General features: G+C 31.5%; 1 protein-coding gene across 1 annotated transcript; it reads left to right on the top strand.

Annotated features, from left to right (window-relative positions):
* Positions 1-22,601: 22,601 nt before the first annotated feature.
* On the top strand, positions 22,602-48,865 carry LOC129005555 (adipokinetic hormone/corazonin-related peptide receptor variant I-like; the record flags this gene model as incomplete). Its single annotated transcript, XM_054434466.1, has 9 exons — positions 22,602-22,793; positions 23,639-24,001; positions 42,123-42,327; positions 42,804-42,975; positions 43,704-43,870; positions 44,952-45,038; positions 46,684-46,752; positions 47,727-47,791; positions 48,737-48,865. Coding segments are annotated over 9 exons (1,449 nt in total), but the record flags the coding sequence as incomplete, so codon positions are not given.
* Positions 48,866-72,089: the final 23,224 nt, after the last annotated feature.

The raw sequence follows: 72,089 nt of genomic DNA on the forward strand, positions 1-72,089 counted from the left end.
ATTTATCGACAGTATCGATTGCTTTAATCAGTTGTGGCTAATTAAGAGTTGCAATATTGTCAATAGTTCAACATATAGATACAGTAGTTGTATCTATGCAAATGTAAACTAGCACAATAAAAATAGACGAAATAATTGAATCACTAACTAAACTGTGCTTGTTTGCAATAGGAAAATTGGAAATAAGTTGGAAGTCATTAGATAGGTTAATTTTACAAGAAATATATTTTTATTTTCTAACTGAGTTTATGGTTCAATATGAGAAAAATATAGTTAATCACATGACCAAAAAGTGGATTTTCAACCCTCACTCTTTTTGTGACCTCGACATCCCCTCAGTCGTCAAACTTGAGCTCGGGTCGAAAAGATTCACTTTACGCCCTAGTAAAGAAATATACAATTCTTCGTTCTTTTTAATATCTATTGTGAAAAAATTCTTTAAGATCAACAGGTTAGAGTAATTAGATTTATACATAATTATTATATTGTATTACAAGCTCTGTTTCTTTTTAGAAACTACGATGTTATCGTTACATTGAAAACTAGGTTTATCACTTTTGACACACATATTAACGACTTCTTAAATTTAACAACATGGGGTTTCATCCATGGTGCCTTGGTTCATAAAGGATCACAAAACAAGTGATTGGTTTTTACTGGTTTTTAAAGGAAATGTTTTACATAATAGGTAACATTTTATCAGGCAAATTAAATGAAAAATTTAACTATTTTTATTTTATTTTATTAGATTTAATGTTTTAAAATAATATGGTAAAATAATTATGTTTAATTACAAAATAAATAAAAATGATCGAATTTAGTAGTATTGATTAAGTACCTGATTACCTTCCTCTTCACCAAGACCAGCTTTGCCGGATAGGTTGTGTCATGATAAAATAAAAGTAAAATACTATTTGATAAAATCTATATACAATATATACATTCAATCACTTATGGCGGTGGATCAACCCTATTTATTCACTGTTTCAAAGTATTCGTCAAGGCTATAAAAAGGTTTGGTTACTAGCCAGGACCTAAGGGCAGTGCTAAATTTCTTTATTTCCAGGGTTTTTATATCTTGGGGCAAGTTGTTGTAGATCCTAATTGCTATGGTCGGGAAGGCATTCTTCGTCTTAGCAAGTCTACAGAAGGGGATGTCAATTTCATGGTTTCGTCTTGTCTGGTGTTTGTGAACGGTATCTCTGGTTGGAAACTTATGGATATTGCTTTTAACATATGTTGCACTTAGTAGAATAAAGTGGCTAAAGACCGTTAATATGTTTGTTTCTACAAAAAGAGGCTGGCAGTGGTCCAGTCTTTTGCTGGAAGTAGTATTTTGATATTTTTTGAAGAGGTTTACGGCCTCTTATTTCTTACTCGCCCAATCCTTGTGGGTCACCGGGACCTGTGTGGAACGTATCAAAGCAAAGGGGTGAGCCGATACAATAAAACGGTGAACTGAAGTGATAAAAAAAAGTGTTAGGTACCAAGATGAGAACCCACGGCATCATCGCCTTGAGCTAGAAGCCCGCGGTGCTACAGACTGAGTCACCGACTCATAACAAAGATGTTATGAAAGTAACTTTTTAAGTGTAAAAATATAATAATGATTGTATAGAATAGAATACAAAAATGCTTTGTATCAACGGTGTCAATATAGTATGAATGTTGAATGTTATTATAATAAACGTGCTATAATGCATTTCTAGGATACGTACTTGCTGCTGTTTCTTTGATTGTAGTCCGATATAAAATTATGAATGTAACACGAGGGATGTCCATGGCGAAATCTTGAAAAGCTTTTAACGTTCGCATCGAATGAGTCATATGACACTTTCAAAGTATTTACCAGACAGAGCCATTTGCGCCAACCAGACTGAAAGGCTGTCCTGGGGGGTTGGGTTTTCCTTTAAAGTTTATCAATTTTAATATAAGAGACGGGACAAATGATTGTTTAAACGTTTCCTACGTTATGATTGTTGATTTTATTAGAGTGTATTATTATTTACCTTACCATAAATGAATAACTTCTTGATTAGCATCGTACGTGTTATTAAATTACCTAAAAAATACAGAAAATATATACGTCTAATAACACTTGCAATAATATATTTACACTTATACTGTTGACTTACAAGACGGTAAATACATGTAAAAGTTGGTAGGTGGTGATCGATTTCGATTGGACACTCCAATCATCATCAGACCTATTCGCCTATTGGGCCTGATGATGATTGGAGTGTCCAATCGAAATCGTTCACCACTTACCAACTTTTACATGTATTTACCGTCTTGTAAGTCAACAGTATAAGTGTAACTATTGCAAGTGTTAATAGACGTATATATTTTCTGAATTTTTCAGGCTTACCATAAATACAGTAAACAAATCAAAACATATTAGTTCTATGAGCTACATCGATAGTAGTAAATCCACAACTACTTATTTTATCAGTTCGTTTGGTTATTTACAAATGAAGTTAGTAAATTATACAAGGTGATTGATATAAGTGTGCCAGCTGTTTTTATTGAAATGAAATTAATAGTTATTTGTGATACTATTGAGCAAAAGGAGTAGGGACCCTCGCCTAAGGCTCGTGATTAAGGATTTCACTCGAGTGAGGCGATTGCACTTTGCACTCGAGTTGCATATTATATTTTTCCTACAGTTACCATAAAACAAATAAATTGGTAAAGCAACGTGCCTTCACGTTGGAAATCTGGAGTAAGACAAAGTAATTAGAGTGAGCGAATTGGCTACTTTTCTTTCTCAAATCAGTGAGAAAACATATACATTGTTAGGTAACTGTAGGAAAAATACATTTTTATTATCCATTATTAGGACCACATGTTCGTTTCTTACAGTGAACCTCTTATGTACTAAATATTATAAATTAAACAATACGTTTTTATAACACATTTTAAACTATGAACACAATTAATTATTTCATAATTTATTCAAAAGTTATGAGAGATGTAAAAAACTGTTGAATTGAAAAAATAATCTTAGCCACCATTTTTCCAATATGGCCACCAACTTTGATTTTTCTTATGGAAGACCCTATATTTTTTGTTTTATTTAGGGAGTATATGAAATTTAAAAACGTTTTGATTCTTGGAATTCTTTCTCTAAAAGTACTTGTTTACGAGTTACAGCGTATTAAAACTAAGAAAAAAATACTTGCGCTGTACATTCTGTGTCATGTAGTAGCTCCTAAACGACTATGTTAAGAGGGGACATTTTCAGAGTAAATAAATCTTAAAATTGCATCTACATAAAAATAAACCTAAAATACATAGTTTTCCTAATTTAAAACTTGTTGTCATTTTGGAAAATTTCACTTAATATCAAACAAGAATAAAACTTACAATAATATGGGTGAAGTGAACTGGATCAAAGCGACAAACGGGTTTTCATACTGAAAAGTTGTTTTTCAATACGTCTGTATACCACGGACACATTTCATTGTCCCAGGCTGCGCTTTTGTATTTTTTGAAGTGAAAATTGTAAAATAAAAATACCTATCATTGACGAAAACCTTTTCTCAATATTCACTTATTTGAATTGTAACGTTATAGGATCCCATAAATTGAATCACACTACCGGTACAGATACAAGATAAATATATTCTTCCTAGTAAATATATCTTGGTCAGTGAAGCCAAGCAATCACAGTCACTCGCCTTTTCCCTTTTCAGTGTATCTAAAGAATTCGCTGTCTAAGTCTCACGGGCTGACCACCGTTTTTGAATGAAACAGAATTATGATAATATTTGTTAAGTATTTATGTTATTATTTAGGATTCTACAAATCTTATACTTTAAATGACACCCATAGCAAAAGTTTATTTTGACAAAATCGCTTTTGATTTTAATATTTATGATGATACTCTTACTACTGGTGATTAAAGCTATTTTGGGTGATTTAAGTACATTGTTAAACAAATAGTAAAATTCTAAATTTGATATTTGTATCAAACAGACTGATCCTAATAAACATTTATTTTAGATTTAAACTACATTACTCATAGAATACTCTTATATTGATAAAATTATTGTGAGTGGAGTTTATTTAAAAACTTAATTGATTATGTATGCAATTTTATTATTATTTTAAACGCACTTGTTCTAAAACATAAATTACTTATTAATTCTCATGAATGAAAATCGGTTTTACAAATACTTTACCTAAGAAGGTTTTAACTTTTTTCAGGTGTCCTTGCATGGTAAAGATTAAAAAAATACTGGGTCAAAATCCATTTTTCTTCGCATAAAATTAAGATAGTATTAATGTTTTGAATAAAACTAAGCATTTTACATCTATATCTATAAAAGAGGAACTATGTATGTATGTACCTTATGGACTCCGAAACCACTCAACAGATTGTAATCAAACCTTCAGGCATTATTAAGCATTATTCAAGGATGGTTTGTGTCAGATCCGTCAAAGGGGCTCCGCCCCAGAGTGGTTTAAGTGGGCCAATGTCAGACTTTTTGAACTACAATTTTTACAAATAATACAACTAGCTGCTACTCGGCAACTGGTTTGTAGGTTTGAATAATCACAATATGTTGTCTTAATCATGATTTGAAATAGTGCCACAATGTTTCCACAGAGTGCAGCTCAGAAAGCTATTTTACTTTCGAATAAGTCCAAATATATTAAGCCCCAATCGTACACATGTACACATGTACACTCAACAACGTTTAAATGCTCCAACGTTAAATATGTAAACATAAAAACCTTGATCAAAGTATTATAAACAATGAAGGGATGGCAATGCCTTAACATTTTTATCTGTTGTTCTATACCCACACAATCTAACATAAATTATTAAGTGAATCGTGCTTGTTAAACAATTCTAACATCGTGCTTGCTACCTCAGGTATTGAAATGCCTCTCAATTTGTCAGTAACCCACCACGTTGCTGTCATTAAAAAAGGAACTCCAATAATACTAATGCGAAACCTAAATCCACCGAAGCTGTGCAACGTTACCAGACTGACGATTAAATAAATGACACCAAAATTTATTGAATAAAAAATTATCAGTGGTAAGTTTAAAGGAGAAATAGTCTTAATTCCAGGAATCAAATCAAATGAAAATATCATTTATTTCGCAAAAAAAACAGACATAACATAATATTATGATCCCTGTACATAAATATTTACAATATTATTTATTTTTCTATATTATATTTAATTTACTATAAAAGCTTTTTAAATCAAGCGAAATTATCCCCCACAAAGGATAATTTAATCCTGTGAGTGGGAGAGAGTCGTTATATTATTAGAGATTTTTTTTTAATTATGAAAAAAGGGAAATTTGAACAAGTTAAAAGTTGAAAGTTGCGCTGGAGGACTGAGCGAATGGTGCCCCCCACCTCCCCCCTACCCTACCCCCAAAAGATAACCTGCTACTGTACTTCCCAAGCACACCCAAACCCATGATGAGTTACTGAATACTGATGAGTTAATCCGAATTACCCTCTGATTTTAAGCAACTCCAATTTCCTTTGTGTCTTACTTTCGCAATAACCAATATAAGACACTAGGGCAATCCATGACTATCGTTGGTTTAAATTTAGAAAATGTATGCTTTTCACACGGACGTGCTCACGTGGTGGTAACCTAAAAACTTATATATTTATACACCTAGTGAAAAAACAAAAAAAAAACCAAATACTTGAAATACTTACTTACTTACTGTGTCGGGCATGACATTCTCTTAGAGAAATTGAGATTGTATGGGATATCTGGATCATCTTTTTCATGGTTTTCTAGTTACATCACTAACAGATATCAGCAGGTTGTCATCAAAGATAAATCCGGTGTCAAACATTTTTCTGAATGGAGCTCAGTAACCCATGGTGTTCCACAGGGATCTAAATTGGTGCCTCTTCTGTTCATCCTCTACATCAATGACTTGTCTTTTTCAATTTCTTCCAAAATTATTCAATTCGCTGATGACACAACAATGCTAGTAAGAGCACCTTCTATTTTTTCTGCAACTAACATTGAATCCCGAGATTTAGATTCCATGATAACTTGGTTTGCACAAAACGGACTACATCTAAACTGTTCCAAAACTCATCTTCTTCATTTCCATAATCCACAACCGAAGGCAGGTGAGATAACAATCAAACTAAAATCAGGTGATTCCATAAAATCTTCCACAAATACTAAATTCCTGGGTGTAAACATAAATGAAAATCTAAAATGGTCTGATCATCAAATACAAATTAGCTTGTCTCTAGCAAAAACACTGTTTGGTCTAAGGGTGGTTGATAAGTCTTCGGGTTTGCATGCAGCTCTTGCTGTGTATCATTCTTATTTTATGTCTAGGTCTTCCTATGGTATTATCTCATGGGGCAGCTCCCCCATTACCAAGAATATTTTTATCTTACAAAAAATTCCCGTTAGAATTTTTGCTGATACCAGACCACGTTCCTCTTGCCACCCCCTTTTTATTCAGATGAAACTCTTGACAATTTGTGCAGTTTATATTTTTCAACTGTGCATCTTTGTAAAAAGAAATTATTAGGATTTTATGTTGAAAAATTACACTCATCAATATAACACCCGACACAGGAATGATCTTCAATATCCTATGCATAGAACAGCTCTGTATGAAGGATCGCCATGGTACATGGGTAGGAGAATTTACAATAACCTCCCAGATCAAATTATAACTGAAGAAAATATGTCATCCTTTAAAAGAAAATTAAAATCTTATCTCATTCTCTTGTGTCCTTATTACCTAGATGATTTTATAAAAACTTAGATTTAGGTTTTATGGATTGATGAAAACAAAGAATTTAGCATAAGGTATTATTAGATAGTAAAGTAGTATTGACATGTCATATGTTTATATGTGAAAATCACAATCTTGTAAACTTATGTGACGAATAAACATTTCATTTAATTTCATTATAACCTTAGCGTTATTTAAAAACACAATGAGTAAATCTAATTTAATTATTGGCTGAAATGTACAAGAAATAAAAGGTTATTAGTATTTGCCAAGTCACTGTTTCATTATTATATTTTACTATTATGTGGGACTATTTGATACACTATTTTTTATGTCTTACACCTTTTTAGTTGGTTTGCACTAAAGTACATATTTTTGTTAGAATAGTATAATCAATCATTACTAAGAATCCAGATAAACTTTGTTCTGAAACATCAACAGAGCGAGTCTGAATAAACCACCAACGCTGGTTGTAAGTTCGTTATTTTCACGGAAAATCTATTTTTCTGTCGACTAGTCTCGAATTTTCAGTTGGTTAACCAAAGTTCAATGTTTACAGAATCACTGTAACCAACTGAATGATTGCTTTTATTCGTTATTCAAATTTTAACCTTCAGTTTTTAAACATTTATTATTTACTACAAACCAAAAACTTGATTATTTTTTCTAACATCATACTAACTATAATATCAACTTAAATTAAATATCAATGAATCAATCTTGACTTCTCAATTTGTGATAGGAAACTCAGCAAAAGTACTTAAATCATATTAAAGGAATTAAAAACTTTATACCTTTGCTTTTCATATACTAGACAGAAAAATGATTAAAAAATGTAATAGTATTTAAATCATAACCTTAATAAGCATAAAAAAGCCTAGCTTAGGTAGGCTAGGTGGCTGGAGGTTATAGCACTCACCTATCATTGAAAACCTTCTATTGAGATAACATGCAAAAACACTATTTTAAGTAAGTTATGCATAAGCACTTAAAACTGAACTGTAGTGATTGTATATTATCGTTACATGATGGTATATCATGTAGGGCTGGAGGTTCGATCCTGAGAAAAGTCAGTAAGTTCTTGAAGGTTCGAAACTGGATTCAACTGACACTGTAGTGAGCATTGGACCTTAAATAAATCATCCTGGTTAAAACTGCTAATCTTAGTCAGTACTTAAGCTGAGATCACCACACTTCATTCTAAACTCTCCATTCATTCATTTTAAAACACACATCTATGAGGCGTCCTTATCTTAAATGGTAATAGTATGTAATAAAAGCATCGTTTCTAACATAACAATCATAGTATTGGCATGCAAGATAAACATATATGCAACATATATTGTTATACCATAAACTGTTGTATAACAAAAGTGTGTCATGGATAAATTCAATAATAACCTTGAGGGTATATTTCAATAATATTCAACATATTCAATAATATCCAAAGGGATATCAATATTAATAATTGATATAGTATACCTGTGAGCTTTACGTGATTGTGATATTTTGTTTTGTCTTACATTACCTGTGGCAACTCAAACAAATTAGGTCAATAGTTTGCTTTCAAAACACGATGAAAATGATGTTCTCCTGAAATATCTTATTTTATACAACTATGTATTTTATCACAAAATTTTCTGAAATAATTCACTTATTACGTGGTTATACCAATGGCATTCCTTAACAAACAAACCCTAAATAGTAGTTAAGAATGTTCGCTATAATTTCAGGTAAGTGAATTACTTCTCTGTTACTTAGAATGTGAATTATTTATATTCTGACAATGTTTTCGAAGTGATGTTTTTGCTGGTAAGATACGCTCACACTATTCCATGATAGATATATTGCGAATAGATAAAGGAACTAAGCTTTGTACCTAAATGTATCTTGTATCAGCATGCCAAAGTAGGAACTTCGACTGTAAGGTATGGGTATCGTCAAAGCAGTCAAAGCAGCAGCTAATCCCCTTGTAGTTTTATGCAAATAGGTTCATATTGAGATGAAATTCAAACTTATATCAAAGCACAAGATTATTAATAATCACCTACTTCCCTATATCTATACTTCAACTTCCTATACTTTAACTACACTTCCCTACTTGGTGTAAACAACAAAACACACTGTCCTTTAAATAGTATAAGTAGCGTCAAAGTTTTGCAAATCCGTATTTTTATAAGTCATTGTACAAGCAGTTTACGATATCTAATTTATTCCCTATGAGGATAATGTAGGACACGTTATTTTCCAATCAGTGCATTGTATATTTCGGTAAAAATATACATAGAACGAATATGCAACTCTGAATGTTTTTCAGCTAAATTTATTGTAAGGAAAAATTTAGCATGTAGGCTCTAAATGGATTGGTTTTAATTTGTACAGCCCGCTTTTCCATGGATGGATCGAGCTGGTTCGTTAACTCGTAAAAATGAATGTTGGTTTGGAACATTCCTTTTAAATGAATCAAAAACATTTTTTTGTAGGTTCAGTGGTTTGATTTTCCTAAAATCTATTACTGTCGTATCACTATAGGTCTGTTGGATTAATGTTTTGTTGAAATTTTATGATCCCTGTATATAAGTATTTAAATATGATTTATTTTTCTAGGTTATATTTAATTTTCTATAAAAGCTTTTTAAATCAAGCGAAATCATTCCCCACAAAGGATTATTTAATCATGTGAGTGGAAGAGAGTCGTTATATTATTAGAGATTTTTTTTTTAAATTATGAAAAAAAGGAAATTTGAACAAGTTAAAAGTTGAAAGTTGAAAGTTGCGCTGGAGGACTGAGCGAATGGTGCCCCCACCTCCCCCTACCATACCCCCAAAAGATAACCTGCTACTGTACTTCCCAAGCACACCCAAACCCATGATGAGTTACTGAATACTGATGAGTTAATCCGAATTACCCTTTGATTTTAAGCAACTCCAATTTCATTTGTGTCTTACTTTCGCAATCACCAATATAAGACACTAGGGCAATCCCTGACTATCGTTGGTTTAAATTTAGAAAATGTATGCTTTTCACACGGACGTTGCGTGCTCACGTGGTGGTAACCTAAAAGCTTATATATTTATACACCTAGTGAAAAAACAAATAAAAACATTGCCTATCCACTGGCAATCAAGTAACATGTTCTATTTTTATTTCTGGTATACACTTTTATTATTTATCGTAAAGAACAAATTACCATTTAACAAATAGTTAATAAGCACGGGAACGCACGCCGGGAATAATCAACTAATTGTTGATAAATTAGAGTGGATAAAAGCACACAGAGAGGGACATGGTTGTTAGTTTTACACCGTGAGTGTTTAAAGTCCACATGGACACTTGTTGAATGTATCTGTTTACTCGGTCATTGTGTTTTTATCGTAATGACAATTTGCAAATCTGCAAATAGTTTTAGTTTCATAAATGTAAAAATTTATAAACAAATGCACTGATTAAGCTACGGTATGACTTGTCACTTTATATATTTGTTTAAACCACAAAATTAATCTAAAACTTACCATTTACTGAGCTTAGCATTTTTAAGTATGTAGAATAACTTTCATACTACTTTGTTTGAATGTTAGTTTTTAAAAAATCAGAGTTATTTAAGTGAAATGTTAGTATGATTAATTAAATGATTTATAATGTAATCTTAGCGTTATTTAAAAACACATTGAGTAAATCTAGTTATTGATTAAAATGTGCTAGAAATAAAACGTTATTAGTATTAACCAAGTAACTGTTTAATTATTTTATTGTTACTATTATGTAGGACCATTTGATACACTATTTTTTTACACCTTTTTGGTTAGAAAAGTATAATCAATCATTACTAAGAACCCAGATAAGTTTTGTTCTGAAACATCAACAGAGCGAGTCTGAATAAACCACCAACGTTCGTTGTAAGTTCGTTATTTTCACGGAAAATCTATTTTTCTGTCGACTAGTCTCGGATTTTCAGTTGGTTAACCAAAGTTCAATGTTTACAGAATCACTGTAACCAACTGAATGATTGCTTTTATTCGTTATTCAAATTTTAACCTTAAATTTTTAAACATTTATTATTTACTACGAACCAAAAACTTTATTATTTTTTCTAACATCATACTAACTATAATATCAACTTAAATTAAATATCAATGAATCAATCTTAACTTCTCAATTTGTGAGAGGAAACTCAGCAAAAGTACTTCATTCATATTAAAGGAATTGAAAACTTTATACCTTTGCTTTTCATGCACTAGACGAAAAAATGCTTAAAAATGTGAGAATATTTAAATCATAACCTTAATAACCACAACTGGCTAGTTAGCTGAGAGGTTATAGCACTCACCTATCATTGAAAACCTTCTATTGAGATAACATGCAAAAAACACTATTTTAAGTAAGTTATACATAAGTACTTAAACACTGAACTGTAGTGATGGTATATCATCGTTACATGATGGTATATCATGTAGGGCTGGAGGTTCGATCCTGAGAAAAGTCAGTAAGTTCTTGAAGGTTCGAAACCGGACCCAGCTGACCCTGAAGTGAGCATTGGGCTTTAAATAAATCATCCTGGTTAAAACGGCTAATCTTAGTACTTAAGCTGAGATCACCACACTTCATTCTAAACTCTCCATTCTTTCATTTTAAAACACACATCTATGAGGCGTCCTTATCTTAATTGGTAATATTATGTAATAAAAGCGTCGTTTCTAACATAACAATCGTAGTAATGGCATGCAAGATAAACATATATGCAACATATATTGTTATGCCATAACAAAAGTGTGTCATGGATAAATTCAATAATGTCCTTGCGGGTATATTTCAAAAATATTCAACATATTCAATAATATCCAAAGGGATATCAATATTAATAATTGATGTAGTATACCTGTGAGCTTTACGTGATTGTGATATTTTGTTTTGTCTTACATTACCTGTGGCAACTCAAACAAATTAGGTCAATAGTTTGCTTTCAAAACACGATGAAAATTATGTTCTCCTGGAATATCTTATTTTATACATCTATGTATTTTATCACACAATTTTCTGAAATAATTCACTTATTACGTGGTTATACCAATGGCATTCCTTAATATTAACAAACTAACCCTAAATAGTAGTCAAGAATGTTCGCTATAATTTCAGGTAAGTAAATTACTTCTCTGTTACTTAGAATGTGAATTATTTATGTTCTGACAATGTTTTCGAAGTGATGTTTTTGCTAGATAAGATACGCTCATACAATTCCATGATAGATATATTGCGAATAGATAAAGGAACGAAGCTTTGTACCTAAATGTATCTTGTATCAGCATGCCAAAGTAGGAACTTCGACTGTAAGGTATGGGACTCGTCAAAGCAGTCAAAGCAGCAGCTAATCCCCTTGTGGTGTAATGCAAATAGGTTCATATTGAGATGAAATTCAAACCTATATCAAAGTACAAGATTATTAATAATCACCTACTTCCCTATACTTCAACTTCCTATACTTTAACTATACTTCCCTACTTGGTGTAAACAACAAAACACACTGTCATTTAAATAGTATAAGTAGCGTCAAAGTTTTGCGAATTCGCATTTTTATAAGTCATATACAAGCAATTGACGATATTTAATTTTTATTCCCTATAAGGATAATGTAGGACAAGTTATTTTACAGTCATCGCATTGTATATTTCGGTAAAATATACATTGAACGAATATCCTACCTCTGAATGTTTTTCAGCTAAATTGATTGTAAGGAAAAATTTAGCACGTAGGCTCTAAATGGATTGGTTTGAATTTGTACAGCCCGCTTTTCCATGGATGGTTCGAGCGGTTCGTTAAATCGTAAAAATGAATGTTGGTTTGGAACATTCCTTTTAAATGAATCAAAAACATTTTTTGTGAGTTCAGTGGTTTGATTTTCTTAAATTCTATTACTGTCGTATCACTATAGGTCTGTTGGTTTAATGTTTTGTTGAAATCTTTATGATCCCTGTACATAAGTATTTACAATATTATATATTTTTCTAGGTTATATTTAATTTTCTATAAAAGCTTTTTAAATCAAGCGAAATTATCCCCCACAGCGGATTATTTAATCCTGTGAGTGGGAGAGAGTCGTTATATTATTAGACAATTTTTTAATTATGAAAAAAAGGAAATTTGAACAAGTTAAAAGTTGAAAGTTGTAAGTTGCGCTGGAGGACTGAGCGAATGGTGCCCCCACCTCCCCCTACCCTACCCCCAAAAGATAACCTGCTACTGTACTTCCCAAACACACCCAAACCCATGATGAGTTACTGAATACTGATGAGTAAATCCGAATTACCCTCTGATTTTAAGCAACTCCAATTTCCTTTGTGTCTTACTTTCGCAATCACCAATATAAGACACTAGGGCAATCCCTGACTATTGTTGGTTTAAATTTAGAAAATGTATGCTTGTCACACGGACGATGCGTGCTCACGTGGTGGTAACCTAAAAACTTATATATTTATACACCTAGTGAAAAAACAAATAAAAACATTGTCTATCCACTGGCAATCAAGTAAAATATTCTATTTTTATATCTGGTATACGCTTTTATTATTAATCGTAAAGAACAAATTACCATTTAAACAAATAGTTAATAAGCACGGGAACGCACGCCGGGAATAATCAACTAATTGTTGATAAATTAGAGTGGATAAAAGCACACAGAGAGGGACATGGTTGTTAGTTTTACACCGTTAGTGTTTAAAGTCCACATGGACACTTGTTGAATGTATCTGTTTACTCGGTCATTGTGTTTTTATCGTAATGACAATTTGCAAATCTGCAAATAGTTTTAGTTTCATAAATGTAAAAATTTATAAACAAATGCACTGATTAAGCCACGGTATGACTAGTCACTTTATATCTTTGTTTCAACCACAAAATATATCTAAAACTTACTATTTACTGAGCTTAGCATTTTTAAGTATGTAGAATAACTTTCATACTACTTTGCTTGAATGTTGAAAAATCAGAGTTATTTAAGTGAAATGTTCGTATAATTAATTAAATGATTATTATGTAATCTTAACGTTATATAAAAACACAATGAGTGAATCTAATTATTGATTGAAATATGCTAGAAAAAAAATGTTATTAGTATTAACCAAGTAACTGTTTAGTTATTATATTTATACTGTTATGTGGGACCATTTATTTGATATACTATTTAAAATGTTTTACACCTTTTTGGTTGGTGTGCACTAAAAATACATATTTTTGTTAGAATAGTGTAATCATTCATTACTAAGAACCCAGATAAGTTTTGTTCTGAAACATCAACAGAGCGATTCTGAATAAACCACCAACGCTCGTTGTAAGTTCGTTATTTTCACGGAAAATCTATTTTTCTGTCGACTAGTCTCGGATTTCCAGTCGGTTAACCAAGGTGAAATGTTTACAGAATCACTGTAACTAACTGAATGATTGCTTTTATTCGCTATTCAAATTTTAACCTTCAGTTTTTAAGCATTTATTATACACTACGAACCAAAAACTTTATTAATTTTACCTAATTTATAATAACGACTTAAACGAAATAATCAGCTTTACTCCTCAATTTTGAAGATAAAACTCAGAAAAAGTACTTCTTCCTTGTTAAAATATTTGACAAATTTATACATTCGCTTCTCAAGTACTAAATGATAAAAATAATTACAAAATTTATGATTTTGTAAAGCATACCTCTCAGCTATCAATTAAAGAGTTGGAAGGTTCGATCCTGAGAAAAGTCAGTAGGCTTTTGAATGTATGAAACTGGACCCAGCTGACCCTGAAGTGAGCATTCGGCTTTAAATAAATCATCCTGGTTAAAACGGCTAATCTTAGTCAGTACTTAAGCTGAGATCACCACACTTCATTCTAAACTGTCCATTCATTCATTTTAAAACACACATCTATGAGGCGTCCTTATCTTAATTGGTAATATTCATTAGTAAATTAGTAAATCTTAATTGGTATTTAATAAAAGCGTCGTTTCTAACATAACAATCATAGTAATGGCATGCAAGATAAACATCTATGCAACTATATTGTTAAAAACAATATAAACACATATTCAATATAAATAAATAATATTGGTATATAAATAAACCATTGTATAACAAATGTCATGTGTCATGGATGAATTCAATAATATCCTTGAGGGTATATTTCAATAATATTTAATAATATCCAAAGGAATATCAATATTAATAAAATTGATGTAGTATACCTGTGAGCTTTACGTGATTGTGATATTTTGTTTTGTCTTACATTACCTGTGGCAACTCAAACAAATTAGGTCAATAGTTTGCTTTCAAAACACGATGAAAATGATGTTCTCATGGAATATCTTATTTTATACATCTATGTATTTTATCACACAGTTTTCTGAAATAATTCACTTATTAAGAGTAGTTATGCCAATGGTATTCCTTAATATTAAACAAACAAACCCTAAATAGTAGTCAAGAATGTTCGCTATAATTTCAGGTAAGTGAATTACTTCTCTGTTACTGAGAAACATTTATTTTACATTCTGACAATGTTTTCGAAGTGATGTTTTTGCTAGATAAGACACGCTCACACAATTCCGTGATAGATATATTGCGAATAGATAAAGGTACTAAGCTTTGTACCTAAATGTATCTTGTATCAGCATTCCAAAGTAGGAACTTCGACTGTAAGGTATGGGACTCGTCAAAGCAGTCAAAGCAGCAGCTAATTCCCTTGTGGTGTTATGCAAATAGGTTCATATTGAGATGAAATTAAAACTTATATCAAAGCACAAGATTATTAATAATAACCTAACTATACTTCCTTACTTGGTGTAAACAATCAAACATACTGTAATTTAAATAGTATATAGTGTCGGAAATTAGCGAATTCGTATGCTTATAAGTTATGTACAAGCAGTTGACGATATTTAATTTTTATTCCCTATAAGGATAATGTAGAACACGTTATTTTCCAATCATGTCATTGTATATTTCGGTAAAATATACATTGAACGAATATGCAACTCTGAATGTTTTTCAGCTAAATTGATTGTAAGGAAAAATTTAGCACGTAGGCTCTAAATGGATTGGTTTGACTTGTACAGTCCGCTTTTCCATGGATGGATCGAGCGGTTCGTTAAGTCGTAAAAATGAATGTTTGTTTGAAACATTCCTTTTAAATGAATAAAAAACATTTTTTGCGAGTTCAGTGGTTTGATTTTCCTAAAATCTATTACTGTCGTATTACTATAGTCTGTTGGTTTAACGTTTTGTTGAAATGTTTAACTCTTTATATATCTACATTTGTTATCGATCCTTATTAATTTCTCCATCTTCTAAGAATATTTAGGCACTTAAAGCTACAACGGACCTGATTAATATTGAACATTGATACGATCTGGACAGTCTGACTAGCCTTTGTATGTTGTTTGGTTACTTGAACTTACGGAATGGTGTAAAAATATAGTGATGCAATAAAAAACGTTTAATGGTTTCCAAAGCATTTTTTTATAGATATAGGTTATGAGAAAAGTAAAAACCTATTTTCAAATAAAACCATAAAATGGAAATTAATTATATGGTTTAAAGTAACTGTAGGGAAAATATAATATGTAACGCGAGCACAAATAATTATTATGTATGTACAAACTATCACATTTTGTCTTCGTGTTGCCATCAGGGGGATGATAAACCCAATGTATTATGCATGTGAATAAAATAATTTATACAGTATGTACAATCAGAGAAAATTCAATTATGAATGACATCAGATTGTTACAAGATCTGCTTAAATGGTTTTGAAGACTAATCTATTGAAATTTCCAATTATAATTGTACCCACCTTGAGCTGGGTATGTTGAATTAATAGTTTGTCACGTTGACTATATTGAATATTTTTACATAATTATAAATAAATCTACATAGGTTGTTTGGTAGTCAATATAAAATGGGTTAGGGCATCATTAAGGACGAAAGTAGCTATAAAACCCCAATTCAGATGGTTATATCACTCCCCTTCAGGAGACAGAAAATCTTTGATTTTTTTTTTAATTTCTTGACATTGCCTATTAAAATATCATTTAGCTTTTAATCTGCATAATGAAATTTTAAATTGATTGAGGGTTTGCATGAAATATTCTATTAGAGTCCGTATAAAAAAATACAAATTATACTTAAATAAAGTTTTTTGCTAAATCGATATAAAGATTATTACAACCTGCTTAAGATATTTATTCAATACGCTCCGTTAAAAGCCATTAAATAGTAAAACAGCCTTCCTCACATTTTTACGCTACAAAACGATATACAACATGTGGCAATATGATTTATTTTTGTCCGCCTAAGGGGACGAATATTGCGTCAGTCATAATTGTAATTACGTTTTTATTAAATGGTCAATAATTATGATAATGTACTTTGTGAAAGAGGCGTGCGAAAGGTAGCTCTTAAATTAAGTAGACACCTAGGCCTAGTTAACTTGTAAAACCTAATAATATTTAGTGCGGCTTACAGAATCCAGGCTTACCAAATAAAAGTAGAGTACCGGTACTTTATAAACAATAATATGTTCTTTTTTAATATATGCTGCGCCTAATTGTTTGTATTTTAAATCATTTTACCGAACAAAGAAATCCATTGGCATAAATCAGAAAATATGGTTGGACATGTTTTACAGTTTTAACGAACGTTTACAAAATTCAAAGCAAGCTGTGGTGTACTTTTTATTGAAATTTTAAAATGTTTTATTCAATTTGAATTTACAATGTCTTATATGGATTCTCTAGTACAAACTATAATTTCGTTTTTATAATATTAAAATGCAGATAAAAACAAATAAATAAAATATTCCCGTGGTGTCTTTAAGCTAAAAAAAGGAGATTTCATTAACCACTGTGCATTTAATAGGCCTGTCCGTTCCACCTATGGTATTCCTTATAGGGAAATTCGCTAAAAGAAACGTTGAACTATCTTTTTGATGTTGGAATATTTTTGTCTGAAGTTATTTATTTCCATAGTGACATAGACATTGAAGCTGGACGATTCTGCCACTAAATTTGGGTTGGGACGTTCTGGGTATGTAAATTGAGCCATAATGGGATTTTGGACAGCTGTCAGTTCTGCTTACTCGTTTATTCGTCACCACATAACAATGTTGTCTCGTTGTTGTATTTTTAGTTTTACTTCGTATTGGTCACTGCTACCTAGTAGTATGGATAAATAAATAGATCGTGGGATTATTAAATAAAAAGTGCACGTGTTTTGTATTGTATTGTTTAATTCATGCTTTTTGAAAATTAGGTCCATCACTTTGTGATTGTTAATTTTTCTACAAAGTAACCTTACATAATTTTTAGTAGCACACCTTCATGGTTGTTATTAAAATTTCCTAAGGGTAACCTTGTTTTTTGTTATAAAGGAACCTTTTAGTTTCATGACATACTTTATATGCTAGAGTAAACCTAAAAGAAGTTACACAGCTCTAAACTTGTTAAAACGCCACGCTTTCATAGTTGTCAGTTTCGGTTTTTTGAAAGACTTTATGGGCTCATTTCCAAATAAATACCTTGAAGATAAACCTTTAATTTTAAGGATAGCTTGGAAAAAATATTGTTGGGATTATTAGTTATTACAATACTGTATATAAAATGTGTGGTTTACTTAATATTACCAGATAGAAGCGAGCCTAAATCAATTAAAAACAAATGAACTACTTCTTACGAAATAAATATACAAGAGACTCGTTCTGATAAACAATTTATAATATTAATATAAACACAAAATATTAATATGTGATAGTGTAAATCTAAGAAATAGCTTATACAAAGATAATGTTTTATTATATGATATTGCACATATAGGCGATGAAATATTTAAATGTCAGTTAGATGTCCTGCCATTTCAATACAATGTTCATTGTCAATTGTTGGTACTGTGTATCTTTTTTAGTTAAAACCTACGGTTGTCAAGCTGTTGTGCATAATGAATAGATAGGTATCTTAGTGTGCCAATATATGTCCAGGAGTCTCCTTATCCAGGTCGATATGCTTATCTATATCCCAGCAAGGGAGGGTATATGTGGGCGTATGTAGTGTCCAGTCCCTGGAGTGGTTTTACATGCAATCTAATCCAACTTAAATGGGTATTAGGCCCCTAAGTGTACAACTTAGTATTTGTGTAGATAATATAATAAACATTAAACAAAAGTTAATATTAGGAACATAAGTACTTTTTGAGTCAAACCGAGTGAAACTTTTTGAAGACAATCTGCGTTTAAAATGATAATCTTTTATTTATAATTATTCATAACTAGACTCATGGATATTTGATAGATGATTTTTCTAACTTTGAGGGTTCAGTGAGCTGGATTAAAATAAAACTAGCAAGCAAAATAACAAATTTGTTTATGTAAAATCTAAGATAGTGTTTTTCTGTTTATTTTAACGTAGAGGCATTTTTTTACTGTTGTTATAAACTTGTTTTTATATCACGACAAACCCTTGTCTTACGAAACCTTATTATAAGTTAATAATAATACTAGAGAGAAAAAATACTGATTTAAAACTGCACAAATGATTTAAACATGAGTACTGTAACATTTTAGTCATCAAATAATTACGATCCACTATCTTGGAAGATTATTTATTCCATCTTTATATGATATATTTATTAATGCAATAAAATAAACGATAACTTATAAATGTACCCTCTGGCTCATAATCACTCAATCATGTGAGCATGACCGCTTAAGAGAAGATTTATTCGGTAACATTTACATATAAATTGGGAAACTTTACGAGCAATTGTAGATTGGAAAGTTCTGAACAACAGTATCCAGAGGTAGACAAAGTTAAATTTACTTCAACAATTATCATTATACGTGCGTACTGCTAACAATTTAAAATAATTATGATTACAGAATATATTGACGGAAAATAATAAATTTCTAGAATATAAGTTTTATACTGGAGTTAAGTACCTTGATTTTATAATCAAAATATATTCATAAAAAGGGTTTGCTTAAAGTTTTGTTTTATCTAACCAAAAGAATTTAAAAAATGGGAGACGAGAACTTTTGTAAGTAAGGTTAGAAACTGTAAGGGGTGAGGAAGTATCTCATGTGCAATTTTCCACCGATGTTTGCTGTAACTGTTGATAAATCATATGCTTCAATTAATCTAAATAACTGAGATAAAACATAAATAGAAGTTGCAACGTTTTTGGGTTAAGAACCTACTAGTTTACCTGCAGTTTCTTAAACACTTTTCAAATAACAATGAACATTTTTCCATCCAGAATTTGAATTTCGAGTTTGACCACTCCTGCAAGTGTTTAAAATTTGAAAATTATCATTTTATTTTTATGCAATAAAAAATTAACATGCGTGTTCATAAAATAGTTATATATTAGGCTAATAATATAGACAGTAATAACTTTGTATAGCTGGTTCATTAGCATTATAATAACTTCTTTGAATAACATTGCATATTGTTTAGGTTGAGACACAAATAATGATTAATAAAGATCAACAAAGATAACTATGTAATGAGTGTTTTGTTAAAACCAGATTTTTTTTATATAGCGCGGATGGATTTTATCGTATCCACCGAGGTGGAAAAAGGTAAATTACTTGATAAAGTTATAAATATCTTTCATACTTGTTGAATTTTTGTTGTTTTTTTGTTTGTTTTTTTTTTGTTGAGTCGTGATGAATCAAGTAGCCTACAAATAGTTAACCTCCAATAATTATTTCTCAAATAGTTTTAGTTAACAGCTTTACAATTTATAGTTAACGTCTGTTTTACGAAATGTTTACAAATAAAAATAAAATAGACTCCTTTAAGGTGAATATTTTTTTCTAAAAGAAATGTATACATAAATTATAGAAAAGAGTTAAATTAAGATTGTTTTGAATTAGAAACAATTTGTATTCTATAAGCAAACCCTCACGTTCTACCCTTCCCTTCTGTATAAATAAGCGAAGATTTGACCAACTAAAATGTTCAACAACACATTAAGGTTGCAAAGACTGTTGAAAAATGGCATAATTCCGCGAACAGTATTTGCTAAACTTACAAACTTTACGAAGTTTACGTCTTAGATTAAATATGCAAAGTTAGCTGAAAGTCCTCTTTGACTAGTTTAACAAACTCGCCCATTGAATTTCATCGTGTTTGCCCGTGATTTGGCAAAGATGGATGTTGAAAATTTTAAATTTATTTTAATAACACATAGTTGATGATAAACACCGGCAACTAAGCAAAGTGTTCCATAGAATACATACACAAGTTCAAACAGTTATAAACTAATCCAATTAAAACTGTTGGTTGTAATTAATTATTGCATAATTTAATCATAGACGAGTGTTTTAAATATGTTGCTTTAATGTCCTGAACATTTCTATTCTGTTAAATATCTAAATGTGCAATGTATATGCAATGTTTTGAATTTTTTTTATAACCTGCACAATAAACCAGTTTTGAACACACACAAAAATCAAACGAAACTTCTCGTTGATTTGATTTAACTCGAAATTCATTTGTAATTCAAACCACGAATTTGTAAAATACTCATCCTTTTACTTTTTTTTATCAACCAGTAAAAGTTTATGTTTACGTAAAGTTTGTGTTTGATCTATTCTTGTATAATTTATTATTCATTAATATTTCTAGACTACCCCGTAAAGAGTTAAACTTTTAATTAATGTTTCATTAATTAAATGAATAACGCCTACCGTAACTTTAAATCTACATCTTTTCCCTAAAAGGTTTTTTATTAGCTATTTCAGAAAATCTTGAGAGTATCAATTATTTTATTTTAAAGTAGCCTATTTGTATTGACCAAACACATAGTTAGCTTTAAACATATTTTAGACAACCAATAAAACCATTATAATTTGTATCGTTTATATTTAATTAATTATATTATTATATCCCAGTACAACTTAGTAAGTCAGTAGCTCAGTTAATAAGTGATTTAATAGAAGTAATGTCGTTGATACGTGTCCTGTTGATAAGTACCTATTATACTCACTGTTTAATATGTTACAGTAATATAATACCCATTGTTGGTCCATTAATAAGTATAACGCGCATGTGGACAGAAAAGTTCTATTTGGAAAAATTGCCAAAAACCTCCTAACAATTTGTTATGAAAATAAAAGGCAAAATAATGTGGTCGGCAAACATTGGAATACAAAAAAAAAAAAATATTAACCTGAAGAGAATGTAGCGGTGTACAAAGGCTTCATCTCCAATCATAACAAACGACAGGCTACAATCAATCCTTTGACATTCCAGATTTTAACGTAACGTTGACTGAGGGATTGTGTTAGTGCTATCAAAATACCTTTGTCACAATCAATTTTTCAATACTTTGCAATCACTTTTCATTACATATCCCCACTGTTTATAAATATTTAATAATGTTGGTAAACGATAGATGTGCATTTTCAGGATAATGATAGTGTATACAAATTTTAATCATTTTGTAGCTACCCTGTGTTATCATAGAAAACTTGTACAGACCTTTTATCTCTTTAATGCTTCCTGTAAATGGACAGTCTTGGAACGAAATCCACTTCTAAGAACACACACACACTACATTACTTATCCGGTACAAAGGGGAGTATTGCGTCTTTCTCTTTACTCTGGTTCGATAATAAACCATAAACACATAAGGTTCCAAGTCTTCGACCACTAAAGCATAGCTCCCGATTGAATAACAAATCTTGAGGTTCCCAAACACCCTGGTAAAAAAAAAAAAAAAAAACATAAAATTAACTTACTCATTTCATAAGCAATAAACCTATGAGTTTCTGTTTTCTTTGGACTGGAATAAATTAATTTTGTTACTTAATTTTGTTGTAGGACAGTGAGATTCTGTGGCACCAGCCAGCCCTGACGTCACTGTCATTCATGACCAATGAGAGGTCACCCTCGGACCCCAATCTTACGACTGACCTTGAAAATCTCACCCTCATCAAGAAGGACCTTCCTCCAGAGTTGAAGTTCAACTCAGATTCTCTTGTAGTCGTCGCTATTTACAGCATAATATTTGTGGTATGTATAAAAAGATACAATTCATCACAAAACTACATACTCAGTTTCTAACTAGAGCTCGCCCCCGTGGTCGAAAACTCGACCGAAAGTATGTTTTGTACAAACTTCTCTATTTTCACCCCCCGCTGTAAATAAAACATGTGATTGGAATTTCTTCTATTTGTTTTTATTTTCTGTTTATATTTTGTTGTTATTTCGTCACCAACATGGCAACCTTTAATGCCCATGTTAATATAAAAATAAATTAATTCATTTTTTGTGTTTTTCTTTAATCTATATTAATTTATAAAGGGATTCCGCACATCTACAGGCAAATATCTTTCCTGCGTAGATTTCTCAGTATAGATCTCATATTCAGTATAGATTTCTCAGGTAGATCTCGTATACGTATATTTCCCCTGCGATGCACAGGAGCTGATAAAAAAGGTTTTCTATAAACATAATTATTTGTCTATTAATATATAGAATTTGCACCATGTTAAATATCCATAAAAATGTTGAATGTTCATTTTTGACCCAATTAACATCAATATTCTCAAAATACAAATAAAACCTGCACTTATAGGACCAAACAGCTTTGTTTTAGTATAATTCGCGTGTAATTCGGTCCATTAGTATGGTCAGGCTAGCTGTCATAAGTTTTGTAAAATTGTTTAAATATATAATATGATGGTTTTACAATTTTACTGATACTAAGTAACACTCAACAGATGATTGATTAACTTGATGCGATTGATTGAGCCACTATAACTTGAATTTCTCAAGAAAACTTCATTGTCTTTCTGTAAACTGCTACAGAACACTTTTAACCCCAAGTTTACAGTCACAACCTACTCATGTTGCAGGTTGCTTCAGTAGGCAACGTGACAGTGTTTGTGTCTCTGGTCCGCAGTCGTCGTCGCAAGTCACGAGTAACACTGATGATGACTCATCTATCCATCGCCGATATGATCGTCACCTTCTTCATGATCCCGTTGGAGATCTGTTGGAGGATATCGACACAATGGTTCGCTGGCAACGCCGCCTGCAAGTTCTTATTGTTCTTCCGAGCCTTCGGTCTGTACCTGTCCTCCAACGTGCTGGTCTGCATCAGCCTGGACAGATACTTCGCCGTGTTACATCCGCTCAAGGTCACCGTAGCACGACGTAGAGGCAAACTAATGCTGGTCGGGGCCTGGACTGCCTCCGTAGTCTGCTCTCTTCCCCAGGTATTTAGTTTCGAAGTAGTATGTAATTTAAATTTGGAATATGTATGGGTTGCATGTTTTTGTGAAAAACTTTTGTTGTTACTCATTGAATTAAAGATGTTATCAACTACCAGATCTTCTGACCTCATGATGGAGCCCTCCTTTGGTTGGTTGATATTTTAATCGGGGATTTCATCCTGGCAGTGAATCAGTCCCTTCTTAAAAAGCTGTGAATACTAGTATTGATTAAGCAGTAAGATTGGATGTGTTGCAGAAAGTCAACAGTGCCGGAATGTCAAATAATTTATTCTCGTACCATTAGATAAAATTCATGTATTTTGCTGTATCGTTTGGTCAACAGTCCCACTTGGTCAACAAGTAAAGTCAGTGCTGAGAACGTAAGCTGTGTATACGAGTTTGACCTAATGGGACTTTGACCTAGTGAACAGTTCCTACGACGAACGAATATTTTATCAAACGATCTATTTATGTAAGGAGATGATCGATCACGTTTCACGTTTTTAAAATGAAGATAGAAATTTGTGTAACGTCCATAGATATCACAAAACTATTTAATTAACTAAAATTATGATTTTGTTGAGGATGACAAGACTACTTGAACTGTTTAAAGCCAATGCCAAAACCGTTTGTCCCTAATAACCAATTTAGTTTGACATTGATTTGACAATATGCTAATTAGTTGAAACAGCTAATTTAAATTGATTGTTTTTTGCAGGTATTTGCACCGATTTCTATAATATGATATTGCTTTGTGTATTTTTAGGATAGGTTAGTTTAGTATATAATAAGCTAGGATGGTCTACTGTATAGACAAAGTATATCATGGGGTTTACTTCATACTTTGCCTTGCTTATTTTAGACCATCTATAGATTAACAATGCATTTTATAGAACACATACTATAAAAAGTAACACATACCGACAAGTAACATATTCTTAGCCTTACTAACAATTTAGCATGGCAATTCATTTAGTTTATAATTGACATTAATTCATGTAAAATAGTTGTAATTAAAAGCAAAAGTATTGATACAACCTAGCATTTGTATAATGAGCAATTACTTTTTCCCACAAATAATATACAAACTAAGTACAGAAGAAAATTAACTTATATAGAAATTAATGAACACTATCTATTCAGTTAAAAATCAGTCTTTACATGTGCAATATGTTCTGTGGGTTTAGTTGCCATATGAATATAATAGGAACACTATGAACAGGAATCATCTCTTTTACTTTCAATACTTAACGATTCATAAGTATTTTCAAATTACATTTGTATTATTTTACCTGACATTAGTTTTAAATTACTACCCAGTAAGGATAAACATATATTAAGGTTTCCTAGTTTCTTAGTAGTTTTCTTATACCAAATTGATTAAACCATCACTAGGACTTTAGTGGGTATTTTCCTTATTTTAAACAATATGTTAAGTTTAAAATTCTGATTAAATTTGAGAAAGGCCATCAAATGAAGTCTAATCACTTTGTTGATGGACACTTTTAATAATGAGGAAAGATTAAATTGAGCTCGTAGAATTCTGTTTTAAATCAATAATGACCAACTAAACGTTTTTCTGTGACAAAATCTTTACGTGTTCTGACAATAAAACTGTGCTGTGCAATGCACTTTATTTGTTGTGTGTATGTGAAATTAAACGTTCTGTAGGATTAGCAAAAAATATAATTCTCAAGTACGAGTGCAAAGAGCAAAAGAAACGAACATAAAATATTGTTATAACGTTTCTTAATTTTGATTGCTTGTTGTTTTGTAAATTTTGAGTTTACATGTCTTAAACATAATTTATCACGGGTAGTAAGTGTTTTGAGATTGTAAAAAATAAACATAAAGTTTCATATTTGCTAGTGGAAAACATTATTCAGCACGTTGAGAAATACAGTAGTGAAAATGGTCATTCATAGCTATCTTTAGAAGTCAATATTTAAAGAAAATGACTCTTTGGTATTAAATAAACCCATTAGTATGGCCGACTCTGTATCCACCATATTAATATCAATAAGTTTTTGGTGTCTTTATAATAATATATTATTAATTGTTGAGAATGAAAATGTATATAATAAGCGGATTTAAGTTGAACTTTCATTAAATAATGTTTCTGAAAGCACCAATTGATATAAATGACTAACACAGAATTTGTCAACTTCAGTCACAGCAATATTCTAAAATTAATTTAAAAACTCCATTGACGTTTTGAAGTTATCGATCAAATTAACGAGTAACGTCAAAACATTATTGACATGGCATGACAAAAATAATGAAGAAACAGACACATACGTTGAACCTTGTTGCCTACTTATGTAAAAAATAATTTATAATACGTATATGACGAAAGATAATTATACTTTTTGGTTTTGCTCAAATTCCTATATTTAATTACGTAATGCATTCTATAAATAAAAATTGTGGGAGTCTGTTTAGAAAAGACGGGAGAGGGCTTAAATTAGAAGTCTCTGTCTCGTGACGGCAGGAAAAATAGTGAGATTCTCAAAATGTTAACACAAAATTAGATATAACGTACATATGATTTCCACAAGAATAGCATTGGAAGCCAGTTATAGCAGATTTTTTTTACTTCAATACAGCTGACCGTGATATATAATTAAGCCAGTACGCAATATTAACATTTGGATTTATTTGGTTGCCAGTCAGCTCTGCAATGTACTGTATACTATATAAAACCAGTGATAATGTAAATTACAATTTAGAGTTTTTCGTTAAGTCTTAGAATGTTGAAATAGGTTTTGCTGTACAATTTGTAAATTTTTATTTTTACTAAGCATATAATATGATAGGTAGTATAATCCTGAGTCTCAAATCAAAATGAATTGAACCTAGAGTGGCTGAAAAAATAATGAAACGTTTTATAGAAAATTTGATTAAAAGTAAGATAATTTGTATAATGGATCAATAACACGTCTCCATTGTTTGTATTTGAAAACTTATGTTCGGGAGGTTTACCAAATTATTATACTGTTTCTACATTCTTCACATTTGAAGGTTATTGTTGGGTTGACAGAATGTTTTAAATGGAATAATCACACTGACTGGACCATGGAATAGTAAAAAAATTCAAGATTAAATGGAAAACTTTTGCTTTGGTTTTATTTTAAAACATATATTGACAATTTATCTTAACATTTTTTGTAAACTCAACATTTTATTTGGGGCTAAAAGTTTATAATTTCTAACGTTTACGTGTCTTACTTTCCTCACAGAAAAGTATATAACCTAACATGATTTTGGATTTTTTACTGTGCATACTTAAAATAAAAATTTACAAATTACACGCTGGGAACTAAACGACGTAAACTAAAAGTTTGATTTAAATAATTTAACTTAACGTTTTTACCATTGTGTTATCTGAAAGAGTGATTCTTTTTCAAGGTTCACAACGTATAATGCTTCAAAAGCAAATCTAAATAGCTTAGCAGGCAAAAAATAATTGCCTCAGTGAAACCTGTGAAACTAATTGGAATTGTGTAGCAATTTCTGAAACTGAGACTTCATTTATTGTCGCTCCCGGGATAGACAGATTCTCATCAAGAGCTCTCCATAACTGGCTTTAGCAATTTATTGTCTAATAGATTCCACGTGTCTTTTTAATGGAGAAAATAAATGGCTTTTCCAGTTAATACGATTACAGTTTTGTTTCACGAATTGGGTCAAGAAAACATCTTTAATGCAATGTTTTGGACTAAATAAGAGCTAGGTACCCTTGCGACAGCAAACCTGTCGACTAAGTGAATTTCCGTTTGCCTGGTTACATTTTTACCTAAATATTTTTTTCTTAAGCTTGTCAGATGATTTTCTTTGTGAATTATATTATATTTAATGAGTAATTAGCTTTTCTGCAACGGGGAAGGTGAAATGTGTTTTTTTTTTATTAACAGTATATATTGTAAGAATGAATTTTCCAAATTTGATCAAAATACAGTTTACTTAATCTCCGTAAGAATAACATTAGAGTTTAAAATGTTCAGTTTATTTTAAGATTACCTCCTAAGACCCAATTTCACCAAACACTTAAACTGCCGTTAAGCCTTGCTCTAACTGCAGTTAGGTCGTAGCTGTCAAAATCGGATTTCACCACTCGCTGTTAGAGCTCGTTAATAACTCGTCGTTAGATGACTGTCGTTACGTTATCGTTAGATGTAGATGTCGTTAACTGTTCAATTTTGACCCGTTAGCTTCTATAATCTTTTGTTAAATATCAGCTGGCAATATTAAGGTTTAATTATTAAAAAGGCTTAAATACCTGCTATCAAGCAATCTATTTAATTGCAGGTGCAACTAGTTTCGACTCCTATGTGGAGTCATCATCAGGCGGTACAAGGACTTCTTCTTTCTTCACATGAAGAGCGTCATATTTAACAAACATTTACTCACGACACAAAACACGTTATGGACACGAAACATTTACTGATCAGTTACGACAACAGACTACGCTAACCCGGCGGAGTTTAAGTCCAGACTCCGCCGGGAATAAATCGTCTGTTAAATATGACGATTTTAAGGGTAAACAACAAAATATTTGTGAAAAGTTTCAAAACCTTAGCCTATAATAACCTGTTACAATGACCCGATCTCGATAGTTGGTGAACGCATTCGAATTGGATTCAGCCCTACAAGTGCATACAAAATATCATCAAATAGAGAAAAAGAAATACTCAAATCATCGTGTTCAGGGACACACATACATTTACACAAGAAGAAATATGTTCAATTATCACTAGTTTACTTGAATTTTGTGTTTTTGGTACTTATTTTGGATTCACTTTTGAAACGGATTGAATAACTAATCAAAAATTATACTTATCTTGCTGTAACATTTAATTAACTCCACTCAATGCTAATAGTCAATTTGTTAATGTAGTTTTTAAACTAATGACCAAGTCAGAGAAGTAGTAATTAATTGTTTGATTATAGGGGAAATCTGCATAGTGATTACTTTTATCTTTTATTATACACCTTTACAAACCAAATACGTGACACTTTGAAACTATTTAAGCAATCAACGGTAATAACACCCTTAACTAATTGCATCTAAATCAGCAAAATAAATGGACCAGTGTGTTTATTTTCACGGTTTTAGTTGGAACATTAATGGCCAAAATCAAATAGAAAAAGATGTCTTCTTATTGTTTACCAGACAAGTAAAAATAAATTTCAACTAAGAACTATTTTCAAGGACTTTAATTGGATTCTATTGCCTAAGGCAGCTTATAGTTTGAGAGTTGCCAGTTTGATTATTACGATCTTAAAACTGTTGGATTTTTAATTGAGCATTCATCATTTATTATGGAAATGCTATTCAAGTTATAGCATTCTATTGCATTCATCTGTTCATACATATTCAGCTCTGAATAGTACTAAATTATAAATATTATTCATCCCTAGTAATTGAGATAAATTATTATGTATTGAGGTAAATTATTATGTATTAATTTGATAATAATAAACATTACTTGGCTTAGTATAGTATATTTACCATTATTTGATGCGTTCGAATTGATCTTGATGTAAATCAGATGTGAGTGTGTTGTAAAATGTATGAATGGTAAATTCCAAGAGAGTCTAGAGGGATATATTATCTTATTTATGGCACATCCATTGAAATTTACCAAAGATAACTTAACTGAGAGACTGTTATATAGTGCTAGGTGGTTACATCTACACTGAAGTCTTGCTTACTATTAACACTAAAAGTTATTAAATTTCGTTTCAACTAAAAATAGAACATCAGAGGAAGTCCATTTACTTTGACGACAGCAACGTTTAAGAAATGCATTACAACGAGCCCGCATAACTAACCTTTAAAAAAGTAATTAATTATTTCACCGCCGAAGTCATTTCTGGTACATAAAACAGTGTTTACATTTGAAAATAATATAGTGAAATTAAAATTAATGATATATTAACTGGACTAGGCTCACATAAATTATTATTAAGATTTTTTAGCTCTAATGCTTATTAGTTTTTTTATCCAATATTACTAAGAGTGAAGAATTGTCTCAGCCAAGAGACATAATACTCAAGTACGCGTGAAGAAAAAGTCAAAGATTTAGTTTTTAAAATTGAAATAATTTAAAAGTGGTCTAACTTAACACGTTCATTTATTTAAATGAAAAATAGGTAGTTGATAATATTTATCCATCTCAAAATGTTGATTACGAATATTGAACTTGCATACCCCAGCTAACATATCTTCAGTAAACTTTGATTATCAGTGACTGTAAGCTGAGTGCACTTTTTGATACCTGACAAGATTCTCACAGACAATACAGTAAGCATTTTAGGTGTATTCGTGTCACTTATTAGTGCAGCGGGCTTGGAATCCACGACAGAAAAGTCGTGAATCCTGATCTAATGTCACCACAAATCTCTAGCTTTACTGTTCATTGTTGTTCAGACTGATACAGTATCGGAGACTGAATAGAAGACTACGATGATTTATACAATATATTGACCACCAACACTACTTTGAACCGATATTTTTATTTGCTAGAGTTGTTTGTCAAGCTAAATACAAGTGACAATGCAATAAACATTCTATCTTAGAAAGTTTAATCACATGTTTCCATAGTTTAATTATGTAACTATATATTTAGAGCATTTAATTATAGACATGGACTGTACCTGTCTAGCAAAGACGAAGATAAGCAGGATACTACAAAGGTCTGTCCTGCTAAATATTTAGTGGCGAAAAGAGTTACGTACTGACACCATCGCTGCAGTACGTCGATTCTTCTACTGAGCCACCGTCTCACCAAATATATAGAACCAACCAGACCAAGTTTTGAGAGGTATTCGGAGTTTGAATTATTTTTTTTTTTTAGTTAAAAGTACAGTGTAAATTCGATCCATTCGTTCGTTTATTGGTATATTATATTTATTTCCATATATTTGTAAAAACATGTATGTATTTTCATATATTTGTAAATACATATATGTATTGATGGTATGTTGTAAATTTTCTGGACAACAACAATTTGGTATTTATAAATGATAATATAATAAGAAGAAAATCTAAGAAAAGACTATATTGGATCTGGGCTGGGGTTCACCTTAGAATAATCAATCTGAAGATATATGCATTAGTTTACTTGAGAAAACTAATAGCTAAGTAGGATTGGTTTCCTAAATTAATCGACATTTGAAATATTTATGTGTGCATTAACTAACTTTATTAGTCGTTTTGGTTCAGTAATGTATCACTTTTATCTTTATCTATCTGGTAGTAGAATGCGAACCATTTGGTTAAATGGTTTTCATAAGTTAAAGGGGCTCAATCAGTACCAAAACGCACTCCAAACTAAGGCATCTGTGTCATAGATTTGCGGCCCAAAGTCTTCTTAAAATTATTAACACCTGATTGTTGTGTTGTACCCATACATGTTGCTTTGGTTTATACTTTCTACCTACATTAAAATGAGCAAAAATCTAGATTTAATCTTTTAGGGGGAACAAAATATGCAAAGGTAAACGAATTGAAATTTAAAAAAAATTTCAAGTTTTGAGGCTAATTTGCGTAATGAGTAAATTTAATTTGATATTTGTTTCTAATTTGGTTAAATATTAATGCTAAAAATACACATTTAAAACCGATACAATGCCCAAACTACTATAAAATAAGTTCTGGTATTGAGGTCTGTGAAATTTATAGTAACCATAAAGCAATTTCTGAAACAGCGTCTTATTGTTATTGTTAATCCTTCGATATACATATTATTCCCAAACGCTCTGTTCAAATAAAAAAAAAAAACTAACATAATCATTCAACTATCAACAATACAGCTATACAACCTCTACGATATGCTACGAAATAACATTAAGATCTGAAGTTGGTCCAGAATCAAGTGCTAGTGCATCATTTTCTTACAATAAAATAGTTAGACGAATTCTATTGACTACATTTTAGAATAGGCCTAATTTATTTTTTTTGCAAGAATTTTGCTATAAGTTGGATTTGACATTTGGACACGTTTTGAGAGTATCATTATGCAAATCAGTTCAATAGAATTGTCAAACACACACACACTTGCAATATGATAATGGTCATGTGTATTGTTATCCCATCCTCACTGAATATTCATATTGCTTTTAATCATATAATTAAATTTTCGTTTATTTATCATATACATTTGATCAATTTCCAATAACTATTATATTAAAGTACCTAAACCCTACTCTATTAATCGAGATTAAATAGTATCAAGCACAGACGTTTGCTGTCTGTTTGAAATAAGATATATTTTAACCAAATAAATCACAACAACGACTTAGAAGGGTTGGCATTTATTGTTGCACATATTTGATAGAAGATTAAATCTTGAATATAGATTCAGTAACTTAATATTGTACCACTTTTATAACAAACCATAATGGGTGCAAATGATTTGAAAACTTATACAATCCTGAAAAATAGTGGCTTTTATTCTACTTAAGAATCTACATCCTAGAGTTTTATGCATACAAGATAAAGTTTTATATATTGTAGGAAATACAACATGACAAAGAAAACCAGGTAAGTAACAATAAATCCTCTTTGGACAAATTAGGTAGTAAACGCAACCAGCTCTGTGAGAAAGTATTTCGGTTGATTTTTGTGAGGTTTATAACTCCTGTTTTAAACCTTTTTGTAATTTTTTTGTGTTTATATTAGTAACGTTTATATTTTCAATAAATAAAATAACAAAAAAAACTAGTATTTATAAAAAGGTCATCCTAACGCGTTTAATAATTTGCTGTATATTCACGCTTACCGGAAATATATATTTTGTCCATTAATATTTAAAATATTTCCAGCCCCGTTATAAAAATTGTATTATTGCGTTTACATATTTTTTTTTGTGTTCCAGTGGTGTGAATTTTAAACGATGAATTTACATCATATCTTCATAACTTTTTTCTTTATTAATAAGAGCTGATCAATTGACAAGGCACCGTTATTCGGTATTCACCGTTCTTTATAATATGGTAGACATTTGAGGTTGATAATAATGAATGTGAAAAGTATTTACTTTAATCCAAGCCATATTCTTACTAAATGTTTACAGGTAATATTGCAGCAAACATTTTTATGTGTTTTACATTGAACGGGTGATGTTTGATAGTGAAAACAGACAAAAAAATGTTGCACCACCCAAAAACAAAATTCCAACTCAAATCCATCAGAACCCACACAACAGCAAGCAACAATCCATTCTAAAATAATCATCATAGAAACCCTCAATTTAAGTAATAATGTCACAAATACAATGTCATTGATCACGTGCATCTCTACAATGGCAATAGTGTTTGCTAGTCTATTGTTCTGATAATCTGACAGTACTGTGAGAACAATAGAGGTGGCAAAGAACATAATTTGGTCTTAAACGCAGAAATAAACTCGGCAGCTAACTCAATCATCGAAATGATAAGAATTATGCAAATATAAGACCGTAAAAATTTTTAAATCGAAAAGGGTAAGATGGTACACTGTTTTTTTTTCAATCAGCAAGCTCATTCAATGTAATTTAATACAATAATTATTTTGACCTCACTATTTTAAAATAGTTTGTTTGCTATCTGCATTGTCGTTTTCGAAGTACGAAGTAAACGAATATTTAATATTCCACTACGATTGATTTAATAATTCTAAATTTACATGAGAAAATAAATTTTTGGTGTTTAACTAATATAATTATGTTTTTGGTTTCATTCAATACTGTATTTATATTACTTTAATTTATATTGTTAGGCCTATTTAAGGTTTTAAATCACGTTTTACCTTTTAGACTTCATAACAAGTTATTAAAACATTGCATATGAATGCGCCAAGTGTATAAAACATAAAGCTAATCTCACAACAAGACCTTTTGATGAAACAAATATTTCATAAAAATCAAAGTCTGTATTGTTCTTTTGTAGGATTTATAATCAGTCACCTCTAAATTTGTCATTATTGGGGATAGTTAATAATCGTTGTATAAAAGAGAATATTGTGGCCATTTGCCATTAGGTAAAATAACTTTCGAAACAAAACAACTTTCATATTTTACGCTTTGGTAAAACATTTTTTATTACTGAACCTGATTGGAAATGTCCTTATTATTTCTTTTGATAGCTTAATTTATGAACCTTTCCCACATATTTCGCTGAAGAATATTCATATTTCACCAACAAGTTATTTTCCAATGATATCATGGCGTAATTTTGTAAAGTATAATTTTAATATTTAATTTAGTAAATATAATTAATTGTTTCACCTACTGAAGTCAATTGCCTAAAGGCAATGACACCTAATCAAATGGTATTTTATGTGCAGTTTGCTGTTATTAAAGACGAATTGTAAATTGATATAAATAAATGATGAGTATCGAAAATTACCTCTAATTCAAAAAAACAACCTGATTTCAAAAGGGATAATTGTATACTACACAACGTTTCATAAAACAAGATTTTTTCACCTTAAATATATTATTTTATATTTTTTGTAACTTTACATCAAAAATATTAATTACGCGTGGACATTGCATGCCTTTGCATATTTGTAGTAATAGTAACTTATATACGAAAACTATTACTTTAACAATCTGCCTAATCTTTGGAATGGACTATATATTAAAAAAAATCATATTTATCTTAAAATCTATGCATGTATGACCTTTAAATTTACCAATGTAGTCCCTGCTCAAAAACCTGTTTTACATCTATTTCATATAGTATTGCAGCCATCCCCAAGTAACGCATATGTAAATTATACAATGATTCTTGATTAAATGAACTTAGTTTGTGGATTACTCTCCTCTTAATAATTTTATGTGACATACAATCACAAACACTACGCCTCGAACCATTACTATACATGCTAGACGGATTTTTTATAAACAGTTAGGTCAATATTAAAAATTGTAAACATAATCTGTATAATATTTAATAAATTTTAGTCATTGCTTAACCGTAATCGTATTTCTAATTGGGTTTCTCGGAATTAGTGCAATTTATCCCCCACTGACCCCGTTGCTAATGCACTTTGAAGCAATTGACAAAGTCTAGGGTAAACGCTTTAATGATTAAGTGTTTATATACAATAAGAAATATACGACATGCAGATTTATGATACAAATTAAATGTTAATTTATAGTAAACAGTTTGTAGAAAACCACTAAAAAAATCCCCCAACGATACGAATAACATATTACATATCGAAATTATAAAATTGGAACTATTAGGTGTGCCAACTGAACCATTGCTTATTATATGGGAGACTATACCTTTTAACCTGTTAGTTTTAACTTGTATAAAGGTAAATATTCTGGACATACTAAACAGTAAATGTTATTGGGAACTTAAATAAACAGTTGTAACAAATTAACGCATTTTGTAGTGATATGACTAATCAGTTGTTAGTTTAATAACCTCAATACCAGTATCTATTTTATAATAACATCCTTAGATGCGAGACAGTCTCAGCATTGAACGCCACCCCACATGATTAGGCCTAGTATGGGCGAAACATCTGGTTTTTTACATACTGTAATGATTACGATTTGGTGGCTCTCACCTAAAGACCGAAAATACTTTGTATTTTATTTCGAAAGAATAAGGAATTAAAAAAAAAAATACTTGCAAAACAAAAACTATCAAGTAACTCTTTTTTTTATTTCTTTGACTTATTCACTAAATACAAACTCAGACAATAAACACAAATTAAAATATTGTTTCTAAATTAAGGCTGTATAGCGCTTTGTTGGTTTGGTCATGGCCACTGCCGTGTCTCTATCGTGTGTATGCATTCATTTACCCATATATCACAGTATCGGTTTACTCGTTGCATCGGACGTAGGTTTGAACGGTTACCATTGTTGTATGCAATCATACGAGCTTTTAAAACAGACGATTCGGTTCCATCCGTCATAATAAGCATGCCTAAAGAGTATTTTACAATATAAATAATAGTAGTTGATCCCATACAGGTCTTAGAGAAGTTTAGTTCAAAGAAATTGGTCTGACTATAGGACCTTCTGATATAGAATAGAAGACACAAAGAAGACATGCAATATTACTTTTTTGGAAAGACAATGTCATTGGCATGTTAATCTCAACCCACGTTGGATATTTCGTGCTTCACAAGTGGCCAAAACTTAGGACCAAAAGCATAGTCATAGACTCGTGTGTCTAGTCATGTTATTAAACTTGGATCTTTGCTTTACAATCAATATATGGTATATTATGGTTATATATGGTGCAATAATTACTGCATTGTTCAAACATTTTTAACGAATCATGTTTTAGCCTATCGAAATTAAAAAGTAAATAGGTTCCAATAATAATATACAATATACAGGGAGTTTGTGAACTCTCTCGAAAAAATTCACAGGATTATTCCTTGGGTTAATACATGAATATTTTACACTATAAACATGGGTCACCGGAGCCTCGTTTTCCGTCTGTCTGTCTGTATGTGTTTTTTATAAATAACTTTATAACTCGAGTTTGAATCAAAGTACACACTTTAAATTTGACACACTTGTGTATTTTAACGTGTTACACAAACATGCAAAATTTCATTTCGTTGACTATAGCCGTTTCAAAATGGCGGCCATCTAAAATCTTTTACCTCAAATTACATGAAAACCACTAGAGTTACAAAAAAACACAAGAATAACAAAATTTAGGAAATTTTATGCCAAATCAGATGACACCTAGATCTTAAAGATCGGACAACAAACAGCAGAGTTATAATTTTGTTTAATAATTAATAATATCTTTACTGGCTTTTAATTGTTATTGTTTATTCTTTAAAATCATCTGAAACAGAGTACATTAAGTAACCTTAAACAGATCTCACTAGTTAAGGTAAACATAGGACACTAAATACATTTACCATCTAGTAAAAAAACTAAATGTTGTTGTTAGGGAAAACCAGCTGTCTTAAATTGTTGTAACAATTTAGAAAGGATCAGATGATTTTAAAGAATAGACAATAACAATTAAAATCCAGTAAAGAAATTATTAATTATTAAAAGAATTAATAACTCAAATAATCATGTGATCATCATCTCAAAATCATCTGTCCAACCAGCTGTCTTACATTGTTGTGACAATTTAGAAAGAATCAGATGATTTTTAAGAATAAACAATAACGATTAAAAGCCAGTAAAGAAATTATTAATTATTTTAAAAATGTATAACTCAGCTGTTTGTTGTCTGATCTTTAAAATCTAGGTGTCATTTGATTTTTCATAAAATTACCTAGTTGTTTTTATACTTGTGTTTTTTTTGTAACTCTAGTGGTTTTCATGTAATTTGAGGTCAAGGATTTTAGATGGCCGCCATTTTGAAACGGCTATAGTCAACGAAATGAAATTTTGCTTGTTTGTGTAACACGGCAAAATACACAATTGTGTTAAATTTAAAGTTTGTACCTTGATTCAAACTCGAGTTATAAGGTTATTTATAAAAAACACATACAGACAGACAGACGGAAAACGAGGCTCCGGCGACCCATGTTTATAATGTAAAATATTCATGTATTAACCCAAGGAATAATCCTGTGAATTTTTTCGAGAGAGTTCACAAACACCCTGTATATAATATATAATAATAATACAAATGATTTTTTAAAGTATATTTACTAAGAGTACAAATTATTCAAATCTAAGGAGCGTTAGTTATGAGAGAAACCATAATAGAAAAGTGAGAAAAAAAACTGCCTGCTTTTTATATCCAAAATTCTGCATTTTTATAACACGAGAGCACTGTTACGATTTTCCAAACTGAGTTCAATCGTAACTTCATTTTTTTACTGAATAAGGAGTTATATGTGTTCAAAGGTCTATTTATAGAACAATTAATTTTCTATCGATTAGCCGTAAAGGTTAAAAGGTCTTAAGGTTAAAACACTCTAGCAATAATATATTCTTCACGTAGTGTTATTTATAAAATATTCAGTAATACATTTCTTTCTGTTTTCACACTTTGATTTTCTCGATTGAGTTAATGCATTATGGAGCATAAAAGGTAGCTTTCAACAATAAACATTTTAGCTCAGATAATTTGAATTAATTTTATTAATTATTTATCAATAATAATTTATAAATACATTTATAAATTAACCATAAACTTTTGAGAAATCTAAAAGTCACACCCCTATAAACCATATATTTAATTTTTCGTCATAACGAGAAACCTTGCGCAAAACTATCAACTATTTCATAAATTACCCTTTAAGGTCGTAAATCATTTCTAAAGAGAATTTTCCAGATACCTAATGTAAACAAATACCTCAGCTTTACTTATTTCTTTGTTATTCTTTCAATTTATTACCTTATTAAAATCAGGTGTGATTATTTGTTTTTAATACTGTATTCTATTTTGTTTATTTCTGCTTAACTTAGCCAATCAATAGTCTTATTAATACTTATGAAGTCAAACTGGGTGAAGCCCGTGGGTAACAGCTAGTTTTAAGCAATTCTAATTACTCCATACTATCCATACAATAGTTATTTGTGTAACTAGTGAGCAAAGTGGCAATTTGCTGCACAAGAGAGCAAAGTTTACGTTTTGGAATGATCTCGAGTGCAGCAAAGGCCTTTTGCACTCGTGTTACACATTATATTTTTCCTACAGTCACTACAAAGCATATAAATAATTAGTCTTTCAAACACTATACAACACTTTTTTAGGTTCAGCTGGCAACACAAATAGGTGCCCTATAGAAAGTAGTCCTCGGTCCGTATCACTCCGCTACATTTTCCTCGGCAAGCAATGTGCTCCGCGACTTGAGAAAATAGTTCCGTATATTTTTGTAATTTGCAGTGGTTTCCGCGCTTAAAAAAAATGCTTTAAAAGTATTTTCTTTTTTATTAAGATCGTAGGAATGTTTTAAAAACGTTTAAAAGAAAAGTCCAGAAAGTTCAGAAATACCAAAAAGAGAACATAAACTATAAACACGAAATGACAGGTTAAATCGTAGTTATAATAGTCAACCAGCTGCTCATAGTATTATTATCTTTAAGTGTTGCCAACCTATTTCCATGCTTACACGGATTACGTGCATAATAGAACCACGCTTTTTTGTGATGTTTCGTTGGAATCCTGATGTGCGCCAAAGTATAAACCGTACGACAAAGTATGAATATGCAGCAATTAGCAGCTTTCTGTACTATAATCAGTACAAGGAAGCCAACTTTGTCAGGTGACTGTAGGGAAAAATATTCTTTTATCATATTCTGAAAATTTCCACAACTTTTTGTTTGAATTTTAAACTCAACAAATCCTTAATTTGTTTGTACAACAATTATTATTCTATTTATTTGTATCTATGTGTTAAACGATCAATTATCCTATCAACGTGGTTTGGTATTTTACGTCCTACGTTAAATATAACTTATGTTTGAAAAATGAATTAGTTTAATAACGAGTATTCAACTTTCAAAATACCGTGTATAATAGTGAAATATCTTCTTAAACTATAGTACGTACTTCACGTGGGAAAACAAATAAACTAATCCTGCCACAGTTATCGAAGCATATTCATCAATTTTTGTATTACAGATTGACAAAATCGATTAGATCTCTGTCTATAGTGGCAAGATGTTGAAAATAACTTACATGTAATAAGAATAAATAGATTGGACCTAAAGGTATAGTTCTCCTGAATTTAATCGAACTGTGGTAAAGTTATTATTCCACCATAACCCCTTGAACCACAAACCTCCAACCCCAAATCTGACTGCTGTTGACATTTCAATAATTAATTATTTTGGTTAACATAATACTCAATCCGTCAATTACATACTTGTAATAACTGTAAATAAAATAATGCAGCATTTTTAAACATAAATATGCCATCTTAGCCTAAACCGATCTGTTATTTGATAAATGTATACTTTTAGGAATTACACGAAAATAGTATGAGGTGCATTTATATTTCGGGTGTAATTATAGAAACTCTTACTTGTATACTTATGTTGATCCCACTAGTAGCTTTCCAGCCGTGGTCGTCAAAGTTGTTTAATTTTCAGGTAGGGCCTATCTTCTCTTAATCCTCCAAAAATTCTTCCGACTTGTAGTAGGCCTCTTCTATTAAATAATTTTTGAGTTTTTTCTTGAACAAATTTTTGTCTTGGCAGCTTCTTATTTCTTCTGGCAATTTATTAAATATCTTACTTGCAGTATGATGTGGTCCAGCTGTTACCAATGATGTTCGGTGACAATTCAGGTGTATATGGTTGTGTTGCCTGGTGTTGTAATTATGTATTTCGTGGTTGCGTTTGAAGACTTCCGGAAATTTCCATATCATCATAGCTGATTCCAATATATAAACGGAGGTAAGGGTGGGAACTTTAAGATTAATAAAAAGTGGTCTGCAATGATCTAAAAAATGGGTTTTACAAATTATTCTAATAATTCTCTTCTGTAGTAGAAATACTCTGTTTGCTTCACTGCTGTTGCCCCAAAGTACGATGCCATAACTCAATCTCAATTCAGTAAAACTGAATCCAAATTACAAATAGGTAATGTGCACAGTAGTCTGTTAGTTCATAAGCTTAGGTAAAATAAAAAATTCAGCGTATATCTTTGTCAAATCGATTTAATATTATTATTATATAGATTTATTAGGTCGCTCAAAATGAATTCACTCTATTTATAATAAGCTTATAACAAGCGACATAATCCGATGTATGCGGTATAAATATATGTTCCCTACGGCCTTATCTACTACACCTTTGCCATGTATTTTTACAAAAATGGCGCAAATATCCAGAAGTGCCGTGGGCTTGTTTGTATGTTGACGATAAGCTTTGTCTGAGCATCACAGCTTATATCAAGTGTTTATCGAATGGTTTCCATGGTAACAATAAACAAAAATACTGACATTTTTAATGATTCACAACGGTTTTCAATTCTGCAAAACGTGTTCCTGTTATTTCATTTTTTAGGTGTTCCCTTCCAGGTTCCTTAACAATTACTTGTGGTCAAAATACTTTATTGGCACCGTAATCCTTGGGTTTTGCTGAATTTACCATTGGCTGGTTTCTTTTATACAATGCAGTTATTGCCCTGGCGAAAAGGCAAACAAAACCCCTTTTAACGTATAAGCAGTATGATGAACATGCCTTATTTAATATTGTATATATAAGATTTTTTTTTTAATTTTATGCACGCACAGATTTGCCACAAAGCATCGCAAGCACGTAAGCAAAGCATTTATCTGACGTATAATTCGAGTTATGCCAAACGCAACTTCCTCCCTGTAAAGGGAGTTAAATTTGGTTTTTATTTTCCGAGTTTGTTTGGCTCTTCTACAAGACCAATTATCATCATGTTTGTCTTAAATTAAAGGTATACACGCACGGACTTTCCAAAAGTATCATAATTTATTTATCTACTATATTAATCGACCAATAAAAATAAATTAGATTTTTTTATTTCTTTCATCAAAGATGTATTTTACCAGTTCTAATTACATTGTCCTATATGTTTTGGTCAAAGAACCTTCAGTGTAATACCAGGTTTCATTTGAACCATAGATTATTAAGATCGGACGTACCTACGCAGCAGAATCATGAACCAACCTCTAATTATAATTATTCTTGAACTTATCTGCAATCAATGATACGTAGCTCGTTTTTTTAGTTACTTTATACAACTTGTCTTAAAATGCTCCAACTAATAAAGGCTTTAATCTGAAATATTGATGGTTTGAATCAGTTAAGTTCAAGATAGAGTATTACCTCTAAACATTCCATCCCCATGTTAAAGTTGTCGCCAGGTTTTTGATCAAATTTGTCTTAGTTGATGTGAGCCACCTACAGATTGCACTTATATAAATTACTGATTTCTGCCGACTACACTATGAATTTTACCAATTCAAACTGATGGAATGACTTATTATGAACTATAGCAACTGTTATGACCCAGTATTACTCAATAAAAACATAAATTTTATTATTTCTCAGACATGGAATTTAATTTGACATTTACTTGATTCTAATTATGTCATCCTTTATGTTTTAATCTAAGAACCTTCAGTAGCGTGCCCCTGTCATCAACATCATAATAGGCTACTTATGTGAGTATAAAACTATAATATTTTCAACTATGTTTGCAGAGTGTGGTGTTCCACGTAGCGCAACACCCAGAATACCCAGAATTCTTCCAGTGTGTTTCCTTCGACTACTTCTCTACAGAGTTTAGTGAGAAGGCTTACAACTTCTTCTGTCTAGGAGTTATGTACTTTCTTCCACTTGTCGTCATAATGTTCGCTTACACGTGTATTCTGTTCAAGATACTATCAAAGACCAGACAAAATCAAGGTTTGTATTCAGGCATTTATACCATGCTAGAGTATGTGTTGTGAAAAATACCCAGGTTGGGTCCCAGGTCATCCCAACACAGACCAGCCTAGTTCGGGGAACAAGCTTAATAAGAAGTTGTTTTTAATCACTTAATGTAATGTTACCATATCCTTGAGCTATTTCAGCAGCATTGCATTGTTTAAGATATTATGAATGACTTCAATTGTTATCGAAGTTAACTTGCAATATATCGTTTGGTATTATCTATTATCTAGCTATTTTTACAAATATAACCGTCCAACCACATTTTGGTTTGTACCCTCTCTGTTTGGTAAGGGTTTAAGTGTACATTCTTCTATCTTCTTCTATCTCCTTCATACTCCACATGTCAGTTCACTCGTAATCTTTCTTTAAAAATTTTCTTCGTCCTTCCTTCCCTTTCACATTTTTATACTTCCAAATCTAGTAGTAGACTATTACATTTTTTTTTACAGCTGACATGCAGCGTCCCGAAGAGAACAGTGCTGGACCCAGGACGAGGATGAGACTTAGGAGGAACGATACTTCTGTCATAGAGAGAGCGAGAGCCAAGACTATCCGAATGTCCGTTACCATAGTGGCTGCTTTTGTGGCTTGCTGGACACCTTATGTCGTCATGACAATGTGGTTAGTTTTATAACTTGGATTTTGTGAAACTTTGGTTCCCAAGCGATTGTATCCTAAAATCTATAAAGTATACATAAGCATAGTAAGTTTTTTGCTTAGGGATATACCTATTTCAATAAACATTTGCCCTACCACTATTTCTTTCGCTTCAATGGTCAATTTGGAAGTAAAAGCTAGAATATGCTGGGTCATTACATGGAATATATCTTTTTCTAACGAAATTTCAACCTTGGTCTTCGAGACTTTGTATTAATACGTATAAAAGTATAAGTAAGGCATACGTAATCGTTGGGACTAAAATCTACAAGCCCCAAAAGATCCCAGCAGCACGTTATACAATGGAGAATTATAGATTGTTTAAATACTATATATATTTACATCAATAATCACATATTTTCATCATTTAGCCTGAATGTAACAATTTGACTGATTGTGATACAATTGTAATATCTGTTTGGAAATTTAAATGTGGTAAAATAAAAAAGGTAATTTTAACCATATTTAACACTTGGGGATTAAGCTGCACCACAAAGGAGGTTTTTTAAATATGAGATATTGCTGAGGCTAAATAGCTAAACTGAACATTCACCTTACAACATGGTTGCTCTTAGGAAAAGGAAACCTATCCTATTATGAATAACATTTCAGCTAGTAGTTGTTCTATATATGATATCCCAAATCTCAAATGATGTTTATACAATTAATTTAGAGGTGTTTTCTCATTCTAGGTACACTATAGACCGCAAGTCAGCAGAGAACGTCGACTCTAGAGTACAGGATGCATTGTTTGTCATGGCAGTAGCCAACTCCTGTGTCAACCCCCTGGTTTATGGGTCTTACGCTTTTGGCATTTCATGGTGTTCATGTGCCGGGTCAAGCAATAGACAACAGACAGGTCGGTACATACGAATTAAAAAATTAAAGCTATCGTCGTATCCGATTTGTCTACACTGTGCATATTTTTCCTTATCTGTGTGCTTCTAGTGAGTTAGAGGAGTTATTGTCAAATTGGAAAATGTAAAGTATGAAAATCATGATGTCTAAAGAGCTGTTTCACAGCCGTGTAGGTTGAAGGTGGTGGTTTTTCACTATTATTACCTCTACATGCTTTTAACTATCAACTATCATTGAAACTGTTGAAGGTATTCTAATATTATAAATTATTAACATGGTAAATAGGTTATAGATATCAATAAAACCTAATTTTATTTCTATGAAAAACAACATTTTACTGTGGCAGTGGATGATAACAATACTTTATGGTTTAAAAATTGTATTACAAAACTAGTAGTTTGATTTACTCCGATCGTTCGAGGTACCTGAAACTAAATAATGCGATCAGTGTTATAGAGGAAAGGAGAACTACATATTACCAAAAACTCTTAAAAAAACTAAGACCTGTTTTACAATAGGTTCAAATATATCTTTTAAATACCATATAAGCATGTATCTAGTACTTTCAATAATTTTGATTTAACATCAAATGTCTTTTTTGCACTTAAAACATTTTTACTTGCATAGATTTTCATCATTTTTTAATGCATGTCAAATGACGAAATTGCTTGCACTTAATATAATGAGTTTCAGCTTTAAAAATTAGCTTATTATGTAGTTTTCCTTTTTCAAATGTGAACAACTGTGAATGCAGTTTACGAATTCCTTTTCACTTGTCAAATGCTTTGAACTTGATAAAAATGTTCTTTAGTTGAAAAGTGCAAGATGTTATGGAAAGTATTTAATAATATGTGTGGTGACCTTCAAACATTAATCTTTAGCATGTAGCATTGAATTTTATGTGTGGAATATTTTTTGTAACATACTGGAAAGCATATAAAGTTGTATTTTAGATTACATAAAAACGAAAAAAATTCCATGAATAAAAAATGTGTACAGGGGACGTAAAAGATCATTAATATATTCACACAACTAAACTGACACTGTAAAACAATAAAAGAGCGACGGATTCATTGTTACAGAGGTCCCAGGTCTTCCCAACACAGACCAGCCTAGTCCGGGGAACAAGCTTAATGTTAACTATAGCGCATTAAACAGAACGAGTAGAGGTGAGTGACATCACCACCAGTAGACTTGTAGATCAGTGATTCCCGCCAAATTGTCTTAGTTCCGCGCAAAAACGCCGTCCTAAAAGGTCACATATTGGCACAAAAAATCTCAACTGTAGGTTTGTAGTTCTCGGCAAAAGTATATAATTTACGCCAGAAAAACGTCATTAATTAAAAAGACTGCTTGGAAGTAAAATAGTTTTTACTTTGAGTATGCACGTAAATTAAATAAATAAAAAAATATATATAATTATAAGAAATAATAATTATTATTGCAGAAATCATATTTCTGCGTAAAAAAATGTTCTTAAACGATTGCCTTAGGGATAATAAACAAATATTGTGGTAGATCTGTAAAGTTCAGTTTCTGGGGGAAAATCCAATAATTATTATTGCACATCTCAGAGAGCATTAAATCATCACTAAATATTTCCTCAATTTCTTTAAAAAGATCTCTATTTCAAACACGTTTGATGGGAATAACCATAAAAAATGTATTTGTACAGCTTTTTTCCCTTGACAACCCTTCTTACGTACAAGGAACTGCAGTGAAAGACTTCTCGGAGATGTACTTTTATAATTAAATAACAAAATATATCGATCCGATCAAAACAGCCATGGAACATATAAATGTTCCTTAAATCCATTTATAACGGATCCCTGGTTATGCATGTTGATTTGCATGAGTAGAATATGCACTATGCGAGGATCCTATGATGCATGGTTGTATGAATAGTGAGATAGGTACCAATGTTACATGTTTTGATCAATACAATATTTTGTAGGTAACATGTGCTAGCTTTCGACAGATATTGGATGTGGGGCTGTGTAATGTAATTTCAGTTATTTATCATGGTATATTGGGATGTGTATAATCTATTCTAAAAATATCTGTTTTACTACCTCAAGTCACTTGCTAATAAATCACATAGACGTTGAATTCTTTAAAAACTTAAATCAGTTTGCAATTATTACTAATAACTATTTCTATGCCACCGTTATTTAGTATGGATCATTTGAAGTCCCCTGTAATATAAACTAAAGGTTGAAAATATTTTCTGTAATACTAAAACTAATACAATATTCGCTGTAACATGTTCTTTTGTTAAACAATTGACTTATACTATTCTTTTGTCTTAAGGAAATTAATTTGTATATTTCTATTGTATTTGTCATGTCTGTATTTTGATATTTTTAACATTTGGCACCAAAACCCGACTTAAAACCATATCCAACATATGTCCATACGAAAATCCTTCAAATAGGTATACCCACAGAAAATGTTTATATGACAACGAATGATCTAGGCTGAAGGTAATTTATACAAATGTAATACCGCTATTTTCCAAAGACTAACAAAACAAATGTACTGTATCAACTCAAAGACTGATAATACGGATTGAGGTCAAAAAATGAATTACTTGGAGAATTGAATAAACTAGAGAAGATAACTGCAGAGTCTGAAGGTCTTTAAAGAAACATAAGTGAGCGTCAAAGACAACAAAGGTAGATAAGGCGTTAAAGAGAGAAGATGGGACGTCAGAGATAAGAATAGGAATTGGAGAGGTGAAGGAACTATAACGACAAAATAGAATTCTACAGGCTAAGGTTAAACTTCAGTCAACGTCAGTTTCTGGTATTCCAGATCTAAGGAGGGGTAAGAGTCTCACTTGTCTCATCTGCAAAGTCGGAAGATGGCTGTATGAAAAGAACCGTCAGTTATAATGTGCTCGTCAGCCATAGTGTCAACGGCTGTGTGAAACTAGCCAATTCCTTAAGACACGCTGAACAGCCTATTTTTAGCCATCAACAGCTCCCAAACTTCTGTGGTAAACGATTCAACCTGACGAATAGCCGACGTTTTACTCGGGATACACAAAACTGTTCATCTTAGGACAACCTTGCTAGGATAAGAGATCTTCCTGAGATAAATTACTTCACTATTTGTTTCAAGTAAAAACTTGAGTTTAAAGTTCTATTTTTTTGACATGAGTTAATTATTGAGTTCTTGATGAAAAAACGTAGGGTATGCGCCTCCCTGTTAAAGAGGATGACACAGCCAGTTTCAGTAATCATTCAACCAATATTGTAAATTAAATCACGACCACAGAATCTATGTAGCCTACTTATAGAATTTCCTTCTCATTTTGATTATGTATATGCTAAAACCGTTATCCTAAATCCTAAACTGTAAATAATGAATTAAAAATGTATATAAATGAATGAGCACAGTTCAGTCAAGAACCTGTAACAAATCGAATGAAATATTATTTCGATTTTTATATAGTTTTCACTAAATATAAATATAGATTGTATTTTTTCAAGAAGACTTTTTTACATGCGCTGCGACGGTGAAGTTAATTTACTTCAGTTTGGCTTGGTTTAGTTTATGATGATTACAACCAGAGTTGATATTTGTTTAGTTTGTTGCATGTTCTTTTAATCAATTTTATTAATTTATATTATGTTGGCATCTTTATAAAATGAAATGGTCTACTGTTATATTGCATTTATCTTGACCACGTTAAAACTTTTTTAACATTTCCTCTTCATTTAATTCAATATTTTAAAAGTCTAAATATTTAACATACTTTAAAAATGTGAGATTCAATAATTGAGAACCTATGTAATTGAAAACTTTTTGAATATTGTTTAGATATTTGATAGCTTACGAGAAATTCTTTTCAGCCTCTCCAGTTGTGACCAATCCAGCAATACAGAACCAAAGCCGCACTCTTAGCACGAGGGCTGGGGTGAGTAAATGATTAGTTCTGAGTGCATTTCATTTAAATACAATCATTTTCAAGGATAATTGTATTACTTTGTAGTGCTGTTTATACGAAAAATTTATATTCTATAAGGCAATATTTGTTTACAATTGATATTAAAATATCGTATTGAATTAAAACTCCTTAGAATATAGTTCAGTGTTATATTTTCCCAGAAACATTAGGTTATATTACCCAACTACAGCACACGAAGGCGTGACTTAACTATTTAAAGTGCTAAACAGACTTTTTCTTGTTGGATGAGGGAAATAACTGGAGGCTGATTGATAATATTTGGTCCTTTATTCGAGTGCAAATTTATTGTTGGTTACCGTTGTTTAAAAAACATTAAGTTTGATTTTGCCTAACCCTTTCAGAAAAGTGTAAAGAAAAATGATTGAACACGCCTTTTGCCTTTTCTTTCCTATTAAACATTCATGTACATATGAAAATTCAGTAGAATAAGAAGATTTGAATGTAGTCTTTGTCTCCAACTATTCTTTTCCACTTATATTTTTGTCAAATGCATAATTCAAGTACAGCATGTATAATACTCCCATGGATATTGGTTGAGAGAAAGATTCTTGCTTAAGTATGCTCTGCGATCTATACTTCAGAATAAACCTTACAGTTTTCAAATGCAATTACTTTTTTGAGATTTTTAATTTCAATCAACACAGGGGGTCTTAAAATAATTCTAATCTATCAGTTTTACCCCAGCTAAGGGGGAATCAGTGACAATATTGGAGTAGGTAGTAAATGAAAGAAAAAACTAAATGAATTAGAAATGAGTAAATGTGTTAAGAATTGAGTAAATAAGTTCCTTGTTTAGTGAGCAAAGTGAGATCCACACTGGTAAAGTAGTTAATAAGAACGTTTTTTGCTGACACCAGTATTTATGTAAGTAAAAATAATCACTCTTTGCTGCAGGATTGGTCTAGGAGGCCAGCAGTATCAGAGTTTCACCTAGACAGACTAGGAATGAGAGAATGGACGCCCAAGTACCACAGCGATCCCGGTAGAGAGGCTCCTAGCTCCTCCCAGTGTACTTCCTTCTAAACCAAGGACAAACTTAGAAAGTTACATTCAATCACTAACTAGACAAATTTACCAAATCCAGTCATGCCATGATTACGAGTACATTTAAATAAGTAGAACAACTACACCATTAATAATTACATCTTATCATCCCTCATTGCCCATAGTAAAATGCCCCATAAAATAGTATTGCCCATAAAATGGATCAAATCTAATTAAAGAGTTCATTAAAAAAGATCCATAAAATCGTAAAATACGTTGAGAGCTTACCACATACGCGATGTCTTTGGATAAAAAGTCACCACCAGTCTTTAAAAAAAAACTTAACATACTTATGCAAATAAAAATCAACATACTAATCAAACTATTGTTGAAGAAAAAAGTCAGGGAAAATGTCAAATTGTCTTATAAAAAACTGAAGTAAAATAAAAATTATTGAATTATATATACACTACAGTAAATCATTAAACATAACCGATAGTTATTCTCATTCCCAAATATTACTGAGTACTACCATTACATCTCTTACATCTTATAATTTAAAGAGTTAGCCTTTCCCGGAACCCCTTGTTCCATACTGATATAAGGATATTCTATTGTTGTAAAACACACTATTTATCACCGACAGGTGATCTTTTTCTCCTGACGTGACTTTATTTACAACTTTTAATCTTCCGATATACCAACTGCCAAGGAAAGTAAATCCACCAAACTCTCACAGAGAGTGGAATTTTAATAATACTATTGACTCATATAGATATTTTTATTGACTCTTTTTGAAATGAATAAATCATCATAAATAGCTCTCAAACAGTTAAGTTATTGCGATAGTTATGAATGCCTAGATACTTAATATTTTAATACAATCATGAAATGTTTGAAAACCTATTTCCATTAGTTTCAATCCCAATGGAACGGTTAAAATCAGAGTTAAAAATGAACAATTCAGATGGAAAGTGCGTCAAAAAAATTATTGTGGCAAAATGGTGTTATTAGTAACATTTTACGTTCACTGTGTCTTAATTATTGTAAGCTAAGAGCATACATGTTTATAATCTAAATACTTTATGTATTAAGCAATCTGAAAAGTGTGACACTATTTAATGTGGACAGCACAAGTAAAAGTGACCAGTGGACTAATTATATACCGACATCCATGGACCAAACAATATGTCAATAATATAAATTTTAATTGAATCTATTAATGGGAAGAAAATATTTCGACCATCCGTTGTAGTTTTATTTATCAATTGTGTATTCATATTGTTCAACTATCGATGTTATTAGATAGATAAGAGCTTGATATGTCAAGTTTTATTAATGCGTTTCTAGATGGCATTAGATAAGACAAGCGCTTCATTACAGGTTAATCTTTTTGAAGGTAAATGGGACGAATCCCTTGCCAATTTTCAATTACATTCTTTTGAATGTTCTTTCAAATTACAAAACCAAAATCTCAACCTCTCCGAGCATTGAGATTGTCACACGTACCGTCTCGGGTGTGTACGATCCATGTTCGTGTGTGGTTTGTAGATTCGAAATTTGATTGAGCCTGCGCTATGTCCAATACGACTAATCCATCTTTCAGGATTAGAAGTGTGCTCTGTTGTTTCGACTTTATTTTAGTCTCTTCAGTCATGGATAGGTCCGAAGACCACCATGAGACAACAGTAAATGTGATTTGCGTGGAACGTGTTCATTACGAGATTCCAGCATTCACTGGGCAGTACGAGCGTTCGACTCGCTTTTACAAACTCTGTGTGACAGTGGAAGAATTTAGCAATCCACAATGTCAAGAGTGCCCTACTTTTCAAGATTTCACAGAGACTATGTATATTATTAATTATACCTCAATTAAGTTTAAAATGACTTTGATTAGTCATATCGAAATTCAGAAATGTCTACTAGAGACAACTGAAATTGGGTTCCAGATTCCAGGAACCAATCAGCATGCGATGACAGATTTCAGTCATCCAAAGGCACTGGACGTGAAAACAAATAAACATCAAAACTGATGAGTCCGTCCACAATAATTTAAGAACAATGAGTAGATAAATTATGTTATTTCAAATGCTTGAAGGAATCATATAAAATTATGTTTATTATAGTTAAACATTATAAAAAGGTTTGCACGTATCTTTAATTAACTTATGTCTTTCTCAATGTGATTTTAGTTTAGTAAGGCAGTGATAACTGAAGTTGAAATGTCAATAAAAGATATAGATTTGTAAGAACACTATAATATACTCTTAGCTTCATATTTATATAAATAAACGTGCCTTTTATTCGAATTTGAATTGTGGAATGCCACTGGTATAATATTTTAAATGTATAATAATTTTGAATTAGTTATACTTAAGCAACAACAATAGGTCCCTTTTACAGCGTGTATGGAGTTTACTTTCTGTTTTGTATGACATTTTTTAAGATTGTCAATATAAAAAGTATAGTTTAATATTCGTTAGGTAGGCCTAAAACACAGACTAGTAAAAACTATGGTTACTTTTTTAATTTACCATGGTAACTGTAGTTTTACACCTTTGGATCTTATTCATGTAACAATTAATTTCTTTTTATGTTATGAATGGAATATTAGTGATTATTTTATCTTCTTTTAACTTGTACACATTCTCTAGTATAAACTAATGTTCATTGATCATGGGGGAAATCAGTAATTTGTTTTTGAGATTATGGGAATTTTAATACTGTAACATTCACTTGTGTATTTTTACTGAAATTATATTTATCATTTGCTTCCTTTCTTTTATGGATGGAATATTTTGTATTAATTGCAGTCTAGATATTTGCTGTACAAAAATTCTCTAGATTCACGAACCAATTTGAACTTTTATAAGTGTTAACCTGACAATGTGTTATAACAGTGGGAAAATATGTATGGCTGAAAACCTATGATGGTTTTTAACACAATAGGATGCAACAAGCAATTTTTTATCATATATTAATTGAGTTAGCTAAAGATTGGAAAATTATTTTATAATTTACATCGATGACGTAGCCTAGCAACCATAACGTCAAGATCTAATACATTGCATTGCTTGTAACAACGGTTTTGTTTGTTGGTTAGGTAACTGTTTTGCCAACCCAGAGTTTTTGTTCTTGAGATCCTCAAATTTCCTGTTTTTAAATCCCACAATTTAGACAATCTCTTTCATAGTGTAATAGAATAACAGTGTTTAATCACAATTGAAAACTGTTCAAGGGTTCGACTAAGGTTGTATGCATAATCTGCCTCCAGGATTGATGTATTGACATTAAATGAGGTTACTATCCTGTCGTCAATCAATCCTATATTTATCGTGATGACTGTAGTTTCGGGGTTAAAAATTCCATTTTCAAACCTTTCTCTTCAGTCATAAATTTTCAAACATATCTTCCTGCACTTGCCGTTGTCAATAATACATCACTCATAAACACACACGGGAGCATTTTAGATTTACAAAAATCATTTACAAGCTCGTGAGGCCGGCCAAGGACAAAACCAGACTGCCATTAATTGCCAAAAATTTAAACCATGATTTGCACACCATTTTGGCACATTTATGAAAATGTAACAAACTCCTATTATTAATTTCTTCATTGAAGATTTTAATTTTCCTAACAAAAATGTAAACGTACGTTACGATCATCGATCATGGGTACATTTATAATCGATTAAGTCTTGTGAACCAAAAGTAATTTTACAGGTTTGCATAAATTCTACTTGTTTACTTTGTTTTGATACAAAAGGAGGTTTTACTCATCTCGTTTGACTTGAAGCCCATCTTAAATTTACACAGTAACAACTGATATGTCATGTTTTGATACTCTACAATATTTTTCTAGTCATGACACATTGATTTAATAGATCCATATTACAACAAACCTTTTTGTCTTCCATAGTTTTTACACGCACACACACACGTGTAACGTATTTGAATACCTTATCCATTGCTGGATATGCTCTTAGCACAAATGTCTTGAAATTATTTTACCTTGAGAGTTACATCCACAGTTGGAGAAAATTGAGGCACATAAACCACCTAAAATATTAGAACATGGATTTTGATAAACTATTTGTAAATCTATATATTCTTTCTGTATGTAGCAAGGTTAGTATAGTATACAACTTGATTTATTACACTCTCAGGATCATAAAAACTTTCGTCAACAGTCAAAGGCTATTTACTTATTAATGATATTTCTACCTGGTAGTTTGTTTCCATATTTGTAAGTATAAAAAAAAAAAAAACAAGTGGTCGGTCTTCATATTCAAGAAAAAATTTATCCGCCTGCTTCCTCCTTAAATCTCTTACAACATAGCACATATAATTACTAGAAAAACACTATTGAAGTGTTTTAAATCCAACCAGATATCTTAGGATTGAGATCAATAATAAGACCCCACAGTTAATACATCAAGGTATTCAAGCTTATGACACCTAGGTTATTATTATTTATAGGAATTAAACGATTGTAAAATGTAAAACTACTTACATTATAGATAACTTACTCTATGTTTATACAGGGATAAAATTACAGTATGTTTAATGTTTCGCTCAACTTTTGAATAATAAGTGTGACAATGTTAATTAAGCTTAAAAATAAATATATGTCTTTTATGGAATTGGACTTATGTATTATCTTAGCTTCCTAAACATCCTTTGGCAGTAAGCCTATATGCAAGAAAAATGCTTTTTGATCGTGAGGGTTCATGGTGGAGTTTTTCGGTGTCAAACGCGACTTCACTTAGTTAGTCTTGATTGTAGTCACTGTTGCCAGAGGTTTCGCACTTACTGTGAAGTGGTATCCTCAGTGGCTGGGCTAATACTATGAGACAAAGGAGCCTGTAATGTGAAGTGGCATCGTCAGTGGCTAGGCTGAGACTATGAGACTATGGGGCCCTTACTGTGAAGTGGTATCGTCAGTGGCTAGGCTGAGACTATGAGACTATGAGAATATGGAACCCTTACTGTGAAGTGGCATCCTCAGTGGCTAGGCAGAGACAATGAGACTATGGGGCGCTTACTGGGAAGTGGCATCCTCAGTGGCTAGGCTGAGACTATGATTATATGGGGCCCTTACTGTGAAGTGCCATCCTCAGTGGCTAGGCTGAGAATATGAGACTATTGGGCCCTTACTGTGACTAGGCCACTCGTTAGATGCCGAATAACACAACCATGAACTCGCATAACAACGGCCGTGGAAGCCTACGTATGAAGATCATACTTCTTCTTCATTCATCTCTGGATTATACCAGATCTCTGGGTATCTCTGGGTAATGGAGATTATTTGAAACTTAATTTAACAGAAACACAAACTTCTCTGACAAATATTTAAAAACTATATATTTTTCAGTAGAAATGTATTAAGGTATTTGGTATAAAATAAATAACCTTCGCGGAAAAATAAAACGGTTAAAGTTGGTCTATCTTAAAAAGAATAATTAAAATGTAAACGCAGAATAAATATAATTTAGAGACTAAAATCATAAAAGGCTGGAGGTTTGTTGGTTCCATCAAGTTTAATCTAAATATCTAATTATTTAATGCTATCTATTTTAAGAGTAACCAAAAAAGCACATAGCCCAGTTCATCCTATTACAAAGAACATGATAAAAAAACATATTAAGAATATTTTATCTTGTTCCTTTTCATGAGGTGGGTATTATGGTTTCTTTAGAGTAAATACTTGTGATCTGTTGCAGATCAATATTCTTAAGATTATTATATGTTATACAATTATTATGTATAACATTATATGTATTATATGTATTGTTATTATATGTTTGTTGGATGGTTTCATAAAACATCGTTACCAATCCTTTAAAATAGCATTAATGTTTTGTAACAACCCTTCTTTTGCCCATACATTTTTAAATTATTTCCTCAAATTATAAGTTATAACAGTTTGAATTTTACGTGGCATTGTTTTAATAGTTTAAATGTTCAATAATTCATTTAAGAGAAACGAACGTGCAATCTTGCATCAATAAACGTCATAGCAGTGTTTTTTTATTTTTACTGTCATTTGAGTTTCGTTTTAAAATATCTTTGAAGACTAGTTACATTGTAAATACTCAAAGGAACCTATATTAAATGTATACTAAAAATACACATTAGCGATGTAAGAATATTTTCAGAACGATGATAATTAGGCTTTAAGTTCAAGAAATTATAAGTTTAAACTCATAAAAGGTTTAAACTAAATACGTTTAATGTTACCTTAAAAAAAAACTATTTAAAACTTTATATTGAAGAAGTGAGAGTATGAGCCCGAGCTCTTGTGACAGGTAATGGATCCTTATCTAGGGCCTATATCATTATCCTTGTCAATATCACCGGCAGACATGTGCGTAGGTAGTTCCCAATCCTAGGTATGGGATTATATGGGATGTGATATAATTTAATTGGATATAGGTCTAAGATTATATAGCAGGACTTCAAAATATTGTTAAATATTCTTAAAAGTTACCTATCAATTTGATATTTCTATATTGAGAAACAAACTCTTTTGATGGGTATCATTATTCAACATATGCATTACATGGACACATGTTACTGATATTATATTTTTTTAATTCTCTTAGCCCACCAATGACAATATAGCCACGTGGATGGTTATATTACATCAGTGGATAGTGGATTCATTTAGTAACGTTTCCGTCTAAATTGGTACAATTTACGAGTGATTTAAACTAATTTATATTAAATACAGTTGAAAAACCATTTTACCCTAATCTAAATTGTTCTTGTCTTCACATTTCTACAGTATATATAAGATTTTCAAGCTTCATGTTTAAAGTAAAATACATATAAAATTATATTAAACAGGAAGACAGATTGGAAAATTAGGTTTCTGTTTAACAAAGACGAAAAACTATTAAACAAGTTAAATAATATGTTAAATTTCAATCTTGGACTGATATTTTTAAAACAGAATTATAACTGTATGACCTTCCATGCACTTCAATTCACATATTTTGAAAAAAATGCGCGTTTTCTTGTATACTTCACCTCCATGCTTCATTCAGCCACTTATAGACGAATACGTCAAGTAATTTCATGTTCATACATATAAGTACAACAATATGTCTTATCAATTTTGACCATTGCAATATGTAAATTCATCCAATTCCAACATCATATATTTTCGGTTCATTAGGCATATTTTACCTGGTTCCATCAAGCCATTCCTGTAAAATAGTGTGCTAATAAAATAATATAAGATTTTATCTCACATCAGAGATTTAATCTTTCTTATTTAAAATTTCTTCGCTAAATCAAGAAACATCATGAGAAACCATTTAAGGATACCAATTAACTACTTTGATTGCAGTAGTTGAATCATGTTAATATCAAGAAAGAACATTTAATTTCAAGAACGTACATTTCAAGAAAATAAAAAATGTCAAATGAGAAACTAATCCTTAACATGTTTTTATGAACTGTTTAGGAATTCAAGCACTAATTCGATGATATCTTGCACTGTAAATACCGGTTAAAAGCAACTAGGATATAAAATCGTTTGTGAGACCGTGCTTAGCCCAGACCACCGACCTCACCTCAGTACCTCACCGACGCGACGGGAAGTGGCGCGGTGCAACATGGGGGAAAACAAAACATCATAGCATTCATATACAAGGTCTCACACAATATTTAACATCTTGAGCTTTTAAATATTGGCTCAAGTTAATATTTAACTTCTTATTAACCAGTTTTCACGGTTATCACGAAACCATACTCTTACTGGATTTTTGTAGAATCGCTCCTTTTCAAGATATTTGAAATATAAATTTTTAAATGGTCGCAGTTTTGTATTGGTATAGTTTAGAAATATGTCACTTTGTGCAAAGATTGGTCATATAACTGTCAAAAATTTTTTTTAGTTTAAAGTAAATTTCATTAGGGTTTAAAAAAAATATGGATACATTTGTAAAAATCACATTCAGACACAAATAAAACCAGGCATTTTCCATCCATATATAGATGATGTTATTTATTTTTTGGACCTTAGAAAAAACATTCAAAAGCGTTCCAGAGAGTTTTTATTACCCAGTACTGCAATGTCTCATTTTATAATGTTACAAAGTAGCATATGTCAATTACCTTGTAGAATATATCGTGCAAGAAATATATTCTCGTCTCATTCGTCACTGTCCTTCAACAAAACGAATGTGACGTTTTGCAATGTGTATTTTGTTCAGCCAATAGCATCAGGTGTCAGAAAACACATTTGGGAGTTTTTAGACATTTTCTAAATATTATATACAGCTTTCATTCACATAAAAATAAAGCAAATATAATATGATTTTAATGAAAGAAGTAAAATATAGGCTAAACCAACGAAATATTAATGTGATAAAGTTACGTAAAAAACGGGTATGTTTACTCATCTTAAAACGTTTTTATAAACGTATTTCTACTAAAAAATCAGCTTAACACCCCTTCTTAATAACATTTACTTTTGCTAGATGCTTATTATGGTTGATATTATTTTAATTAAGTATTTTAAATAGTTTATCGAACATTTAATTTTTTCTCTACTTTATTTAATCCAGAATAACAACAAAATAAACATAAAAAGTACTGCATGCTACAAGTAAGAGGATCAACATATCTAAAACGTAAAAATTATCATGGGTAAAGTTATATTATGTAGGACATAAAAAGTATTTATAAATGGTTCATCATTGTTGCTATAAGTGATTACAATTTTTTTATAAAAATGTTTTTGTTGATAATGTTACATCGTGGTAATGTACAGTACCAACAAATACTTTACAATGTGTTTTATTTGCAACTTATTCAACAATTTACAACTAAACAATGAGCAAATCAGCGAACACAGAATAACAAATTATTTTTCCTACAGTTACCTAACAATGTACATGTTCTCTCAATGATTTGAGAAAGCAAAGTGGCCAATTCGCTCATCAGTGAGACAATGTTAACATTGTCTCACTTCAGATTTGCAACGTGAAGGCACGAAATAGTGAGCGCGTAACATGCACACAGGGTCGTGTGCGCGCGAAATACGTTGGCAGCACTGGCTCTAAATCAGCTGGTCAGCTGTTGTACTGTTGTATTTGTCACTTCACATTAAATGCTATATCATAGATGAAGTAATATAATTATATTACTTCATCTATGGTTATATTAAAAGTTCACTTCTGTGTAAAAATATGTTATGTTTCTTCACCAATTTATTTGTTTTATAGTAACTGTAGGAAAAATATAATGTGCAACTCGAGTGCAAAGTACAATTGCCTCACTCGAGAAACCATTCCTCACTCGCCTACGGCTCGTGAGTAAGGATTTCTCTCGAAGTGAGTCAATTGTTCACTTTGCTCACTAGTTGCACAAATAACTAATACTTAATAATAATGCTTCAATTGTTATTTAGTGTGGCGGCCACTTTAATTAAGCAACCATTAATTAAAACAGTGATTGAGTATACGTCCAAACTCTCTTTCCAAGTTCATTACTTAGCATTCGCTAAAAAAAACAAATTAAACTTACTCACGCCTACTGTCTCTAATCTGGCATAAAAACTGTTAGCATTATTTGGTTGTATCTAAAATTAAATTGACCTTACCGAGACCTGTATTACTATTGTTATAGTGAAACGCTTCTGAAAACAGAGGATTTGTTTATTGTTACTCTGAGAGTTGACCAAATCTAATCGAATGCAGTCGATAACTATTTCCAATCTATTGTCCAATAGATTGCCAGTTTAATATAGGCTGATAGATTTTAAGCTGCATCAGAAGCAATACTTGGGTGGAATTAATTATTTGAACCACGAACTACGAAATGAGTTCTTGATGGTATATAATTTCTATCCTTACACTATACCCTAACCAAGGTAAAATCATTTAGTGAAATTGGATTTAAATCATTGCTTCCCTTTCTCAAAATGTTAGACCTTTATACATTACGCTCACCAGCTGTTTTTAAGAAATTACATTACTTGTATGCGACCAAGCTACAACAAACCATGGTGGAGAGTTTTTTTTTATATATTTTTTTTTTGTTACTGAAGAAAGAAATTTGTCTGATTTGATATTCCGTGGTTTAGCCTTTTTACTTCAGGAGAGCTATATTTTGTGTTTCACCATTTTTATAAATAAATATTATTTACGGTAAGCTAAATCATTGTAGATTTATTTATGTAGTGTATGTTGATCAACTTACGTTTACTAATATGATAATGCCTTTAAAATTGAAAGGCAGTCTTTAATGATGAACCTTCAACAGTCAATTAAGGTTACCATATAAATTTGCAAACGTGCATAACTCCGCTAATTTTATTTTATTTAAGACTATTTCATTTTATAATCATGCTTCAATACAGTTATCCACCATTTATTTACAATGAATCAGTTCATGCACATTAAGTTATTACTGGAGTGGGACTTATGATCACGCATCAAGTATATCTGACTGTAAGTGTTTCTTTTCACTTCACTTACATGCTTGAACTTTCATGACATGCACTTAAAACTAGCATAAATAAATATTTAAACCACACACCAGATTATGACTCATAATGCTTAAGGGTAATTTATATGAGAAATTGCAGCCTAAAAGACTACCAACAAACAGAAAAAAACAATGTTAGAAAGCAGTTAAGCCAGGAAATGAAGTACAGTAGCTAAGAATAAGAAAGGAAACTTGTGTCATCAATAAACGTAATTTTATGGTAGCCAAAGACGAAGAGTGAAAATTGTATCAAACAAACTGATTTTCGCATTACAATGTTAGCCTGAATTCCCTTTACCATCTATAATAGGAGGCTGAAAATACACTGTTTTGCTCTTTAATGGTTCGTTAACAACATTTAAAAATTGAATTTCAGCGGTAATTTAAAACACAAACGCGTGAATCAAAATGAAGCTTACATTAAAATAACATCATATGAAACCACTTTTAATTAGATATACTGTTTTAAAAACCACTTAAATGCTTCGATAGACACATACAGTCTCATCTTCAAATTAGAACAAACTTATTTTTCATCACCGTCCATTATATTTACTATTATTGTAAAACAAATTTGGGCTACCTCTACAGTTCGTATCTGAGTAATTTAGTATCATTAAAAAAAAGGTTGGTGTCATTTTGTTATTCAATGTTTGACTTAAATTTGCATGCTATAATTGTATAAACCATCTTGCAGCTTAGGTAAATCCCAGCCCCTGAAAAAGTATGTTCTTTGTTATGAGTGATACAAAGCACGAGCGTATAAAGCATAATGGATTTTGAATGAAACATTCTCCTATAGATTTATAATGGAATAATGTTTGAAAATTCAATTTTCAGTTTTCACAGCTTGGGCTTAACGACAATGGTGGAACAGCATCAAGGAAAAAGTTTGATAAATCCCTTCGGAATATTCCAATCTAAGGAGCTTTTATTCTATACTATGAGTGTTATACAGTATATAGATACATACCATTGCAATATTCCTCATCATAAGTATTTTGTTTTACTACTCATATTAAATAAATAAATATTACGTTAAATTAAGAGAGTGCCATCAAGTTATGAGCAACGAAACATATAATAATAATTCAATCCAATTCGTTTATTATCTTGCATGTGAAAATTTTCTGTACACTGCAGTGCCTTGTATACCTCTCCTGCTGCAAGCCATTTGAGAGGAAAACCATTACATTAATATAATGTGTTTCTTTACATAATGTATTTTTATATAAATACATTTTATTAATTCTTAAATGTTATAATATAATAAAAATAATAATTATAATAATACTCATTTCACATAAATTTGAGCAACTTCACCAATCAAAACGATGAGATCAACTATAAAAGTGTAATCTATGTACCTTACATGATATTCAATAAGAATTTGAGGTAAACAACTTCATACATAATTTATAGTCTATTCGTTGGAAAAGAAACATTCGACTTTTGTATTCTTAGTTGTTGATGACATTTGAATTTCAAAGTTGCCTTTGATTGGAAAGAACTGTAAATGAAATACAAAACAAAAAAATATGATAAAGTCAAAGCTTAATATGTATACAAAAGGTAGAAAACACGTAGGCCTACTGTGAATAATCTCTTAACATCAATAAATAAACTCATTGTTACACCGAGTTTTGTTTTGTTTACAAAAGCCAATCGTGAGGTTTGTACGGTACGCAGTTAAGAATAATTTGAATTATTATTACTTTTACTTAATACCTTATATGGATCAAATTTTCAAGATAAAAGAAGAATATCATTGATATATTTTATACGAGAGACAGTTTGCGCAGGATGGTATGTAGGAAATGTTGTTTAACAAACAATCACAATTTTTGCTGATTGAGTCAAAATATATTTCACCCTACTGATCTGTTTGGAACAATGCTAAGCATTTAGGAAATATTACATGAAACTTTAAACTTACATGATTAGAAAAGCAAACGAGAATGGAATCTAAGCAAACTGAAATGAATTGTTAACGAATCACACTTTAAAATCACGTGTCCATCAAATATATCACCCAAAGTTTCTGAGGGTAATTTTAAGGATTAAGCTGGAATTCACGATACACATACTATACTATGATTTAATGCAAAGCAGATGTAAAACAAGCAGATACTGCTTCTGACAACAGAGTACCCATATGAGATAAGCAATTTATAGTCATTAGCATAACAATTGACAGAGGCAGAAATCCCTAATTTCATGGTAGTCTGCACTGTATAGGAAACTTTAATCACAAAGCTCACTGAAACCTAAATGAATTTCATTAATACTATTTCGTAGTACTCAGACAAAAAAAAACCTAGTGATGATAAAGATAGTTTGGGTGAAAATTGTATTTACAATAAATTTTAGAGCCTATTAATGATAACAAGAAACCCACAAACCAATCAGCACAAAAAAAACTGCATTTGACCTTGGTAATGTTTGGAATACAACTTGCTTTAATCGTACTTTGAAATCACCCATTTGTGTTCATTATCACGTTGACTATACTATAATTCAAATAATGAACGAATAATCATCCTGGCTATTTTCTAGTCTTTTTTAATATCTTAATAAGAATTTAGGTATACCCGAGCAAATTACGAGTAGAGGAAGAAAGTACATAGTTCACAGGTAGAATAACTGTTATCTATTCTCACTAAATTTGAAAGGGAGGTACCTATCCAAAGGACTTGGGAGTGATGACCTCCTCTCATTCTTTTCTTCCTTTTTCTTTTTCCATTTTCTACGCCAGTGGCATTTTAGCTTCAGGGAACGTGAAATTAAACGCTTTTAGAATAGCGGTACAAACGTAGGTTTGTGGATGTACCGGAAATTGATGAGCCGGTCACTCCAGCACCGAAGTCCGAGATGCAAACCACTAGGCTAGCAACTCACCCAATTGAGCTTCAAAGGGTAAAAAATTGAGCTTCAATGGGTAAAAAATTGAGCTTCAATGGGTAAAAAATTGAGTTTAATGGGTAAAAAAGCTGAGCTGGCTATGTAGAAAAACATTAATAAACTCGTAGATTCAAACCTCACAGGTTTAATCCTATTTAAAAGGAGTTTAGATTGTGCATAAAAGCTTTAAAAAGTACACGCTTCAGTTTCAAGAATAAATGTTGTCAAAGTTTATTCACCATAAATATTACAAAAGTGTAACGAACTAAGGGTGTATTATTTGAATATCCCTATGGAAACTACATCAAAGAGAATCTTATTTTGGGGTCGGTGTTGCCTTTTAACTTTTATGGGTCATAATTTCTATTTAATTACGTATACTTCACAAATACTCCTACGCAGAAATGTAACCCTGTTTACAGTCGATAATAGTATTTTATTCAAACTGAGTAGGTGGAAGTTTAAATGCTTGCCTGTCATTACGTAGGCTGATGGGGTTGGATCAACTTGTTGCCTATATTTGAATATTTGGCTAGCGATATTTTCTAGAGTATAATTTGATCTTACGTTTAAACGTAGACTAAGGAAATACAAGTTTTGTTGGACTAAGAAACCATAGACTTTTGTTTTCTTATTCTATAGTTTAAAGATACAAAAATAACCCTACATATACCACACTTAAGGTTTGTCCTTGGTATTAGATTTAAAATAGTGTTATTTGGTGCGTGCCGTCTCAAAAGTGATTAATTACGTTACCAATACGTTAGCAATAGTAATAAATTGAGTGTCTTGAGTATATGTCTTAGTAAGAAAGAAAACATAAAATAAAATAAAATGTAAATCTTTGAAAATTTTATGAGGTAGCAAATTACAAAGCGTCAAAACGCAACCATGACATCCAAGTCCTCAAAAACTATTATAAGTATATATACACTAGCTGTACCCGCGGGCTTTGCCCCGTTTAACTTCATAAGTATTCGCATGGCTCATTCACGTCCTGGTTAAAGTTCGTTCGCTACGCTCACTCACCTTTAGGTTAGAGCTCGTTCGCTGCGCTCACTTGCCTTCAGGTTAGCTCGTTCGCTACGCTAACTCGCCTCCAGGTTGAAGTTCGTTCGCTACGCTCACTCACCTTTTGGTTGGAAATTAGCTGTTGTCATAAATTAAAAAAAAAAAATAGTGCTGCACCCTGTTGGTAATCCTTGTAACTTTTATGCTATTGAACATCTTAGAACAGAACCAACTTGTTTAATTGAAACAGCTGTTAAGATTCATTGATTCCTTTTAAATATGAAAAATCATAAGGTTAACATGGGGAACTACAGAGCCACTGGGGCGGAACCCGAAAGGATTTTTGAGATAAGAATATGCTTTAATGTTAATCGGGAATGTGAGCTATCATCATGCCAAATTTCAGCCCAATCCGTCTAGTAGTTTATGCGTGATTGAGCAACACACACACAAACACACACACAAACTCACAAACTTTCAGATTTATAATATTAGTAAGATAGCTCAACCACACGTCATAGTTTAATAACATGACTTGACACACTATTCTATGACAAAATACGTGATCCAAACTCAAACTTGGCCTATTGTGCAGTACAATGTATACCACGTGGAATGATATTACCATTCCTGTCACATTGACTTCTTGAAACTTACTGCTGAACTTGAAGGGTTGAAACGTGTCAATTTCCCATCATAGTGAAAATGATGGTTATTGGTAAATATGTAAAGGAACTCTATTGTAACTCTAATTTATGGACAGCACTCGAATTCAATTCTAGAGTAAAATTTTGTGGAACTATTAATGTAGGTAGCGCCACCTGCATTCCATTATTTCTTTGAATTCACGTGCTGAATCAACTTTATCCATGCTTCACTTGATATTTCCCACTAGCACGCCTATAAGGTTTCTTTTATTATATTTATAAGACCCATGTTGACGTTCATGAACAATCCTTCCTTATAAAAATATCAGCTTAGTCAAACTATTTACATATTTTTACCACATTAATAAAATCTGCAATAATAAAGTTGAATATTAATTCAAATGAAAGTAAAATTGGTAACAAACGATTAATGTAGTCTCATAAGGAAAGTAATCAAAAGTTTCATTATACACAGATTACATGATATTGTTTTGTGATGATAATCTCTTACTAGCAACATAGATACGAAGCAGCTATAATTATGTTTTAAACTCATCAGAGAACATTTCAATCACTGGAGTTGACACCTTATGAGTAGTGAGTCACCTACGCTACTTAATATGTTTTGCTGCCTTACTGGCAGAACTGCATATTAAATCTACCTGTTAGTAGGTACTATAAAAAATTGCTGTAATAAAATAGAGAAACACAGTTCAATAATCCTAATTAACGTATCATTTCATTTATATTATCCAAATAATCAAATTATTGGTAAAACCCATTGAAATCAATGGTTACTTTTGTGGTGTTACACAAATTCAGCAAACAACAAAATTAAAAAGTGAAGTTATTAAAATCTTGAACATTGAACTTCATTGAATAAAGATTGAATACCGTTCCAAATATATGTGATGAATTCGTTATACAGTGTGGTAGAAAAGTCCAGGAACTGTTAAATATTTTAAAAAATAATGCAGATAGAGCTAAAATACTTGGTACAAAGTTACAGGGCATAAAACTCTATTTTAACACATATTCAGTGATCCAATAATTCTTCAAGGGGACGGCCCACAAGGAGTCGGAAGAAAATCTTAAACGGAAGCATAGGTCAATATGAGGTCTATACATCAAATTAAAGGTCTTTTTTAGTAGAATACAATGCCACAAACCGCACTTCAAAAGGTTGATCCTGCGCAAAATGGCAGATGTTCAAAGATTTCTTGAATCCGCCATTTTGAATCTTTGAACGACTGCCATTTTTACTTTCTCCCCCTATATGGAGAAAGTATTGTTTTCGTACAAATTTTCGAGTTTGAGTTTTGAGTGGATATATCCGTTTTGGGTCCCCCTGGACCCAAAAAAGTGGTTTTCGAAATTATGCCTGTGTGTGTGTGTCTGGATGTGTACAGAGCTAGAGACTACACCTGTGGTCCGATTTCGATGGAATTTGGTATGTAGGTTCTAATCCATGGTATCTCTAGGTGTTTTTTCATTTTTTTGAAATTTTGATTTTTAATGGGGATTTTTCCATAAAAACCCATAAAAAACCGGAAAAATTGGATTTTCTCAAAAATTGCCCGAACGATTTTGATAAAAATTTAGTACGTTGTAGCCCTTTAAATTCTGAATGAAATTGTACGAATCCCATTTCTGTAAAAATTACGGATTATGGTAAAATATGTTATTTTCCCATAAAAACCCCATAAAATAACAAAAAATAGGATTTTAGAAAAAAATCCTGTTTTGATTTAACATAGTAGGTTATAGTAGTTACAATTTTGATAGTTTTTTAATTTTTTAGAAATTTGTATTTTTTATGGGGATTTTCTCATAAAACCCCATAAAATAACTGAAAAATAAGATTTTCCCAAAAATGGCTCGAACAATTTTGATAAAAAATTTGTATGCTATAGTCCTTTAAATTCTGAACAAAATTGTACAAATCCCATTTCCGTATATTAACTCTCACCGCTTACACATAATAAAGGTTGTTGAAAAACTTATGGGAGAAAGTATGTGTCAGAATGCTGATACCGTTTATTTACTCTGGCATTCTTTTGAGCTTGAATTTACGGCATAGTAATCTAAAAGTGAAGACCTTTAATTTGAAATGCATATCGACCTATTCTTACGTTAACAATTTTCATCCGATTCCTAGGGCTGTGCCCCCTGAAGAGAAAGCGTATAATAGTAAAGTAAATTAAATGAATCTTTGAACAACTGTTGTTTTGCGCAGGATCAACCTTTTGAAGTGCGGTTTGCGGAATTGTATTCTACAAAGAAAGACCTTTAATTTGATGTGCATATGCTCCCATTTAAGATTTTCTTCCGACTCCTTGTGGGCCGTCCCCCTGAAGAATTATTGGATCACTGAACATGTGTTAAAATAGAGTTTTATGCCCTGTAACTTTATACCAAGTATTTTAGCGCTATCTGCATTATTTTTTAAAATATTTAACCGTTCCGGGACTTTTCTACCACACTGTATACAATATTTCCGATCTCTTCATTGGCAAAATTTCACCAAAAAGGTTTTACGGAATCTCACGTTGATTATTGTTCATGAGCTTTGTTCATGTTAAATCCTATTTTATCCCACGGGAAAAGGAGATTATATAAAATTAGGTCTCTCTTCTGATGGATGGATTTAATATTAACGATAATTATTCCATCTCCTTAACGCCATAAAAACGACGTACGACATAAAAACGACGGTGTTTATAAAAGAATGCCGGGATTTTAAACGTAAGTTCCTCGGGAACTATTCAAGATAATAAATGATTTAAAAGTCAAATTGAAGGGAAAAGAACAAAGTTTGTTCTCATACTATAATACACTTCGGAATAATTAAATAAAATTCAGATTTTTATCAATCTTATATTAGCGTACATCTGGCTAAGTCTGTACGCTTTGGGCGATAGCGGGTTTATCTGATGTCTTAACTGAATATTTTTAGGCACAAAGACTCTATCTTTACATAAAACATCATGAAGTGATTGATTTAGGCATGTTCAACTGAAGACTTCGTTGGGTAATCGATTTTTTGGGGCTTCTGATGCAGAATTGTCGGATTTCTTCGACTATGTCATCGCTTGTTTTTAGCCGGACAGGTGAATGTTTTTTCAAAACACTACTGTGCCATGAAACTCATTAAACCAGTGACTAAAAGTATATGAAAAAATAATAACGCTGACTTAAGCAGTAAATGAGTAAACAATACAATTAAGCTGTCAACACAAACCTAAATAAAGATATTCAAAAATGAAGTTGACATAAAATAGATTTTCATGATTACTTGGTTAACCCACTAAGATAATGTAAGATATTTATCTTCAGTGAATATGTTATAAAAATCAGTTAATATGTTTTAGGCAATTTTAGTTAGAAGACCCCAAATAAACAGTAAATTATATTGATCAACTAGTAGAGAGTTTAATTAAATGTTCATCTTAAATTATAATTAATATAACAATTTGTTCGTTTCTTTAATCAAGATCACAGTTTTTTTAGATTTATAAATTTATTAGATTCTAGGTTTATTAGCTATACTTATTAATTATTTCTTACTCATATAAAAAAGTATTACACGTTTTCATTCTGTTGAACATAAACTAGCGAGGGAAGTATTGACAGCCCTTAAGCTCAAGTCAGGGATTGTTATTGACCAAGTATTATACCAACAATACGAATCTGCAGGACCATCTTGCTGTATCCAAATCCTAAACTGAATGAAATTGAGGGCTATGTGCGTAGTCTATTTTTTTATCTAAACCACATGTTTTTAGCTATTCAAGCATTTAATGTGTTTCTAAAATTGCAAAATTACAGTAACAAAAGCTATAATTTTGAGGTGTCAAATTGGTGGTATGCACTGCATACCTAAGGGTAATCATAAGAGTAATAATAAGGGTAATCATTGAAAATCCGTATACAAATAATTAATATGTTCGTAGTTCACCTTGCGTTTACTTGAAACTCGTCCGATTTGAATAACTAATAGCTTACATGAACGCCGGTATTTCACTGAAGGTTCTTAGGCCAAAATATATAGCATTATAATTATAACTGATAAAATATATCTTAAATTAAAATAAGAATTCAGAAAAAATCTAAATTATTTTTTTTGGTCGAGTAATACAGTAGATAAATATATGCCAATGCTTGATGTGAAATCTGTGCGTGGATGCCTTCAATTGTATACATCAAACATACAAATCAGTTTGGTGGAAGAGCCAAATGAACTCGGAAAAGAAAACCAATTTTAACTCCCTTAAGAAATACATAGGAAGCAAATTTCGTTAAAATATAAGCCAAGTGGGCTTGTAAATAAATATATGCCGATGCTTGATGTGAAATTTGTGCGTGCATACCTTCAATTTGAGACATCGATCATGAAAATCGGTCGGGTAGAACTTAGAAGAGCCAAACGAACTCGGAAAAGAAAGATAAATTTGTTTAATATATAAGACTAGCTGTTACCCACGGGCGTTACCTCGTTTGACTTCATAAGTATTAATAAAACTATTGATTGGTTAAGTTAAGGTGAAATAAACAAAACAGAATACAATAATAAAAACAAATAATCACACCAGATTTTAATAAGGTAATAGATTTAAAGAATAACAAAAAAATAAGTACAGCAGTTCCTTGCAACTATCCTAGAGAATATAGTATCAGGAATAAACAAATCGAAGAAACTCCACATAACTGGGTATTAGAGGTACTTTTTAAAAGTGTCGTACTGGGAATCCTTTGTTAACTGAAGACGTCAAGAGCAGTCCTCTTTGATAAATTAAGGAAAGGACACAAAGCACTTAGGATTTCTTTGACAAACAGAAAAAGTAGAAATTCACTCATCAGACCCATAAAATAGATTACTTAATATATCTGAGTTTGAAAGATGTAAGGATGCCGTGATTAATTCAATAGTACACGTGTATTCAATTGAAATATATTGAACCAATTTCGCTATCAACAACACGGTTTATTAGCTTCTGTTTGCAAGTTTTCTTCGAAGTCTGTATTATTGAAATAGTTGTTTGGTTCTTATAAGAGGTAATAATTTTATAAAATTTAGTATTCTGTAGCATATAAATATATTTGTTTAAATTTTTTTCTTGTATCTACGCCAGTGGCTTTTTTTATAAGTCAATTCAAACGCTTCAATGAAAAAACCACCCAAACCCATTTAAGTTTTATGGATGTCCTTTCATTTTATTTTCCTCTAAACATTCCCAGAGGACACAACACGTCCTTAGTAGAGATATGAAGGGTGTGTCAGTTTGTCAGCTGTCAGGAGTGCGATGTGCTGAGGCCCCAGAGACCGCCGTGTTTGATGACGGCTACAAGTTGTCAATACAACTCTAGTCTGTCAACGTATCTAACAACTCTACAGTGTGAATTAAATAGAGACTACAAGACCATTAGATCCATCTTTTCAGAATGAATTTTTGTTCATTCATGGTCTTATGAACAATTAGAAAAACTAAATAATATCTCGATATTACGAATTTGTTGTAAATTTGAACTTATATACGATGAAATACACAAGACACTACACCATGCACACTTACAAAACATCTATGTTCTTTATGCACGTAAAATATTTAACTTTAATTCTCTATGGATCTATTAAAAAAACACAAATAAAAAGTGACTAATGTTTCTAGACGTAATGCAGTGCTCAAACATAATATGTCTAGCCCAAATGTCAGGATACCACCATATTATAAGATGGTTTAACTGTTAATTTTTGTGAGTTATGACTGTATACTCTTATTCTTATTCTTCCGGTGAAATCTGTGTAAAAATTGGGGCGACTAATAACAAAACCAGATTATTTACGTTTCGCCTATTCTACAATAAGGCGACTTCAGTATACTAATCAATTTGACGTGGCTTTCACAGGAAAACTAAAAATGTAGTGATAGCACCGGTCAAAAGAATGTGAATGATTATGTGTATTTAGTTAGTAACATGATACTTTGTTATATATGAAGGTACTGATTTATTTTATCAAAGTATCTCATACGTTTAGACCGCTATAAGGTTTATTTTTACTATACAAATTGAAGGAAAGTGAGACTGATAAGCTATAAAAAAACTTATGGAATTACCATACAAAACGTGAACAATTTAAACAGTTTGATAACAACCAAAGGCACACCCTGCTAAATTGTTGAAAATTTATTTACATTGCTAACACAATGCGCGTTGCAATAGGTGGTGTTGCCTAGCTATGGTGATACGATTGCTAGCTATACGACTGTGTTGCCTAGCTATACGACTGCGATACGAGGGTATCTGGCTTAATTTACACAATATGTAAGAGTTTAAGCCACTGCTGATGAAGTTTCATGAAATCTCTGACAAACAAGTTGAAAAAACGCCATACAAGTGTGAAATGGGTTAAAGATTACAATTAGTTACAGTGTTGTCCTATTTAGTTTATGACTGTATTGAAGCCTTATAAATCGTAGGTGCAATTCTCTGGTGAGATAGTGTGCTCTCAGGAATTGTTTGAATATAAATTGAGTTTCGAAACACACGGTGTGGTACAGAAGTTTGAAATCATATTGGTCATTAAGGTGTCATATTCCATATTGTTTTTCCTCAAGTTTTATGTTCTAGCATTACGTAATACAATTAAATAATGTGTCATAAATCCTGTAAAAACCTTAAAAGAGATATGTAAAAATAATAAACATACACTTTTAACTGTCCAATATTTATTACTTTAAATACTCAAAATGTTGAAGGTGAGTTAAACTGCGCTTAAATATGATTGAATGTTACTATTTACCTGCTGAATGATTATTGGCTAGCGCCCTATCTTAAAATACACTATAGTCAGATAAGATCAAATAATGAAAAAATTCCATAACATTTATGACGATCTCTGTTTGTATGAGGCCAGGCGCACACAGGCGATTTTGAGTTGCGCAACAGTTGCCCGACTAATCGGGGGACTGTTGCGCAACTCTCTCGGAGACTCTGAAGTCTAGCGACAGTTGAGCTGGAGTGCGCACACAGGCAACTTTTTAGTCGCGGATCTAGTCTTGAGACGTGTTGGAAATACATTCGTTACAGCGTTCCGAATGGATTTCAATGATACAGCCGTAGTATGTGCTTTGTTGCTGAAGTTTCGCGCGCGAAAGAAAAAGAGAAGATACTGGGTTCATCCCATATATATAGTGAGCGACTTGTGAAAGGACAGAGTCAATGACTTTAAATATAGTCGGCCTCTTCTCAACTTCATCAACTAATTGTTCGACATCCTCACCACGCACACTCATACTTGCAATTTTCTAAAATCTTCACACAACAAGAGAGCAAACACTAGTGACAGTTCTGGCCACGAGTAGTTGAATTCCTGGGGTGAGACTGAGCGACACAGCAACTATTTAGTTGCATGTGTGCGCATCTACACTTGTTTCAATGGATACCAAACCTGGAGCGACAGTCCCGCAACAATTCAGTCGCAGAGCAGTCGCTGGCAAATTGGGTCCGGGAACATCGGTTGCAACAGTTGCGCGACTGTCCCCAGACTGTTTCCTTCGTGTGCGCACTCCAATTTAAAACAATGTTGAACATTTTAGTCGGGCAACTGTTGCGCGACTCAAAATCGCCTGTGTGCGCCTGGCCTGAGTGATTACAATGGTATCTTCCTAGACCCACATTGATAGTTCCGGTTACAATTACTTTACTACAGGGAAATCAGCAAAAAATGCAATCCAAACATACACAATAAAATGCAACATGGTTAAAATCGCTTAGTGAATTTTTACAAATTCACAAAGAATATTGTTTGCATTACAACAGGGAATATCTTTTAAAGGAATGCTTTGTGCAAATTTCTCCTGCTTCTTGTCTTTCATCAGCATCATAATGGATAAACAATGAATAAGTAACAATGTATGAGGCTTGGACAAGTGTATGTCCTTTTTTTATTTAACCTTAAGCAGTGATATTTCTTAAATTGTATTTCTACGTTTTTAACGTTCATATCAATATTACAGGATAAAGAATGTATCATACCAACGGTATCATATAATATAATATCCTTGTCCGACATAGTACTAAAAATGACTTAGATGAGGACTAAATAATATTCTTTGATGGTAATAGAACGTTCGAACTTAAGCATAGCGTGAAGTGGACTTAAAATATATTGTTATACTAGTGATGTTAAATATTAAAATATAA

This window comes from Macrosteles quadrilineatus, unplaced genomic scaffold (genome assembly GCF_028750875.1).
Source record: "Macrosteles quadrilineatus isolate MER2022 unplaced genomic scaffold, UCM_ALF_1.0 Scaffold_23__1_contigs__length_1887923, whole genome shotgun sequence".
Lineage (NCBI taxonomy): Eukaryota > Metazoa > Arthropoda > Insecta > Hemiptera > Cicadellidae > Macrosteles > Macrosteles quadrilineatus.